Source organism: Bos indicus, chromosome 12, assembly GCF_029378745.1.
Source record: "Bos indicus isolate NIAB-ARS_2022 breed Sahiwal x Tharparkar chromosome 12, NIAB-ARS_B.indTharparkar_mat_pri_1.0, whole genome shotgun sequence".
NCBI lineage: Eukaryota > Metazoa > Chordata > Mammalia > Artiodactyla > Bovidae > Bos > Bos indicus.
The window spans coordinates 1,120,864-1,192,952 of NC_091771.1; positions in this window are offsets into that span (position 1 = coordinate 1,120,864).

The following is a 72,089-nucleotide window of genomic DNA, read 5'->3' on the forward strand; positions in this document are numbered from 1 at the left end:
CCTGTCAATGAAAGGAGGCTACTATGACATTACTTAGGTCTGTCAAATACATGAAATAATCTATATTGGTTCAGTTGTTCCCCAAATCCAGATCTGTCTCACATTCACCTGGGGTTCTATTTTTAAATATATCTTAACACAGCATGGCTATATAAAATAGCCTTGCTCTACATCTACTGGTTAAGTATATCCAGAATTCTGTTTTAATAAAGACTCACTAAAAATAAAATGCCACTAATCTAACAGTAGTCTCTATCAAGACTACTTGTGCCAATGAGAGAAAGTTCTCGGAAACTCTCAAGGAGAAAATGTATCCATTCAATCCAAGATCTTGAGAGTATTTTTTAAACTTTTGAATTAAACACAAAACTGTCATTTAACAGAAGAGAAAACTGAGGCCAAAAGAAGCTGGATAACTTCTTCACATCAGTAAACTTCAGTTCAGTTCAGTTCAGTTCAGTTCAGTCACTCAGTCACGTCCGACTCTTTGCGACCCCATGAATCACAGCACACCAGGCCTCCCTGTCCATCACCAACTCCTGGAGTTCACTCAAACTCACGTCCATCGAGTCAGTGATGCCATCCAGCCATCTCATCCTCTATTGTCCCCTTTTCTTCCTGCCCTCAATCCCTCCCAGCATCAGAGTCTTTTCCAATGAGTCAACTCTTCGCATGAGGTGGCCAAAGTACTGGAGTTTCAGCTTTAGCATCATTCCTTCCAAAGAACACCCAGGACTGTTCTCCTAGTTAATAGCTAAATGGACTGTTAGAACCCAAATCTGATTGGTGAACTGACTTGCCAAATAACTGTTTAGCTCAAATAGCAGAGATAACCAGATGGCCGTCTAGTTCTTTTGATTATCTTCCAGGTAATTGGGTTCATTGTGTCATATCTAACTGTGAGGAGAATTTTAATCTGAACAGTGCATGAAATAGTTTAATAAGAGCTCTTCAAGTAAAAGGACAACATTTTTAAAGGATACAAAGTACTGACAAATTAGCTGTCCTTTGCACAGCAGTTAAAACTGAGTGTTTTCTAAAACTTTTTTGAGGAAACTCCATACCATTTCCCACAGTGGCTCCATCAATTTACATTCCCATCAGTGGTGCACAAGGGTTCCCTTTCTCCACATCCTCACTAACACTTGTTATCTCTTGTCTTTTGATAATAACCATTCTAACAGATATGAGTTGATATTTCATCATGGTTTCTATTTGCATTTCCCAGATAACTAATGATATTGATTATCTTTTCATATATCTACTGATTATTTGTATTTCTTCTTTGGGAAAAAAAAATCTATTTCCTCAACCATTTTTTTAATCAAAATGTTTGGGCTTTTGCTATTGAATTTTATGAATTCCTTGCATATTGTGGATGTTAATTCCTTATCAGATATGTGATTTTCAAATATTTTTTCCTGTTCCATTGGTTGCCTTTTTATTTTGTTGGTGTTTCCTTCTTCTGCTGTGCAAAAACTTCTAGTCTGATGTAATCACACTTGTTTATTTTTGCTTTTGTTGCTTGTGCTTTTGGTCATATTCAAAATATCACTGCAATGAGCAATGTCATGGAGTTTTTCCCCATATATTTTATGGTTTCATGTTTTGTTTAATTATTTAATTCAATTCAAGTTAAATTTTTGTGAGTGGTATAAAATAAGTTATCCGATTTTCCTTCAGCATTATTTTTTGAAGAGACTATCCTTTCCCCCTTGAGTACTCTTGACTTCCTTGTCAAATATTTGCTTACCATATATGTGGTGTTTACTTCTCAGCTCTTGATTATGGTTCATTGGTCTAGGAATCTATAAACATAGATTTTACTATTTACTATTTACATATTTACTATTTTGATTACTATAGATTTTTTTAAATTTTATTTTTTTATTTTTATTTTTTAACTTTACAATATTATATTGGTTTTGCCATATATCAACATGAATCTGGAGAAGGCAATGGCAACCCACTCCAGTACTCTTGCCTGGAGAATCCCATGGACAGAGAAGCCTGGTAGGCTGCAGTCCATGGGGTTGCTAAGAGTCGGGTACGACTGAGCGACTTCACTTTCACTTTTCACTCTCATGCATTAGAGAAGGAAATGGCAACCCACTCCAGTGTTCTTGCCTGGAGAATCCCAGGGACGGGGCAGCCTGGTGGGCTGCCGTCTATGGGGTCGCACAGAGTTGGACATGACTGAAGCGACTTAGCAACAACGTGAATCCACCAAAGGTATACACATGTTCCCCATCCTGCACCCTCCTCCCACCTTCCTCCTTGTACCATCCCTCTGGGTCGTCCCAGTGCACCAGCCCCAGGCATCCAGTATCATGCATCAAACCTGGACTGGCGACTCATACACACTGAGGAAACCAGAATTGAAAGAGACACGTGCACCCCAATGTTCATCGCAGCACTGTTTATAATAGCCAGGACATGGAAGCAACCTAGATGTCCATCAGTAGATGAATGGATAAGAAAGCTATGGTACATGTACACAGTGGAGTATTACTCAGCCTTTAAAAAGAATACACTTGAATCAGTTCTAATGAGGTGGATGAAACTGGAACCTATTATACAAAGTGAAGTAAGCCAGAAAGAAAAACACCAATACAGTATACTAACGCATATATATATATAGATTTTTAATATGGTTTGAAACCTAGGAATTGTGATTCCTCCAGCTTTGTTCTTTCTCAGGATTGTTTTGGCCTTGGGGGATCTTTTGTAGCTCCACACAAATATTAGGAGTGCTTTTTTTCATTTCTGTGAAAAAGATGACATTTTCATAAGGATTACATTGAATCTATAAATGGTTTGGGGTAACATAAACATTACATATGTTATGGACAGCAACCCCACTGCTGGGTATATATCCAAAGGAAATGAAATCACCATCTGGGAAAGATGCCTGCACTCTCATGTTCATTTCAGTCAAGTCACGGAAACAACCTAAGTATCCACCAGTAGATGAATGAAGGAAGAAGACATGAATAAACACACACACACACACACACACAGAGGAATATTATACATTCTTGAGAAAGAAGAAAATGCTGCCACTAGCAACAGCATGGAAGAAACCTGAGGGAATTAGCTAAGTGAACTAAATCAGATAAGCACAAATAACTGTATTTACAACTTATGTGTGAAATCTCAAAAAGTCAGACTCATAGAAACAGAATACAGTAGTGACTATCAGGGGCTAAGGAGTATGGGAAGAGCTTCTCAGGTGGTGCTAATAGTGAAGAACCAGCCTACCAATCCAGAAGACTTAAGAGAAGTGGGCTCAATCCCTGGGTCAGGAAGATCCCCTGGAGGAGGGCATGGCAACCTACTCGAGTATCATTGCCTGGAGAATCCCATGGACAGAAGAGCTTAATGGCCTATAGTAGGACACAACTATAGTGAATTAGCAAAACACAGCCCACAAGAAGTATGGGAAATGGAAATTCAGTGATCAAAGGATTAAAAATTCTATTCAGAAGATGAATACGTTTGGGGGACCTAATGTATAGCATGGAAATTAAAGCTAATAATGCTGTATTATACACTTGAAAGTTGCTAAGAGAGTAAGTCTTAAATATTTTCCCCTAAAAAAGAAAAATGGTAATTATGTGACAGGATGGAAGTATGAATTGATGCTATTGGTGTGGTGATCATTTGCAATGTACAAATGTATCATATTAACTTGTACACCTTAGACTTCCATAACACTATAACTCAATTATATCTCAATTAAAAAAGAAAAGAAAGAAACTAGACGACATAGGAATGTGTTCATGGTTGCTATCAGGGATGTATTCAGGGTTGCTACCATAGGAATGCTATCAGGGTTCTGTGGACCAATCAAGAGGTAATATGAGATGCTTCCTACTTACTCTGGCTGGCACCTGCTTCATCTTCTAACTTGCTATCTATGTGCTCCTGTTATGTTCCCACCATACATTACCATCATGCAATTCAGAGACAAATCAGAGATGAGAAACCTAGCCAGTCACTGGGAGGTGTGTGGAAGTACCCATTTTGACCAGAATAATTTTTTTCCCAGAAAAAAATACATTAGAATCTTAACTACTACTGCCAGTATGTCTTTACACATTTACTTTGACCCAAATAAGAATATATTAGCCTCAGAGCTGGCTATAGCTTTATACTTGGAAGGAACTGTGTATGGTCAGTCAATTCAGTCACTCAGTTATATCCAACTCTTTGCAACCCCATGGACTGCAGCATGCCAGGCCTCCCTGTCCATCACCAACTCCCGGAGCTTACTCAAACCCATGTCCATCGCATCAATGATGCCATCCAACCATCTCATCCTCTGTCGTCATTGTCCCCTTCTTATCCTGCCTTCAATCTTTTCCAAGATCAGGATCTTTCCCAATGAGCCAGCTCTTCACATCAGGTGGCCAAAGTATTGGAGTTTCAGCTTCAGCATTAGTCATTCCAATGAATATTTAGGATTGATTTCTTTAGGATGGATTGGTTTGATCTTGCAGTCCAAGGGACTCTCAAGAGTCTTCTCCAACACCACAGTTCAAAACCATCAATTCCTCAGCGCTCAGCTTTCTTTATAGTCTAACTCTCACATCCATAAATGACCACTGGAAAAACCATAGCCTTGACTAGACAGACCTTTGTTGGTAAATTAATGTCTCTGCTTTTTGACACACTGTCAAGGCTGGTCATAACCTTCTTCTAAGGAGCAAGTGTCTTAATTTCATGGCTGCAGTAACCATCTGCAGGGATTTTGAAGCCCCCAAAAATGAAGTTTCTCACTGTTTCCATTGTTTCCCCATCTATTTGCCATTAAGTGATGGGGCCCAGATGCCACGAACTTAGTTTCCTGAATGTTGAGTTTTAAGCCAACTTTTTCATTCTCCTCTTTCACTTTCATCAAGAGGCTCTTTAGTTCTTCTTTGTTTTCTTCCATAAGTGTGCATATCTGAGGTTATTGATATTTCTCCCGGTAATCTTGATATCAGCTTGTGCTGATATGGTATCTCATGTTTTAGGGAGGATGGAGGAGGGTATCTAATTTTAAAAGTTTCTTCTATATTTGTCCATTTCTTCCACGTTGTCCATTTTATTGGCATATAATTGCTGATAGTAGTCTCTTATGATCCTTTGTATTTGTGTGTTGTCTGTTGTGAAGGTTCAGGATGGGGAACATGTGTACACCCATGGCGGATGCATGTTGAGGTATGGTAAAACCAATACAATATTGTAAAGTAAAATAATAATAAATAAATAAATAGTTTCTTCTAATTCATAATGCAAAAAATATGCAACTTTCAAATATATATTTTTAAGCAGGCCAAAAAATGTGTTATATAACTGCTTAAAACTACTAATAGCACAGCAACATCAGTGACTATAATGTGAACATCTTTAAAAAGCAATTCTGCTAATTTTGCTATTAGAATCAAGGGCAATTAAATACAGCCAGGTGCACTGCAGATTACTTTTTCTTTTAAGTGTTTGAATATGTACCAAGGGACTTTAATAATGACACATTTTAATGAAGAAGCTCTAAAATAAGAAAGTGACTTTCACTTGCATTAGCATGGTGTGTTAAACCTACACCCAAAAACATTCATTGCAAACTACTTCTATGGAAACCTTAGACTTCAAATCATAACAGTGCTGCTTTTTATAAAAACATCTCCTGAGGCATTTACATGCATCAGTTTTTGAAGGATCACCTTTACTTACCTTCTTGGACTCCACTTAATAAACCTAATCTGAATTGTAGGTAAAATATGTTGTGGTTTAGACATGTCCAATTTTGTATGATAAATGTGAATGCATTCTATAGTTTTACTTTGTTTTAACCAGCATTAAATAATTTATAAACTTTCATTACTAATTTCTATATTTTCTTTATTTCAAATATATTTACTGGCCTCAAATCACACTATTTATTTTACTAATGACTTTATAACAGCAAATTAAATATGGATTTAGCTGTCAAAAATGAAAATAAACAAACAAAAAAAGATGTACCAAGTGTGGTGATTCTGCACAGAGATTTTATTCTTATTTATAAGTAGAATATCTACTTGCAATTATTGGTGCAATGTCTTGCAAGTAAAAGGTGTTTATAAATATTTGTTGAATAAATAGCTAAACAAATCTCTTCCAAATTTCCAGGGAGGAGCTTCAACTTGTCTTCTACAAGCACAAGGTTGGGTAAGGCTGCAGGGCCCGGGCTGCCTAACAGTCTGGAAGACCATTCTATACCTATGAGGCAATTCCCAAGCAAGAAACAAAGATTGAATAACAAACTGGATAAAGGTTTTGATGTCAGGTTGGAAAAAAAAGAAAATTCAGGAAGAAATTATCTTATCAGCTTGCAAAAAACAAAATTCTACTTTACTTAGTCCAGAGCCAGGGCCTATCTTTCTTCAAAACTTACGTTATTTATATCTCTTCTGTTTTGCCTTGAAGAGACATCCCCATGAAAATAAAATGCAAAACATAAAATGTTAATCTCTTTCTCGCACCCTCCTACACATTGTTGTGACCCTGCCCTCTGTAGTTTGGTATTATATTTGTTGTTGTTCAGTCGCTCAGTCATGTCTGATTTTTTGTGACCCCATGGACTGCAGCACACCAGGCTTCCCTGTCCTTCACTATTTCCCAGAGTTTGCTCAAATTTATGTCCATTGAGTTGGTGATGCCACCCAACCATCTCATCGTCTATCACCCCCTTCTTCTCCTGCCTTCAATCTTTCCCAGCATCAGGGTCTTTTCCAATGAGTTGGCTCTGCATCAGATGGCCAAACTATTGGAATCTCAGCTTCAGCATCAGTCCTTCCAATGAATATTCAGGACTGATTTCCTTTAGTGTGGACTGCTGTGATTCCCTTGCAGTCCAAGTGACTCTCAAAAGTCTTCTCCAACACCACAGTTCAAAAGCATCAATTCTTGGGCATTCAGCCTTCTTTATGATGCAATTCTCATATCCACACATGACTACTGGAAAAATCATAGCTTTGACTAGATGGACCTTTGTCAGCAAAGTAATGCCTGTGTTTTTTTAATATGTTGTCTAGGTTTGTCATAGTTTTTCTTCCAAGGAACAAGTGTCTTTTAATTTCATGGCTACAGTCACCATCTACAGTGATTTGGGGCCTAAGAAAATAAAGTCTGCCACTGTTTCCATTGTTTCCCCATATATTTGCCATAAACTGATGGGACCAGGTGCCATGATCTTAATTTTTTAATGTAGAGTTTTAAGCCAGCTGTTTTACTGTCCTCTTTCACTTTCATCAAGTGATTCTGTAGTTCCTTTTCCCTTTCTGCCATAAGGGTGGTGTCATCTGCATATCTGAGGTTATTGATATTTCTCCCAGAAATCTTAATTCCAGCTTGAGCTTCATCCAGTCTAGTACTTCACATGATATACTCCACATAAAAGTTAAATAAGCAGAGTGACAATATACAGCTTTGGCATACTTGATTCCCTATTTAGATCAAGTCTGTTGTTCCATGTCTGGTTCTAGCTGTTGCTTCTTGAGCTGCATACAGGTTTCTCAGGACCCAGGTAAGGTGATATGGTATTCCCATCTCGAAGAATTTTCCCGTTTGTAGCGATCCACACAGTCAAAAGCTTTAGCATAGTCAGTTATTCAGAAGTAGATGATTTTCTGAAACTCCCTTGTTTTTTGTATGATCCAACAGATGTTGACAATTTAGTCTCTGGTTCTTCTGCTTTTTCTAAATCCAGCTTGTACATCTGCATGTTATCAGTTCACATATTGTTGAAGCCTAGCTTGAAGGATTTTGAGCATTACCTTGCTAGCATGTGAAATGAGCGCAATTGTGTGGTGGTTTGAACATTCTTTGGCATCGCTTTGGGATTGGAATGAAAACCAATCTTTTCCAGTCCTGTGGCCACTGCTGAGCTTTCCAAATTTGCTGGCTTATTGAGTGGTATTATATTGATTTGGCCAAAATGTTCCTCTTGTTTTTAAATAAAAATAAAAGATAAAATTTTAATTTTCACCAAGAACTTCATTGAACAATGTACCCACTGTTTTGTTCCACTACCTCCTGCCATTTCTCAGGCAACTTCCTGAAATTCCATCTTCCCAAAACTTTGTATCTTTTTGAGCAAAGAATTCTTCCAGATGCCTTTTATAATCTTCCAGGGAGTTGAAATATTTTTAATTAAAAGAATTTTGTAACAACTGAAATAAATGGAATTCTGAAGGTGCAATATCTGTGAATATGGTGGATAAATCAGAACTTCCCAGACAAGCTGTTTTAAATTTGCTTTTTAAATTTGTCTACCTATTCATCAATTATTTTTCTCCAACTCCTCTCCATTCAATTATTTGGCCCCTTACTAACCCATGAGCAGCAATTAGAATTTCCCTCTATACTCTTCTGGTATTCTTTGATAGGCTGTACACACAGATATCTCCACATTCTCACACACTCTATCTTCTACTTCCATCTTGAGTTATTTACCAAGCAACAAAACTAATCAGAAGGAGAAGACAGGTTCATATGCAAGTGCTAATAAGTTTCAAGACTTCAAAATGAAGAAAGTTTCTTCCTTCAATATCAAGGAATTTTGAAGCATCTGTATGTTTATGGTCCTTACTGTGCTGGCTTTATACTATGGGGTCATATCAGTGATGTCGACTGTTACCAATATGGCATGTTCATGGGAAAAGAGAAGCTGTAATTCCTTCCTATACATTAAGTTTGCATAGTATTGTCTATGGTTGAATGATGCTGATATTTCAGCTCAAAAGCATGTGTGAAACACTATTGCTGAAATTTATACTATCAGAATTTTGTTTTCATTTTAATGTAGAAGGCCATAATAAAATGCTACTATCTTACCCAAAAGGACAAATCAAGTGTGAATGGAAACACTTTTCAAAAAGCAAGCTATGATAAACAATTAAATTGAAACGATCAATAAAACTCATAGCCATAAATATAAGTACTTTTTCAAGTTCTGTTACTAAATAGTAGTAGAAACATCATATTTTGTTGTCATTAACTCTCATGTGCATGTTATTTTGTGGATTTGTTTTCTAATAACATTCTCCACTAAAAGAAATGAGAATTCTGTTGAGGGTACCCAATTCCATGACAAGTTTAGAATATCCAGTGATGTTAGTGAATAGAAAGAGTGACAGTTATAAGGGAAATGAAATCAAATTAAAAGTGATTCCTCTGGGCAAGTAATAACTTCTGGTGTACATTCTGGGACAAAATGAACCTGAAAAATGACATGTACATTAGTACATGGTGAGATTCAAATAAGAAAAGTTAATATAAATTGTACAGATAAATGATTGTAGAAAAAACTGTTGAATAATTTTGGATGACTATTCTAATAAAGTCATGTGTGTGTGTATGCACATTTGACATATTCATTTTGTTAATTATGTTTCTAAATTATAGACTTGTACTTCCTTCTCTTTACATACACAGGTGTCAACTGAAAAATTCATAACCAAATTTAATAATTATGTTTTAATCAGCAGACTTACTGAGGACTATAACCCAGGATACAACCTCTCAGATAGCTCTGAGGAACTTTCCAAAGAGGTAAGGGAAAAGAAAGGATATACAGGAGTTCTTGCTGAAAAAAAAAAAAAAAATGTAGTGGAACATCAACTACATTAGATTAGTGCTAATTATAAAAACCAACAAGTCAGCAAAATGATTTTACTTTTTTTCTACAAATGGGAATATTCAAGAGTCTGGGTTTACTGAATGCTTTGATATGCATTTTAAGTATCTGGGGTCAGCATTCTGTTTGTCTCCCTCCTGAATCCCCTCAAGGCACAGTGCAGTAACTGATAGCTATGGCCACAACATTCTTTGCTTACTAAAAAGGCAGACATTGTTCTTTGCCCACACAGGAAAGAAAAGGTAATAGTGAATAAAATAAAATAGCCTTGGAAAGGGTAGGAATTTACCAAGAATGAAAACAATTGATCCTTTCTGTCAATCATACATCACAAGGAGTTGAAAAAAAGAAAAGGCATTGAAGACAATTGGCCCAGTGACTTGGGTCAGTGAGGTAGACTTCAATCAAGTATTCTAAGGTGATTGACAAAATAAATGTACTGTAAGCAAGGACTGTATCAGCTGATTGAATCCTTAATATTTTATGAAATTTAAAGAGACTAATGGTACAAAAACTGATAAGCCACACATATATTTTCAGTAAGTTCATCATATCATAATGATGAGACAAAGGAAGTAGCTGGTTGCAAACAACAGAAACCTATGTCAAAGGCATAAACAAACAAATAAAAAAAGAAGCATATTGACCTAACAATGAAAATTTAACAATACCAAAAGAAGCTCTATTTGAAGATTAATAGCTCAATTTTGAGTCACCTTGAGAGAAACAAGGCAGATCCTAGGCCCCAACCAAGAATCCAAAACCTGGCTGTTGTGAGAAGGTATCCTTTATTCTTTTAAGTCAAATAAGATAGCCATAATTCCAGAATTATATCAAAGTAGCATCACTAAAATCTTTAAAATATACCAAAGTAACTGTAGCTATGATACTTGAAAGATATGGAAACAAATACAGAACTAATCAAAAAATGTATTAAATCACAGAATTGGTTTGAAATTAAGTGAAGTAATTAATGTAGTGATAACTGCATTTGTATATACTTTGCCTACTGTTTAAGGTATATGAATCAGTTATAATAATTTCACAGTGATATTGAATATTTTAATTTTTAGTGAAAATAAAATATACAGCCCATTTTTAAAGCTACAAATGGCTTAAAATTCTTTAGTGTATTTATGTGTTTAATACACTGAGCATTAAACAAAGAACAAGTAATCATGCATGTGCCTCTCCTATTCAAAAGCCTCTCAGACATAAAAGAACCTTTTGTCAGGAAATGGAGTGTGCCCATTAACATCTATTGTTGTATTAGCAGAGACCATTTCTTTGATAACAAGAGAGGGTAATTTTCAGAAATAACATTCACAGAAAACTTTTAATAAAAAATGAAAGATAAGAGCCAGAGGTATTATCCAAAGAGGGAAGGATCTCTAAGCTTCTTTTATCATTAATATGGGTATATTTATATTTACTGTAAATGTGAATGATTAGATACATAAAAGCCCCTGATAAGAAATAATTGATCCATAAATGTTATTTGTATATTTCATAAGGATGAGGTGCAAATAGACATAAATAATGACTCTAATCCTCCCCTGGCAATGGAGATTTTCAACCTGGAAGTTGATGATGACCATTAAAGATGCCCTCCATGGAAGCATAATTGACCCACAGCATCAGCCGCTATGCTCTGAATTATCTCTTTGCTTTGAGGCTACCTTTCCAGTGATCCTCCCAGCTAACGATGGAACATGGCAAGCCTGTTAAGGCAGACCTATGCCTGAGGGATGGGGACTCTTTCAATGGAAGGTTTTGGCTTGTGGCTTGGGTCAGTGAGGTAGATTGACAAACCTACCATTCACCTAGTTGAATCCTATCTAAATAGTACTGCAGCTTAAGACTCTTACATGTAGATTTCCTTCTTAATTTCTCTTCTTCACAAGATCACACCTGCACCACAGTCTAATGTTTTCTTAGCCTCTCTTATTTCCTTCCCCATCTTGGCTTACAAGCATTTCACCTAAAAAATCTCTTAATATGTATAATGGTGTCTTAGCATCTATTTCTCCAGAACTCAGCTTCTTACAGTTAGGGTAATAGTGGAGGTGTTGTTTGTGATAAAGAAACCTCCTCCATGTGAAGAAAACATAAGAGACATGGGTTCAATCCCTGGGTCAGGAAGATTCTCTGGAGGAGGAAACAGCAACCCACTCTAATACTCTTGCCTGGAGAATCCCATGGACAGGGGAGCCTGACAGGTTACAGTCCATATGGTAATAAAGAGTTGGACACAACTGAAGCCACTTAGCATGCACGTACAGAGTTTTTATTAAGCTGAAGAGTTTATTCTCTTCTGAAAGATTTTCATTCAGAGGTGGTAGCAGAGCAAATAAGTTTAAAGAACTTAAAAATCCTAACTTAAAAGACTATACTAAATCCATGAAAATAGTGCATTTACAAAGCTAATGCATTTACAAAGTTAATTATTGAAAATAATAAATACTTGTGAAAATGTATGTTTGGAATTCAAGGTAATCCTTGGTTAAGGCCATTTGACCTTGTCTGAAAATCAATCATAAAAGTACTTTCTAAAATATGTGTTTATTTATTTAAAAAACAAGTGCCCCCAAAAGGCCACAGTACAGACCAAAGAAATCTATAATGGAAATAAAATTGTGTATTTTATATTGGCATATACTTCAATAGTGTATTAGCAATTAAATAAACTTCAGCACTATTAAGTGATACTGAAAAGACTATTCAAATTCCTTCTCATTCTATCCATGGGTCAAAATCTCAAAAATTCTGCTACTGAAAAGGTTTCCTACAACATTTTTTATATTCCTTGAAGCCTAAACAGTAGGTCTACAATTCATTTCCTTAGCTGTTCTTTCCATATTGCCTTCATTCTTGAATTTTAAAATAATCATTTTTAATTCTCACAACTATTATGGAAACTCTTTTGACACCTGGATTCCTAAGAGACCAAAATTTAAACAAACTGAGTTAGAAAAAATTTAAACCCTTTTCAGAGTGCTCTCTCTGCTACTTTTATTCAATCTGCCTACTTTTGCTCAAAGGCTATACATGAACTCAGATGCCAAACTCTAAAAGAGTCAACAAATATGCAAATACTTACTGAGTACCTAATATAAGAAATACACAGTTCATGGGGTTCTCATGGCTAATATACTGGAATAGTTTACCATTTTCTCCTCCAGTGGATCACATTTTGTCAGAACTCTCCATTATGACCTGTCCATCTTGGGTGGCCCTATGCAGCATGACTCATAGTTTCATTGAGTTACACAAGTACCTTCACCACAACAAGGCAGTGATCCATGAAGGGGATCAAGATTGCCAGGAGAAATAGCAAACAACCTCAGATATGTAGATGAGAGCTGTCTAATGGCAGAAAGTGAAGAGGAACTAAAGAGCCTCTTAATGAGGGTGAAGGAAAAGAGTGAAAGAGCTGACTTAAAACTCAATATTAAAAAAACTAAGATGTCATCCAGTTCAATCACTTCATGACAAATAGCAGAGGAAATGGTGGGAAGCAGTGACATGTTTCATCTTCTTGGGTTCTAAATCACTGTGGATTGTTACCGCACCCATGAAATTAGAAGACGATTGTCTCTTGGCAGTAAAGCTATGGCAAATCTAGGCAGTGTTTTAAAAATCAAAGACCTCACTTTGGCCAGCAAAGTCTATATAGTCAAGGCTATGGCCTTTCCAGTAGTCATGCACAGATGTGAGAGCTGGACAGTAAAGAACTCAGAGTGCTGAAGAACTGATGCTTTTGAACTGTGGTGCTGGAGAAGACTCATGAGAGTCCCTTGGAAAGCAATGAGATCAAATCAGTCAATCTTAAAGGAAACCATCCCTGAATATTCATTAGAAGGAATGATGCTGAAGCTGAAGCTCCAATACTCTGGCCACCTAATGCTAAGAGTTGACTCACTAGAAAAGACCCCAGTGGTGGGAAAGATTAAAAGCAGAAGGAGAAGAGGGGGACAGAGGATGAGATAGTTGGATGATATCACTGATTCATTGGACATGAACCTGGGCAAACTAAGGGAGATGGTAAGGGACAGAGAAGTCTGGCATGCTGTAGTCCATGGGGTCACAAAGAGTTGGATACAATTTGGTGACTGAACAATTACAACAATATAAGGGAATATATCATAACAAAAAGGAAAATATCTGGGACTTCCCTGGTGGTCCAGTAGTTAATAACCCATCTACCATTGCAGAGGACGTGGGTTCAACCCCTGATCCAGGAAGATTCCACATGCCTCAGGGCAACTACTGAGACTACAAGTCACAACAACTGAAGCCTGCATGCCCTTAGAACCTGTGTTCTGCAAAAGAGAAGCCATTGGATTGAGAAGTTCATTCACCACAACTAGAGAGTAGTCTGTGCTCATCACAATTAGAGAAAGCCTGTGCACAGCAACGAAGAGCCAGAACAGTCCCAAAAAATAACTTTTTTGAAAAAAGGAAAATCTCCTACTTCTAAATTACTCCAATATCATTAACATTTAGTTCAGTTCAGTTCAGTTGCTCAGTCGTATCCGACTCTTTGCATCCCCATGATTAGCAGCAGGCCAGGCCTCCCTGTCCATCACCAACTCCCAGAGTTCATTCAGACTCACGTCCATCAAGTCAGTGATGCCATCCAGCCATCTCATCCTCTGTCATCCCCTTCTCCTCCTGCCCCCAATCCCTCCCAGCATCAGAGGCTTTTCCAATGAGTCAATTCTAAGTATGAGGTGGTCAAAGTACTGGAGTTTCAGCTTTAGCATCATTCCTTCCAAAGAATACCCAGGGCTGATCTCCTTCAGAATGGACTGGCAGGATCTCCTTGCAGTCCAAAAGACTTCCAAGAGTCTTCTCCAACACCACAGTTCAAAAGCATCAATTCTTCAGCGCTCAGCTGTCTTTACAGTCCAACTCTCATATCCATACATGATCACTGGAAAAACCATAGCCTTGACTAGATGGACCTTTGTTGGCAAAGTAATGTCTCTGCTTTTCAATATGCTATCTAAGTTGGTCATAACTTTTCTTCCAAGGATCAAGTGTCTTTTAATTTCATGGCTGCAGTCATCATCTGCAGTGATTTTGGAGCCCAGAAAAATAAAGTGTGATGCTGTTTCCACTGTTTCCCCATCTATTTCCCATGAAGTGATGGGACCAGATGCCATGATCTTCATTTTCTGAATGTTGAGCTTTAAGCCAACTTTTCCACTCTCCTCTTTCACCTTCATCAAGAGGCTTTTAAGTTCCTCTTCACTTTCTGCCATAAGGGTGGTGTCATCTACGTATCTGAGGTTATTAATATTTCTCCCAGCAATCTTGATTCCAGCTTGTGCTTCTTCCAGCCCAGCATTTCTCATGATGTACTCTGCATAGAAGTTAAATAAGCAGGGTGACAATATACAGCCTTGACGTATTCCTTTTCCTATTTGGAACCAGTCTGCTGTTCCATGTCCAGTTCTAACTGTTGCTTCCTGACCTGCATATAGGTTTCTCAAGAGGCAGGTCAGGTGTTCTGGTATTCCCATCTCTTTCAGAATTTTCCACAGTTTATTGTGATCTACAGTCAAAAGCTTTGGCATAGTCAATAAAGCAAAAATAGATGTTTTTCTGGAACTCTCTTGCTTTTTCGATGATCGAGTGGATGTTGGCCATTTGGTCTCTGGTTCCTCTGCCTTTTCTAAAACCAGCTTGAACAACTGGAAGTTCACGGTTCATGTATTCCTGAAGCCTGGCTTTGAGAATTTTGAGCATTACTTTACTAGCGTGTGAGATGAGTGCAATTGTGCCATTAACATTACAATGTATTTAAATGCTAGAAGACTGTGTGCTGCTTGAGGAACGGATTCAACTACATAGCCTAATAGATTACTTAGATGTATTTCTTTCCTGACATTTGATATTTTTCCTTAATTCAACCTCACCACATTTTCTTTGTCCATACACTAATGAATGCAGCTCTTTTCAAAAGTATTTAGCTTTCAAGTGTCATTTTAAAATATTATTTTCTTCAGTCCTTTAATCACTTTTACTGAAATAACTGGACATCTGCCAATTGATGACATTTTTTGGAATTCATTTCACAAAGAGATTTTATTTAAAGTATGTTCTAAAGATATAAATTTACATGGGTTCTATAATACCAAAAAAAAAAAAAAAAATCCATCACCTTGTCTTCTCAATCCAAGAGTGGTTATCTTCAGGAAAGTCATGACTTAGAGAGATCTTAAAAGCTAGAACTGATAATCTTATTTAACAAACACTTATCCAATGCTTACTGATATAGAAAGAAATAGAAATAGAAGAAATAATTATCTTCTATTTAGAAATATCAATTCATAAATTTCCATCGGCATTCCTATGAGGTATATAGTATTATTCCAAATGCTGCAAATGAACTTACACAATCTCAAGGTCACACAACCTAGTCATAGGCTAGATTTGAAACCAGATAGCCTTGGTTAGGAGTCAGTAATCTTAGTATAGCTTATGTGGCCCATGGCATGACTCTGGTAACTACAATCTGTAAATTGCATAATTCTGTGCTATAGGACGGGGTGATTATCTCTTGATAATTTCTCTGGATGACAAAAGATTGTCATTCTACTTTCCATTGGAGAATGATTGATGGTGGCTGATTGGGGTTATGAAGAATTTTGAATAAACTAGTCTGCACCCAAAAGAAAAGTGTAATGATATTGTCCAGGGATGTCTGACAGACATAAAATAAGCTGTGCTTATAAGCTGGAGATAAGCTGTGCTCTCCAGATACACATTAGCCATCCATGAGTCAGGCTCTCCTAATTTAGGCCTGCTGTATCTGTTCCTCCTATATTTAAAATGAATGAGGTTTTAAAATAAAGCCAAAGGAGCTAAGGAGCTTTAAATGGAGTTTAGTTTTTCATTGTCATTGCATAATGATACTCTTGGGAGTCAAAAATGTTCCTCATGGAAATCAGTAACTTTAAATATTTAAAGTCATGAAATAAGAAGAGCAATTTGGTTTTGTCCAGCAATAGAGACTTTCTTCCTAGACAACTTGGCTTCTACAGTACCCTCTGAAAAAGGATGTTGTGACTGAGGTGAGCTTTGTCAGTTGGCATCTACCTAATTGACTTCCAGATACAATCTAGCAGATAATTTTGACCAAACAATCATGAGGAAAGGAAAGGATATAGTAACTGAAAATAGTAATCTTCCTTATCTCCTAGTCTCAGCAAACATCTCCCTCTTTAGAAACAGTATGCCTTCAAAGATTTTTCTCTAGTTAATGATCTGATAAACAGATTTCTCATTATTTCTAAAATGTTTTAAAAAGTGTGTTATGAACAGAAATGATTAGTCCATTAACTAGAAACAAACTACTTAACTGAAACAAAATCTGATATATACATTTTCTAGCTATTCACCCACTCATGCATCAAATGTTTACTGAGAACATACCACATGTGTGTGTGACACTCTATAAATGATGCTGAAACAAAGAGCATAGTGAAGACTCACACTCACACACTCAGAAAGTGCTATGGGGGCAGATAAGTAAGAAAATTTAATACAAAATACAAAATAATAGAGATATGTACAAGGTATTATATTGGGCATCGATGAAGTCATTTTTAACTTTTCCTCCAAATAAAGGGAAGATTAGGTAAGTCTTCATTGGAATTACCTTTGTTCTGAATATTAAAACATATTTAGGATTTGTCCAGTGCACAAGAAACAGAGGAGACATTTTTTAAAAAAGCATCTTATGAAAAAGCACAGAGGAAAAAATAGCATGCCATGAAACAGTTCTATGGAGAGGTGGGGACGGTAGAAGGGAAGGCTAGAAAGGTGGAAAGGTGGAATTGAACTCATATATACCATGAGAATGAGAGAACTGGGTCTTTCTCCAGAACTTACTGAGAAGCCAGTGGGAATGAAACTTTTACTATTGATATGACATGGTTGAAACTGTATATTTCCAAAATACAATTTATATAGACTTTTTATGTCTATCTGAGAGCATGATGGAGGGTAGAACATGGGAGAAGGCTAGACATAAAGAAATAGATTGATTATTAAAACGGTAAAGAAGATGTGATGAAGGCCTAAACTTCAACAGAAAAACTCAGATTAAAAAAATATCTGTGTATATAACAGTTCAGATTATATGGATCAATGGGCTCCAGTTGATTTATGCATTAGTCATATTTTTGTTCTGCTTTATATACACATATTTGTACTTCCACATATTCTTCACAAAACTTTATGAGATTAGGAATATAATCTCAATTTTGCTGATAAAAAATGAGATCTAGACAAGTTGCTCATCCAGTGACACACTAATAGAAAATAATGAAGGCAAAGGTCAAAGTCAAGACTTCACACCCCACTCTTCTTTTTGACCCATGATGCCTTTAATAGAAGATTGTTAATCCAAATTTATAAAAATTATTAATTAAAATGACTTTTATTGTTGTGACTTATTTCATATTTCAATGGCTGTTTTGTCACAAGAATGTTCAAAACCTATGATTTTCTGTACGGTAAGAGACACAGTAATCTTTGCAAATATTTAAAATGCCAATCAAGGAGGCAGAATCAACAAGAAGAATGAGAAATATACAAATAATGTATTTTATGACTGAATAAAATAAAAAATTCTTATATAATCCCACAAATTCTCCTCATTAGCCATTAGATAGAAATACTTATTTACTTTAAAATATAAAAATAAAGCTTTCAGTTTTGTTTCCTAGCTACTTTTTTGTTAAATTAAAGTTTGTATGCATTGAAATACACAGATCTTAAATGTAAGGTTCTACACAAGGCTATTGAACAGAGGATTTGTTCATATCGACTCTCCATCTCCTAACAGAGCATTAATTAATCCTTTTCCTCATCATAAGCAGAGAAAACCCATTTTATTCGTCCCCTATCCACAGAGTGTCAAGCTACTCTCTAAAACCTTTGACCCCATTTTCACTGTGTCACTATATAGTAATCACGTCTTGCCTGGAACAAGATGGGACAGGCAGCAAAAACCTAATTTGTTCCTGTGGAGTAACTGATAAGAACTGTATCTTTGAGCCAGTGTAACAGTTGTGCACATTCAGGAGGAAATTAATGAAGATGAATACTAAAAACCCAACACTGTTTTACATGGCTATTTATGCTTTTAACTATCAATTATCTTATTTTGTAGTATAGTTGTTTTGCAATGTTGTGTTAGTTTCTGCTGTACTGCAAAGTGAATCAGCCAAACACATACGTATATCCCCTCTTCCTTGGACTGCCTTCCCATTTAATTTACCACAAAGCACTGAGTAGAGTTGCATGTGTTTTACAGTCAGCTATCATTGTTGTTGTTTTTGCCACTAAGGCATTTCTCATTCTTTGCAACCCCATGGGCTGTAGCCTGCCAGGCAACTCTGTCCATGGGATTTCCCAAGTAAGAATACTGGGGTGAGTTGTCATTTCCTTCTCCAGGGTATCTTCCTGACCCTGGGATCAAACCCACATCTCCTACATTGCAAGCAGATTCTTTATGACTGAGCCATCAGGGAAGCCCCTCAGTTTTCATTAGTTATCTGTTTTGTACATAGTATCAGTAGTGTATATACATCAATCCCAGTCTCCCAGTTCATCCCAGCCCCCTTCACCCCTTAGTATTCATGTGTTTGTTCTCTATATCTGTGTCTCTATTTCTGCTTTTGTTATCAGTTATCTTTTAAGATACTTTAAAAATAATGCAAAAGTCTCTTTTATTTATCCTATCAACATATTTACTATTTCCACTTTCTTTCGGCCTTTATGTAGATTCACCTTTCTATCTGGTATTATTTTTCTTCTGCTTGAAGAACTTTAAAACAAACAAACAAACATTTCTTGTAGTGTAGATGGCTGACAGTGAATTCTTTCAGCTTTATTTTTCTTTGAAAGCATTTATAGTTGACTTTCATATTTGAAAAGTACTTCTTGGAGTTTAGAAATCTAGATTGATGGATTTCTTCAAAAATGTTTTCATTTGCAGACTCTAATATAGCCTTAATCCTATTCTGTAAAATTGCTCAATTTATACTTTTGCCTCCCTCAGAAATTATTCTTTTCTGGAAGTTGTTCTTTTCCTGTCTGTGGAGGATTATCTTAAGCATGCATAGATTCAAACATTAAGGGAACACCTCTGCAGATTTCTACACCCCTTTCTTTCTGTAACTCCCTTTTGCCAAGTGACCCTACAAATTTTAGTCTTCTTGATCTCTAAAATTCTGACCTTTATCTCCTCAACTCAGCAAAACTGCCAAGCTCGGTTTGATTCTTTACTCTCTGTACCACAGAATGAAAATTTTCTCCTGGCAGAAAGCCAAGTCAATTTGGAAGGATTACATTTTTTCATATCCCTTCTCCTGGGGATCATGGTCCCATGCCCCAGTATGAAAAGCCTCCTTCTAGTTGTTTGCCCTGTGATTCTCTAGCCTCTTACTCCCTCAAGGATGGTAACAGATTTCCCTAACACATCCATGGCTTTGTGTTCATTTTTTAAAGCAGTATTCCTCAATTTACCTATTTATTCTCCAGTTAGTAAATGTTTGGGGTTTTTTGATTTTAGCTATTGAGCGAAAGCTTTTACAAACATCTGTGTATCAATATTAAATTGAAGATACATTTCCTTTTTTCCTGGACATTTCCATAGATTTTTTGTGTTATATAATAGATGAATGGTTAACTTCACAAGAAATTACACAGCAATTCTCCAATATGGACAGTTATACCCCTTTGTATTCCCACTAACAATGTATAAACAATCCAGTTTCCAACAAATTTGACATTTTCATCTTTTTAACTTTAGCCATTCTAAGTAGTATTAAATGATATTTAATCATGATTTTATCTTGCATTTTCTTGCTGAATAATTATGCTAGGTATATTTAAAGTTCTGATTGGATATTCAAGAATATTCTTTCAGAAAGAATGTGTCTATTCAGGCTTTTTGCTCATTTTCCTTTTTTTTTTTAATATAAATATATTTATTTTAATTGGAGGCTAATTACAGTATTGTATTGGTTTTCCATACATCAACATGAATCTGCCACAGGTGTACATGTGTTCCCCATCCTGAACCCCCCTCCCACGTCCCTCCTGATACCATCCCTCTGGGTCATCCCAGTGCACCAGCCCTGAGCACCCTGTATCATGCATCAAGCCTGGTCTGGCGATTCATCTCACATATGACATTATATATGTTTCAATGCCATTCTCCCAAATCATCCCACCATCGCCCTCTCTCACAGAGTCCAAAAGAATGGTTTTTACATCTGTGTCTCTTTTGCTGTCTCACATACAGGGTTATCATTACCATCTTCCTAAATTCAATATATATGCATTAGTATACTGTATTGGTGTTTTTCTTTCTGGCTTACTTCACTCTGTATAATAGGCTCCAGTTTCATCCACCTCATTAGAACTGATTCAAATGTATTCTTTTTAATGGCTGAGTAATACTCCATTGTGTATGTGTACCACAGCTTTCTTATCCATTCATCTGCTGATGGACATCTAGGTTGCTTCCATATCCTGGCTATTATAAACAGTGCTGTGATGAACATTGGGGTACATGTGTCTCTTTCAATTCTGGTTTCCTCAGTGTGTATGCCTAGCAGTGGGATTGCTGGGTCATATGGCAGTTCTATTTCCAGGTTTTTAAGAAGTCTCCACACTGTTCGCCATAATGGCCATACTAGCTTTCATTCCCACCTACAGTGTAAGAGGGTTCCATTTTCTCCACACCTTCTCCAGCATTTATTGCTTGTAGACTTTTGGATAGCAGCCATTCTGACTGGCGTGAAATGGTACCTCATAGTGGTTTTGATTTGCATTTCTCTGATAATGAGTGATGTTGAGAATCTTTTCATGTGTTTGTTTGCCATCTGTATGTCTTCTTTGGAGAAATGTCTGTTTAGTTCTTTGGCCCATTTTTTGATTGGGTTATTTATTTTTCTGGAATTGAGCTGCAGGAGTTGCTTGTATATTTTTCAGATTAATTCTTTGTCAGTTGCTTCATTTACTATTATTTTCTCCCATTCTGAAGGCTGTCTTTTCACCTTGCTTATAGTTTCCTTTGTTGTGCAGAAACTTTTACTTTTAATTAGGTCCCATTTGTTTATTTTTGCTTTTATTTCCAATATTCTGGGAGATGGGTCATAGAGGATCCTGCTGGGGTTTATGTCAGAGAGTGTTTTACCTATGTTTTCCTCTAGGAGTTTTATAATTTCTGGTCTTACTTTTGGATCTTTAATCCATTTTGAGTTTATTTTTTGTGTATGGTATTGGAAAGTGTTCTAGTTTCATTCCCAGCACCACTTGTTAAAGAGATTGTCTTTTCTCCATTGTATATTCTTGCCTCCTTTGTCAAAGATAAGGTGTCCATAGGTGCGTGGATTTATCTCTGGGCTTTCTATTTTGTTCCATTGGTCTATATTTTTGTCTTTGTGCCAGGGCCATACTGTCTTGATGACTGTGGCTTTGTAGTAGAGCCTGAAGTCAGACAGGTTGATTCCTTCAGTTCCATTCTTCTTTCTCAAGATTGCTTTGGCTATTCGTGGTTTTTCGTATTTCCAAACAAATTGTGAAATTATTTGTTCTAGCTCTGTGAAAAATACCGTTGGTAGCTTGATAGGGATTGGCTTGAATCTATAGATTGCTTTGGGTAGTATACTGATTTTCACTATATTGATTCTTCCGATCCATGAACACGATATATTTCTCCATCTATTAGTGTCCTCTTTGATTTCTTTCACCAGTGTTTTATAGTTTTCTGAATTGATGCTTTTGAACTGTGGTGTTGGAGAAGACTCTTGAGAGTCCCTTGGACTGCAAGGAAATCAAACCAGTCCATCCTAAAGGAGATCAGCCCTGGGATTATTTTGGAAAGAATGATGCTAAAGCTGAAACTCCAGTACTTTGGCCACCTCAAGCAAAGAGTTGACTCATTGGAAAAGACGCTGACACTGGGAGGGATTGGGGGCAGGAGGAGAAGGGGACGGCAGAGGATGAGATGGCTGGGTGGCATCACTGACTCCATGGACGTGAGTCTGAGTGAACTCCAGGAGTTGGTGATGGACAGGAAGGCCTGGCGTGCTGTGATTCATGGGGTCGCAAAGTGCTGGACATGACTGAGCAACTGAACTAAACTGAACTGAACTGATATATAGGTCTTTAGTTTCTTTAGGTAGATATATTCCTAAGTATTTTATTCTTCTTGTTGCAAAGGTTAATGGAATAGTTTCCTTAATTTCTCTATTTTCTCATTATTAGTGTACAGGAATGCAAGGGATTTCTGTGTTGATTTTATATCCTGCAGCTTTACTATATTCATTAATTACCTCTAGTAATTTTCTGGTGGAGTCTTTAGGGTTTTCTATGTACAGGATCATGTCATCTGCAAACAGTGAAAGTTTTACTTCTTCTTTTCCAATTTGGATTCCTTTTATTTCTTTTTCTGTTCTGATTGCTGTGGCCAAAACTTCCTAAAACTATGTTGAATAGTAGTGGTGAAAGTGGGCACCTTTGTCTTGTTCCTGAATTTAGGGGAAATGCTTTCAATTTTTTACCATTGAGGATAATGTTTACTGTGGGTTTGTCATATATAAATTTTATTATGTTGAGGAATGTTCCTTCTGTTCCTGCTTTCTGGAGAGTTTTTATCATAAATGGATGTTGAATTTTGTCAAAGGCTTTCTCTGCATCTATTGAGATAATCATATGGTTTTTATTTTTCAATTTGTTAATGTGGTGTATTACATTGATTGATTTGTGTATATTGAAGAATCCTTGCATCCCTGGGATAAAGCCCACTTGGTCATGGTGTATGATCTTTGTAATGTGTTGTTGGATTCTGATTGCTAGAATTTTGTTAAGGATTTTTGCATCTATGTTCAACAGTAATATTGGCCTGTAGTTTTCTTTTTTTGTGGCATCTTTGTCAGGTTTTGGTATTAGGGTGATGGTGGCCTCATAGAATGAGTTTGGAAATTTACCTTCCTCTGAAATTTTCTGGAAGAGTTTGAGTAGGATGGATGTTAGCTCTTCTCTAAACTTTTAGTAGAATTCAGCTGTGAAGCCGTCTGGACCTGGGCTTTTGTTTGCTGGAAGATTTCTGATTATTGTTTCAATTTCCGTGCTTGTCATGGGTCTGTTAAGATTTTCTATTTCTTCCTGGTTCAGTTTTGGAAAGTTATACTTTTCTAAGAATTTGTCCATTTCTTTCAAGTTGTCCATTTTATTGGCATATAATTGTTGATAGTAGTCTCTTATGATCCTTTGTATTTCTATGTTGTCTGTTGTGATCTCTCCATTTTCATTTCTAATTTTATTGATTTGATTTTTCTCCCTCTGTTTCTTGATTAATCTGGCTAATGGTTTGCTGATTTTCAATTAAGTTTTTCCTTCTAATAGAATTTTCTAAGCGTTTTAGGTCTTTTTTTTTTTTTTTTTTTTTACATGCTCAACATAGTAAAGAGTGTGGATTATGTTGACTCTTTAAGGCTTTTTTTTTACAGTCTGTTGATTTTGTTGTTCAGTTCAGTTCAGTTCACTTCAGTTGCTCAGTCATGTCCGACTCTTTGCGACCCCATGAATCATAGCACGCCAGACCTCCCTGTCCATCACCAACTCCCGGAGTTCACTCAGACTCACGTCCATCGAGTCAGTGATGCCATCCAGCCATCTCAGCCTCTGTCGCCCACTTCTCTTCCTGCCCCCAATCCCTCCCAGCATCAGAGTCTTTTCCAATGAGTCAACTCTTCTCATGAGGTGGCCAAAGAACTGGAGTTTCAGCTTTAGCATCATTCCTTCCAAAGTAGTTAAATTACTCTCTACTTTTTTCAATCATGTTAGATTTGGTTTTATTCTTTGAAATTGTCAGAGGTTTGTCATTAGTCCTGTTCATACAGTGGTGGGTTGCCTGTTCTCCAAAGGGGTCTGGGATCTCAACTAAATGCCTGTGGGGCTCTGCAGGGTCTCTCCACAGGATGAAACACTAACAACCTCTGATATCTCTGTTCTTCTATCAAGCCACCAGCAACTACTGCTGGATGGGACACATAGAGATCTACCCTGTACTTTGGTCAAGAGCTTGCAATAGGCCTCTCATACACTTCTGACGCTCCTCTCGGCATAGCTCCATCCTTCCTAATACCCTGCCTTACAAACACCAGCCACTTCAGTCTCTGTTCAATGAGGCCACCATGTTTTGCCTTGACTTTTTCTTCTTCTTGGGCTGTAGTAGGGAATGTGCCCCAGTCTTTGCAAATGTAGACTTGCCTCCTGTTTTCACCTTATCTCAAAGATCTTAAAAAACGGTTGGCTCATACAGTTTGCTTAGACTTATGGTTACATGTAGAAGGGCAGGTCTGGTACAAGCTGCTACATTATAGCCAGAGTGAAGTCTTCAAGCTATATTAAACCCTTAAAGTGTTAAAAAAAAAAAAAAATCTATTCTACCATTACCTATCAGTTAGATTGTTGTTTTCAAAAGTGTCCTGTAATAATTAGAAGAATTTATATTTCTCTTTCCATGGTATTAAGGAGTCTCTGAAAGAGGTATTAGCTAGAATTTGCCTAAAGGTTTCAGATTCATCACTTCAGTTCAGTAGCTCAGTCATGCCTGACTCTTCGTGACCTCATGGACTGCAGCACGCCAGGCTTCCCTGTCCATCACCAACTCCCAGAGCTTACTCAAACTCATGAGTCGGTGATGCCATCGAGCCATCTCATCCTCTGTTGTCCCTTCTTCTCCCACCTTCAATCTTCCCCAGCATCAGGGCCTTTTCTGGTGAGTCAGTTCTTTGCATCAGGTGGTCAAAGTATTGGAGTTTCCGCTTCAACATCATTCCTCCCAATGAATATTCAGGGATGATTTCCTTTAGGATGGACTGGTTGGATCTCCTTGGAGTCCAAGGGACTCTCAAGAGTCTTCTTCAACACCACAATTCAAAACCATAAATTCTTCGGTGCTCAGCTTTCTTTATAGTCCAACTCTCACATCCATACATGACCACTGGAAAAACCATAGCTTTGACTAGACAGACCTTTGTTGACAAAGTAACAGCTCTGCTTTATAACATGCTGTCTAGGTTGGTCATAACTTTTCTTTCAAGGAGTAAGCTTCTTTTCATTTCATGGCTGCAGTCACCATCTGCAGGGTTTTGGAGCCCCCAAAAAATAAATTTTCTCACTGTTTCCATTGTTTCCCAATCTATTTGCAACAAAGTGATGGGACCAGATGCCATGATCTTAGTTTTCTGAATGTTGAATTTTAAGCCAATTTTTTCACTCTCCTCTTTCAATTTCATCAAGAGGCTCTTTAGTTCTTCTTCGCTTTCTTCTGTAAGAGTGGTATCTTCTGCATATCTGAGGTTATTGATATTTCTCCTGGCAATCTTGATTCCAGCTTGTGCTTCATATAGTCCGCATTCCTCATGATATACTCTGCATATAAGTTAAATAAGCAGGGTGACAATATACAGCCTTGACGTACTCCTTTCCTGATTTGGAACTAGTCTGTTGTTCTATGTCCAGTTCTAACTGTTGCTTCTTGACCTGCATATAGATTTCTCAGGAAGCAGCTAAGGTGGTCTGATATTCCCATCTCTTGAAGAATTTTCCACAATTTGTTGTAATCCACACAGTCAAAGGCTTTGTCATAGTCAATAAAACAGAAGTAGTTGTTTTTCTGGAACTCTCTCATTTTTTTCAGTAATACAACAGATGTTGGCAATTTTATCTCTGATTCCTCTGCTTTTCTAAATCCAGCTGAAACATCTGAAATTTTATAGTTCACATATTGTTGAAGCCTGGCTTGGAGAATTTTGAGCATTACTTTGCTAGCATGTGAGATGAGTGCAATTTTGTGGTAGTTTGAGCATTCTTTGGTATTGCCTTTCTTTGGGATTGGAATTAAAACTGACCTTTTCCAGTCCTATGTCCACTGCTGGGTTTTCCAAATTTGCTGGCATATTGAGTGCATCACTTTCACAGCATCATCTTTTAGGATTTGAAATAGCTCAACTGGAATTCCATCACCTCCACTAGCTTTGTTCATAGTGATGCTTCCTAAGGCCCACTTGACTTGGCATTACAGATCCATGGTAAAACATAAAATGAAATTGCAAAACATATTAAGCAAGTTTTAAATTACATGCAAATATTAGTCCTCAGCTACTGTAATAAAGGGTGAAGAATATTAAAACCGAATATAAAACTATTCATTTAATTCCAGACTTTCAAAATGCATCAAGTTAATAATGAAATGACTTCAAATTAAGTATAAAATCTTTCATGTCAATCAAAAGAAATGTTATATATGGCTCTGGAGTAAAATCTGCATGCAATAAGATATCTGACAGATGCTTGAGGAACTGCAAAAGATATTAAAATGCTATTTTTAGCAAATTCCAATCTAGTTTCAAAATGCATATTACAATTCAGAATATCAATATATAAGAATTAATAAAATCAAAGAATAGATAATATGCTCTGTTTAAAAATAGAATGAGGGAGGTAGGTGAGAATGGAAATTACAAGATGCATATATTCATTTTACAAATGTATGTTTCTTAAAGCCATGGCATACAATGCAAATTAATATGTTTGACAAGAAGATACAAATTATATGTGTATATATATATTTATTTATATTTATATAATTATATATACATACTAAAATTAGAGAATCTTATGAAAATATTATTAAGCTTGCTTATGTATACTTGTGCTGATGAGGTAAAATATTTTATATTTTCATAACCATTTTTTTGTCAGCAGTTCTATCTATATAGAATTAAAACGTCTGTGGATATTTTGACTTCCTTCTCCAAATCTTCCCTTTGTGGTTCTAGGAAATCTGAGAACAGAGCAGTGCTGAGAAGGTAACTACCCTGCATTTCCAAATATTCATAATGTCATGCTGGTCATTATTTGTGAGATATCTGGAAAATTCTTCTGTGGACTCAGTTATTTTAATATCCACATTCTCAGAAGTATTGGTAGACCTGAGAACTGGGAATTAAGACACTTAAAATTGCCTTTTATTCATTCATCTGCATTAAGATAATTTTTTAAATTAACTGAGCTCCTGAATGCTTCTTCAGTAATTACGAGTGCCATGTAAATAGGAATCAGATAGTAGAGGGAAAATGTTACAGAATGAATCTGTAGAGATGATCTCTCAGGTATTTTCTATTTCAAATAATTTGTGTGTGTCCCAAGCAAGGACATTTCAAATATTCTTTTGTCCAAAGACAAAAGAAAAAATTCTTTTTCAAAATTATTTTGATCAATAACCCAAGCATCCTTAGAAGGAAGTAAAGCTCTTTAAATGATTTTTGTGCATTATGTTACAACATTCATTTTAAGGTAAACATTGAGATATGTTATATATAGCTATTGTTCAGCTGTAAGTCATATCTGACTCTTAGCAACCCCATGGACTACCCCACGCAGGCTTCCCTGTCCTTCACTATCTCCCTGAGTTTGCTCAGATACATGTCTATTGAATTGGTGATGCCATCCAACCATCTCATCCTCTGTTGCCCTCTTCACCTTCTGCCTTCTATCTTTCCCAGAATCATGGTCTTTTCCAGTGAGTAAGCTCTTTGCATCAGGTGGCCAAAGTATTGGAGTTTCAGCTTCAATATCTGTCCTTCCAATGAATATTCAGGGTTGATTTCCTTTAAGATTGACTGGTTTGATCTTCTTGATTTCCAAGGGGCTCTCAGGAGTCTTTTCCAGCACCACAGTTTGAAAACTTCAATTCTTTGGCTCTCAGACTTCTTTTTTGTCTTTTTATACTGCTTATGAAAAGTTCTCAAGGCAAGAATGCTGAAGTGGTTTGCCATTCCCTTCTCCAGTGGACCATGTTTTGTCAGAACTCTCCACCACAACCCTTCCATCTTGGCTGGCCCTATATGGCATGGCCAATAGTTTCACTGATTTAGACAAGGCTGTGATCCATGTGATCCATTTGGCTAGTGTCCTGTGGTTGTGGTTTTCATTCTGTCTGCCTTTTGATGGATGAAGATAAGAGGGTTTTGGAAGCTTCCTGATGGGAGGGAGTGACTGTGGAGAAAGCTGGGTCTTGCTGGGGGCGAGGTGGGGGAGGGTGGCTAGCATGGGGTTGGTGGGGCCATGCTCAGTATATCTTTAATCCAATTTTTCTGCTAATGGGTCGGGATGTGTTCCCTCCCTGTAGTTTGGCTTGAGGCCAAACTGTGGTAGGGGTAATGATGGCAATGGTGACCTCCTTCAAAAGCACTTATGCCAGAATGCAGCAGCTCCCAGGGCTGTTGTATTCAGTGCCCCTGACTACTACACATGCCCCCACTGGAGACTCATGGACACTCACAGACAAGTCTGGCTCAGTCTCTTGTGGGGTCACTGCTCCTTTCTCCGAGTCCTGGTGCACACAAGATTTTGTTTGTGCCCTGCAAGAGTCTGTTTCCCCAGTCCTGTGGAAGTTCTGTAATCAAATCCTACTGGCCTTTGAAATCAAATTCTCTGGGGGTTCTCAGTCCCTTTGCCAGATCCACAGTTTGGGAAATCTGTTGTATGTACTAGAACTTTTGTGACAGTGCAAGAACTTATTTCATATCATTGATATCCAGTTTGTGAGTCGTCTGTTCAGTGGCCCTATGGTAAGGCTAATGGCGACCTCCTCCAAGAGGGCTTATGCCAGATGCCATGCCTCCCAGTCTGCTTCAGCCAGAGTCCTTGTCCCCTCGGCAGGCCACTGCTGAACTGTGCCTCCGTAGGAAACACTCAGACACTCAAAGGCAAGTCTGGCTCAGTCTCTTGTGGGATCATTCCTCCTTTCTTTGGGTCCTAGTGAGCACAGGGCTTTTGTTTGCACCCTCTGAGTGTCTCTGAAGGTATGGAGTCTGATTCTAAACATAGTTTCACCCTTCCTGCAATCTTGTTTGGGTTTCTCCTTCTCCTTCACCCTTGGACATGGGATTTCTTTTTTGTGGGATCCAACATTCTTCTGTCGATGGTTGTTCAGCACTTAGTTGCAACTTTGGTGTTCTCACTGAAGATAAGCAGACATCCTTCTACTCCACCATCTTTGCTAGTCATAGAAAGCAAAGAGATCAAACCAGTTAATCCTAAAGGAAATAAGTCCTGAATAATCATTGGAAGGACTGAGGCTGAGGCTGAAGCTCCAATACTTTGGCCACATGATGTGAAGAGCCGACTCATTAGAAAAGAACCTGATGCTGGGAAAGACTGAAGGCAGAATGAGAAGGGGAGGGGACAACTGAGAACAAGACGGTTTGATGGCATCACTAACTCAATGGACATGAGTTTGAGCAAGCTACAGGTGATGGTGAAGGACAGGGAAGCCCGCCGTGCTGCAGTCCATGGAGTCGCAGACAGTTGGACACGACTGAGCAACTGAACAACAACATCAGCCTTCTTTATGGTCCAAGTCTCACATCTATACATTACTACGGGAAAAACCATAGCTTTGACAATATGGACCTTTGTCAGCAAAGTCTCTACTTTTTAATATACTGTCTAGGTTTGTCATTGCTTTTCTTCCAAGGAGCAAGCATCTTTGAATTCCATAGCTTCAGTCATCATCTGACGTGATTTTCGAGCCCAAGAAAATTAAATCTGTCACTGTTTCCACTTTTTCCCCATCTGTTGCCATGAAATGATGGGACTGGATGCCATGATCTTAGTTTCTTTATAGTTTTATTTTATCAATTATTTTTATTAATAGTTTATACTTATGATTCATGCATTTTAATTGGAAATTAACCAAGAATTTCCTTGAAAGAGTTATTTATACCCATTGTCTTCAATTCATCTCTTCCTATTCTCTTAAACCTACTGTATTCATATTCTGGCCCCAACATTACCACAATGATCTCCCCATTCTAAGTCCAAAGATTGATTCTCCAGTCTTAACTTGCTTGACCTAAGAACAGCAAATGATTCTTAAAACATGTGATTCTCCAGATCCCTTCATTTTTGAAGCTACTCATCTTTATTTTTCTTTGTAGATTCCTCCCATTTTCTTTAATCCTCAAAGTTAGAGGTCCCTGAAAGTTAGTCCTGAGCCTCTTCTCTTTTGTTTTGTAATACTCTTACTTTTTGAGTGATTTTATTCAACCTTACTGGTTGGGGCATAGACTTGAATTACTGTGATATTGAATGATTTGCCTTGGAAATGAACAGACATCATTCTGTCGTTTTTGAGGTTGCATCCAAGTACTGCATTTCAGACTCTTTTGTTGACCATGATGGCCACTCCATTTCTTCTGAGGGATCCCTGCCCGCAGTAGTAGATATAATGGTCATCTGAGTTAAATTCACCCATTCCAGTCCATTTCAGTTCGCTGATTCCTAGAATGTCGACATTCACTCTTGCCATCTCTTGTTTGACCACTTCCAATTTGCCTTGATTCATGGACCTGACATTCCAGGTTCCTATGCAATATTGCTCTTTACAGCATCAGACCTTGCTTCTATCACCAGTCACATCCACAGCTGGGTATTCTTTTTGCTTTGGCTCCATCCCTTCATTCTTTCTGGAGTTATTTCTCCACTGATCTCCAGTAGCATATTGGGCACCTACTGACCTGGGGAGTTCCTCTCTCAGTATCCTATCATTTTGCCTTTTCATACTGTTCACGGGGTTCCCAAGGCAAGAATCCTGAAGTGGTTTGCCATTCCCTTCTCCAGTGGGCCACATTCTGTCAGATCTGTCCACCATGACCCACCCATCTTGGGTTGCCCCACGGGCATGGCTTAGTTTCATTGAGTTAGACAAGGCTGTGATCCTAGTGTGATTAGATTGACTAGTTTTCTGTGAGTATGGTTTTTGCCCTCTGATGCCCTCTTGCAACACCTACCATCTTACTTGGGTTTCTCTTACCTTGGGCGTGGGGTATCTCTTCATGGCTGCTCCAGCAAAGAACAGCCATTATCTCCTCACCGCCACCCTTCCTGACCTTCAACGTGGGATAGCTCCTCTAGGCTCTCCTGCGCCCGGGCAGCCACAGCTCCTTGGACGTGGGGTTGGTCCTCCCAGCCACCGCCCCTGGCCCTCGGGCGTGGGGTTGCTCCTCCCAGCCACTGCCCTTGGCCTCCGGCATGGGGGCGTGTGGTAGCTCCTCCTGCCCGCCACCCCTGGCCTCGGGCTTGGGGCGTGGGCTATCTCCTCTCATCACCACCCCTGACCTCGGACTCCTCTTGTTGCCGCCCCTGACCTCGGACGCCGGGTAGCTCCTCTCGGCCGTCCCTGGGCCATGGCAGTCTGGTACTCTCGGCTGCTGCCCCGACCTTGGACGTGTGGTAACTCCTCTTGGCCGCCACCCTTCTGGCATGGGGTCCTCCTGGCTTCTGCCCCTGACCTCAGATGTGGGGTGGCTCCTCTCAGCTGCGCTTTAGCACGCCTGTCGCAGCCCCCTGTGCTTTAGTGCGCCCGTCACAGTCGCCTGCGCCAAAGCCTTTGACTGGGTGGATAACAATAAACTGTGGAAAATTTTGAAAGAGATGGGAACACCAGACCACCTGATCTGCCTCTTGAGAAATTTGTATGCAGGTCAGGAAGCAACAGTTAGAACTGGACATGGAACAACAGACTGGTTCCAAATAGGAAAAGGAGTTCGTCAAGGCTGTATATTGTTACCCTGTTTATTTATCTTATATGCAGAGTACATCATAAGAAACGCTGGACTGGAAGAAACACAAGCTGGAATCAAGATTGCCGGGAGAAATATCAATAACCTCAGATATGCAGATGACACCACCCTTATGGTAGAAAGTGAAGAGGAACTAAAAAGCCTCTTGATGAAAGTGAAAGTGGAGAGTGAAAAAGTTGGCTTAAAGCTCAACATTTACAAAACAAAGATCATGGCATCCGGTCCCGTCACTTCATGGGAAATAGATGGGGAAACAGTGGAAACAGTGTCACACTTTATTTTTCTGGGCTCCAAAATCACTGCAGATGGTGACTGCAGCCATAAAATTAAAAGGCACTTACTCCTTGGAAGGAAAGTTATGACCAACCTAGATAGCATATTCAAAAGCAGAGACATTACTTTACCAACAAAGCTTCGTCTAGTCAAGGCTATGGTTTTTCCAGTGGTCATGTATGGATGTGAGAGTTGGACTGTGAAGAAGGCTGAGCACTGAAGAATTGATGCTTTTGAACTGTGGTGTTGGAGAAAACTCTTGAGACTCCCTTGGACTGCAAGGAGATCCAACCAGTCCATTCTGAAGGAGATCAGCCCTGGGATTTCTTTGGAAGGAATGATGCTAAAGCTGAAACTCTAGTACTTTAGCCACCTCATGCGAAGAATTGACTCATTGGAAAAGACTCTGATGCTGGGAGGGATTGGGGGCAGGAGGAGAAGGGGATGGCAGGGGATGAGATGGCTGGATGGCATCACTGACTCGATGGACGTGAGTCTGAGTGAACTCCGGGAGTTGGTGATGGAGAGGGAGGCCTGGCGTGCTGCGATTCATGGGGTTGCAAAGAGTCGGACACGACTGAGCGACTCATCTAATCTGATCTGATCTGATTCAACCTTATGGTTTAATCTCATCTCTATACTGGCAATAGCCACATTTGTATCTCTGGAACTTACTATGCAAATTTCTATTTAACTAACCTCATCTAAGTTAGTTTAATAGCATCTCAAAATTAATAGATCCAAAAATGAACACTTGATTTTCTCTCCAAAATTTCTTCTCCTTCAACTTTTCCCACTTTAATTAATGACAATTCAATTCTTTCTGTTTTGGGCAAAAATCTTATTCATCTTTGGCTCTTTTTTTGATGGACTAAAATCATTGAAATCTGTTTTATTGGGTAGAGAATTCTTCACTGACTTTACAAAAAAGCTTAAATGTCTAAAAGAGAAGAACAATACTTTCCAATCTATTGGTTTCTCCCAACCTATTCAACTTTACTTTCTATTTAATTTCCAAAAGATTAGTTACTATTGCATAGTAATTTCCTTTCTCTCTATAGCATGTCTATACCTGCCATTTTTATTTTTTTCATATTGCTTCTATACACACATATCAGCATACACTTTTATTGTACATACATATATATAATGTATATGGACGGAACATACACCTATATACATTCCATTCTTTTTTGATCCAAATATTATGCATTCTTCAAGGTTCACTTCAATTTTCAGTTTTTCCACATTGCTTTTAGCTGGTTTTCCAGTACATTCCAATTCAAATTGCAGTCATCCTTCCCAAGACATCTAAAATCTCGTCATCCAAAAATTGCTGATCAATTTCATCCTGATATTCCAGAAATACTCATTAAATACCCTCAATGCATAAAGCACTATGTTAAATACTTCAACTATAGAAATAATCAAGGTGAACACGATTCCTCTTATCATGGAGTTATTCTTAATTTAAGATTAATGGCTTGCTTTCTCTGCAGAATTTTCCTAAAAAATGATGTTTTACTTATATATCCAATTCATATATACTACAGACTCCTATATATAAGAATTAAATCAAACAGTTATTTTGTATCATCTATAATAGTTCATAGGTATTATATGAATCATAGGCATCCACAAAAGGCAGGTGAGTTAAAAAGAAAAAATACACAGGGCTAAATTTAAGATGAAATGGTTTTTTTCTCTATATTCCCATCTCTTTATACTTCAAGAAAGATTAACAATACAAAAGGTTGTATTTGAATTCCATAATTCAAAACAGTCTTTCTATTAGATCTCTAAACTTTTTTATAGTGTCTGTAAAGACTAATATGTATTCTGGATGGTCATAGCTCACTAGAGAATATAGTTCTTCAGACGTTTTTCAGCATTTTATTAATATGTCTCTTCCAGAAATGTGTGTGCTTATTTTTTCTTCTGGAGTCTAATCAGAAGACTTTCCAATGCATCCTCCTTTGCAATAGTATTATCTTGAAAATGAATCAAAACTAACCTAACTAAACCTAAATAAACTTTATTGCACAAAGGGCATCTTAAAATAAATTATAATCATAAAATAAATCATAGACACCTTAAATGTCTGCCAGGTCATTTTAAAATAGCCCAATAGCTTTTGGAACTAGGACTATAATTGACATAAATTTGTTATATACCATGGGGTAAAAGTGTTAAAAATGTAAAGTAATCTTCATCAATATTCTAGTTCATTATTCAAGTAAAACTGGGTTTCAACCATTGTTCTGAGATGAGTTTTTGTCTTGCTTTGACCCTATATTTTTCAGAGCTGTCTTCTCCTAAATCATTGTTTAAAATACAGAATATAGTGCCCAGAACCGAGGGCAAATACTTCAAAATATGATACTATTTGGTCCAATATATCTATTCCTTTCAATTGTGTAGAAAAGGAGAGTAAATTAAGACAGTGCTGTTATATGGTCAATGATGGCTTTAGCCTGTTGAAACACACACACAAACACACACACACTCATTCAAATGGGAAAATAAATGTTAGAAACAAACATGGGAAAACATGCATAGAGTGTTACTCCAGTTAATCCCTCTGACATAATTAGCAGATTTATTCCCCAAAGGACTGTTATAGTTCTCTTATATTCTAAGCCAAGATAAATTTAAAAGATTCATTTTTAAAAAGAATAACCCATGGGGAGGGAGGTGGGGAACACATGTACACCCATGGTGGATTCATGTCAATGTATGGCAAAACCCATACAATATTATAAAGTAATTAGCCTCCAATGAAAATAAATAAATTTATATTAAAAAAAAAAAAAAAGAATAACCCTTTGAGCTCTATTCACATTTTACTGTAAAGGGCCATGTGTGTTTCTTTTGTATTTTCTCCTCTCAGTACCAGAATCATGGGACCATACCTAGGCCTGTTGATATCCAGCATCTCTGAATACTTCAGTTCCTGATCTTATGTGCTTGTCTTACTCTTAGTATCAAGGAAATCCACTTCTAAAGCCAATAGGCAAATAATTGATTGATTTTTATCTTGTAACTAGAATGTAAACATTTTTCCCATAGCCAATGGGATTCTTCTTGCATATCTCATTATCTTTTCTTCCTTGTGTTATCTATCTAGGACTCTACATTAGTAGTCATTCATTAAAACACATATGCTGTAACTTTCATAAGACTCTAGAATGTAAGAGGAAAAATACTATAAGAGTGTGTGTGCATGCTCAGTCCCATGTCTGACTCTTTGCTAACGTCAAGCAAAGCATTAAAAGAATATAAAATCAGTAAATCATAAATTTAAGATTATTTTTTAAAATATAAATTTATTTATTTTAATTGGAGGTTAATTACTTTACAATATTGTATTGGTTTTGCCATACATCAACATGAATCCACCACAGGTATACATGTGTTCCCCATCCCGAACCCCCCTCCCTCCTCCCTCCACGTACCATCCCTCTGAGTCGTCCCAGTGCACCAGTCCCAAGCAACCAGTATCATGCATCGAACTTTTTTCAGCCTTATTTGCATATTAGAGTTACCTGGAAAACATTAACAACAACAATTAAAAAGCTTCTGCCCAGATTTCAGCCTAGAATGGTTACATAAGCTCCTGAGATGTTAAGAAGACAATTACCAAGCCAATAAAAGAGGTAACAGGTCACATGGAAAAGCTAAAGAATGTTTCCATTTTATTCCCTGTTGGAATGACAGAGAAGCTAAGTGGAAAAGTCAGGTGAAGTGCCAGACTTTCTTCAGTTAGGAAGAGGATCTGGAAAGCATAGGGAAAGGATAATAATATCTCTACAGGAAAAAAAAAAATATATATATATATATATATATATACTATTGATGTTGATTTACAATATTGTTTTAGTTTCTGGTGTACAGAACAGTGATTCAGTTATACATACTTTTTTATTCATTTCCATCAAAGATTATGATAAGATATTGAATATAGTTCTCTGTGCTACACAGTAAATCCTTGTTGTTTATCTATTTTGTAGACTGTAGTGTAGATATGTTAATACCACACTCTTAATTTATCCTTCACCTTCTCTCTTTCCCCTTTGATAACTATAAATGTGTTTTATATGTCTAAATTCTCTTCTATTTTGTAAATAAGCTCATTTGTATTAACTTTTAGGTTCCACACAGAAGAGATGTCTAATATTTATATTTCTCTGTTTGGCTTACTTCATTTAGTATGTTAATCTCTAGGTCTATCCATGTTGTTTCAAATGTCCTTATTTCATTCCTCTTTATAACTGAGTAATATTCCATTCTATAAATACACCACATCTTCTTTATCCATTCATCTGTCAATGGACACAAGTTGTTTCCATATCTTGACTATTGTGAATAGTTCTGCTATGAACATTGGGGTGCATGTATATTTTTAAATTAGAGCTTTTGTCTTTTACATATATATGCCCAGGAATGAGATTGCTGAATCATATAGTAACTCTATATTTTGTGTTTCTTTTAGGAAGCTCCACACTATTTACCAATTTACATTCTCACCAATAGTGTAGAATTTCCTTTTCTCCACATCCTATCTAGGATTTATTGTTTGTAGGCTTATAGAATAATAGCCATTCTGACAAATGTGAGGTGATACTTCAGTGTAGCTTTGATTTGCATTTCTTTAATGATTAGTGACATGTAGCATCTTTTCATGTGCCTGTTGGCTATCTGTATGTCTTCTTTGGAGGAAAGACTGTTTAGGTCTTCTGCCCATTTTTTGATTGGGTTGTTTGTTTGTTTGTTTGTGATGTTGAGTTTTATGAGCTATTTGTATATTTTGGAAATCAATCCCTTGTCAGTCACATAGGTTGATATTTTCTCCTAGTCTATAGGTTGTCTTTTCATTTTGCTTATGGTTTTCTTTGCTGTACAAAAGCTTTTAACTTTGAAGGTCTCATTTATTTCTTCTTTTAATTCTTTTGCCTTGGAAGACTGGTCTTAAGATCTAAATACTGATTCTAAATATTGTTGAGAATGTTTGACTTGAGTCCTCTTCTAGGAGTTTCATGGTGTGATGTCTTATGGTGTGAAGAGTTTCTAATTTCGTTGATTTTCTTAAGGTTGTCTATCTTCCTAACACCACTCGCTGAAAAGAATCTCTTTTTTCCATTGTACATTGCTGCCTCCTTTGTCAAAGATTAACTGATTGTGGATGTGAGGGTTTATTTCGAGGCTCTCTAGTCTGTTCCATTGTTCTATATGTCTGCATTAGTGTGAAGGTAAAATTTTACGTGCATTGAAACATGTGAAATGTCATGTATGAAATGAGATGCCAGTCCAGGTTCAATGCACGATGCTGGATGCTTGGGGCTGGTGCACTGGGACGACCCAGAGGGATGGTATGGGGAGGGAGGAGGGAGGAGGGTTCAGGATGGGGAACACATGTATAATTTTTTTTAATTAAAATTGAATTAAAAAAATAAATAAATAAATAATAAAATTTTAAAAATCAGTGTCATGGGTTGAATTAAGTCTCCCTCAAAAAGATACATTTAAGCCCAAATCCCTAATAGCATGGAATGTGATCTTATTTGAAAATGGGGTATCAGCAGAGAAAATTAAATTAAAATGAGGTTATCAGAATGAACCCTAATCCAATATGATGGTGTCCTAATAAAATGGGAAATTTTTGACACAAACACACACATAACAGAGGGAAAACAACATTAAGATACACAGAGAAGACAGCCATATGACTGACTAATGCATCATCAATTTTCTGTTTTATTTTTAAATCCACTGCTGGATCATCAAAAAAGCAAGAGAGCTCCGGAAAAACATCTATTTCTGCTTTATTGACTATGCCAAAGCCTTTGACTGTGTGAATCACAATAAACTGTGGAAAATTCTGAAAGAAATGGGTATAGCAGACCACCTGACCTGCCTCTTGAGAAACCTATATGCAGATCAGGAAGCAACAGTTAGAACTGGACATGGAACAACAGACTGGTTCCAAATAGGAAAAGGAGTACGTCAAAGCTGTATATTGTCACCCTGCTTATTTAACTTCTATGAAGAGTACATCATGAGAAACGCTGGGCTGGAAGAGGCACAGGCTGGAATCAAGATTGCCGGGAGAAATATCAATAACCTCAGATATGCAGATGACACTACCCTTATGGCATAAAGTGAAGAGGAACTAAAAAGCCTCTTGATGAAAGTGAAAGTGGAGAGTGAAAAAGTTGGCTTAAAGCTCAACATTCAGAAAACGAAGATCATGGCATCTGGTCCCATCACTTCATGGGAAATAGATGGGGAAACAGTGGAAACAGTGTCAGACTTTATTTTGGGGGGCTCCAAAATCACTGCAGATGGTGATTGCAGCCATGAAATTAAAAGACACTTACTTCTTGGAAGGAAAGTTATGACCAACCTATATAGTATATTGAAAAGCAGAGATATTACTTTGCCAACAAAGGTCCGTCTAGTCAAGGCTATGGTTTTTCCAGTGGTCATGTATGGATATGAGAGTTGGACTGTGAAGAAAGCTGAGTGCTGAAGAATTGACGCTTTTGAACTGTGGTGTTGGAGAAGATTCTTGAGAGTCTCTTGGATGCAAGGTGATCCAACCAGTCCATCCTAAAGGAGATTAGTCCTGGGTATTCATTGGAAGGACTGATGCTAAAGCTGAAACTCCAATACTTTGGCCACCTCATGCGAAGAGTTGACTCATTGGAAAAGACCTTGATGCTGGGAGGGATTGGGGGCAGGAGGAGAAGGGGACGACAGAAAATGAGATGGCTGGATGAAACCACCGACTCGATGGACATGAGTTTGAGTGAACTCCGGGAGTTGGTGATGGACAGGGAGGCCTGGCATGCTGTGATTCATGGAGTTGCAAAGAGTCAGGCACGACTGAGAGACTCAACTGAACTGAACGGAACTGAGTGTATGATACTTTGTTATAGGAAACTACCACTAAGTGTTTTGAGAAAGTTCACAGAAGTCAAAGGAAAGCTCTGCAAGGAATCAGTCTTTAAAGTCACTTTAAAGACTGTGGTCTCTAAGTAGTTGAAACTGCTTGGCACAATGTGACTGACAATTACTGATTCATTTTTGTTTTCTTAAAAACTAATTGTCTAGTTATTATAATGTATGACCATATATAATAACAAGCCCAGCTATTTTTCCTTTTAAAAAATCTTTTGCAGTATTAATTAGATCAGCATGCATTTTGTCTGAGACAGTTCAAAACACCAAAACCACTGTTTTGATCGGATGTTTCTCAGTGTAGAGACACACATTTTGTTTAGCTTAAACATCTTAAACATTTCTACAACAAACCCAAACATTTTCATTTATTGCACATGGAAAATAATTGCTTTGGAAACAATCGAAACCAAAATCTAAACACTGACAATGTGAATATAAGTGATAAAGATAAAATTTAGTCGTTTGTTTCTCAGATTGACTATTGAGTTTTATTTTTATTACTGTGATATAAATGTATATGTGTGTGTAAATATATACATTGTAATATTACTGTATACATATATAATATATATTACAGACATATTTATGTTATGTTTCTATTCTGCTTAATTTCTTATTTAATACATTGAAATTCAATACTTGTGCTATAAAAATGAATTTTAAATCAAAATGAAAAGATAAAAAGAAGATTGTAATACTATGCAATTAATTATTTTGCTTTGCTAAAATACTAGCTTCTCCTCCTAACCTCTTATCATGGTTCAGAGTAACACATCTGTTATTCTCAGCTTAGGTAAGACCCTTATTGATTTTACTGGCTCTATAATAGGATTGGAAACTCCCACTGATAACCTTCTCCCAACTCTTATAGGATTTATAACCCATACCACAGCACTGATATTTATAGTTTTCTGTAACTTGGCTGGAAATTCCACGAGGGCAAGAATCCAAGAGAGGAACATGTACATAAGAGAAAGTTAACAGGGTGTAGTGGGAAAAGATCTTAGTCAGCATTAGTTAAGCTGTCCGTGTTGGGCAGCCGAAGCTGCCACTTTGTAGCAATGTGATTTCAGGCATATCACAACTTTCCTGAGTGTCTCCTGCTCATTAAGAGAAAAAGTATTAGTAGAGCAATCAATAACAATAATGTGAAAAATAGTGTAGAACTATCCACTAAAGGACTGGCAATTGATGCTTTCCCTTCTTTTGCCTGTTCGTAAAATGCTGAAAATTCTCATGAGAATGTTGTGATTCTCCTCTTTTTTTTAATCTAAAGCAGGCCCTCTGTACAATTACATCTACTACCCGTCTAAGCTTTGATATCCAAATTTGTTGACTAAAGTTATCAATTAGTGAAAACCTACTATACTTGCCTCACAGCTGTCTTAAGAGTCACATGTGTGCACCCAACTTCTGGTCATACTTCCTCCCTTGGCTGTCTCACAGATAGCACAAGCACAAAAAGTTCCAAAGAAGAGTCATCTGTTTCCTAGCCGTGCCTCTCTTCTTACGTTCTCTATCTTTGTGGACTTGCCACCTCTAGAAATACCAACCCCCGGATAAACCAAGTCCATAAGTGAACTTTTTCTGTGGGTTTACATGTATATGTACATCTGAGTTCTACTGGAGGAAGAGCCATGAATTTGTATCAGAATAATTTGAGTCAGAATCATCTTCAACTTGAGGGCATCAGCCTTTTTGTAGCATAACCTGTCTTGTGATAAATGTTATATAAAGTTAAATAAGCTTTTTCTGGTGAAGGAATCCTTGGTTTGTAATAACTTTAAAAGCTCTGTAAATCTGCATTCTGTGAGGGAGTTGTAATGTGCAGTATTCCTGGAGTTATTTGCCCATGCAAACATTTCCCCCAGAACATCTCACAGAGAAAATGCTCATAAGAGCATATTTTGATTAACTCTGGTGTAGTAGACCCAGGATATGTTCATATTTTGCCAAAGCCAGCCCTTTAATCTCCTGGGGCTTCAATTCATCTTCACTACAAGGAACAATGTGGACTTCAGAAGAGTAACTTGTTTTACATTAAAATAAGTTCTAAAAGTTTTTTGTGAAGCCAACTGAGCTCAATTATTTTCTTTTTAATTCTATGAAGTGGTGTTATCTCTATTTTACAAAGAAGCAAACAAGGTCCAGAGAGATCAAATATTCTCTCAGAGAACAAAGCTATAAACTAACATAGTTAAGGATTTAAATTTTATTAAATAATAACACCCCCTTATGGAATATTGCCTTGTTGTAGTGAAGGAGCGTGCATAACTCAATGAAGTTATGAGCCATGCTGTGAAGATGGATGGATCATAGTGAAGAGTTCTGACAAACAGGGCTCACTGGAGGAGGAAATGCAACCCACTCCCTAGAGAAACCCATAGACAGTATGATGAGGCAAAAGGATATGACACCAGAAGATGAGCCCCTAGGTCAGAAGGTGTCCAATATGCTTCTAAGGAAGAGTAGACAGTAATTAATAATAGTTCCAGAAAGAATAAATTAGCTGGGCCAAAGTGAAAACATTCACTTGTGGATATGTCTGGTGATGAAAGTAAAATCTGATGCTGTAAAGAATAATATTGAACAGATACCTGGAATATGAAGTCCATAAATCAAGGTAAATTGGACGTGATCAAACCAGAGATGGCAGGAGCAAACATTGACAACAATCAGTGAACTAAAATGGAGAGGAAAGGATGAACTTAACTCAGATGACTGAAAGATCAAACCAGTCAGTCCTAAAGAAAATCAATCCTGAATCTTCATTGGAAAGATTGATGCTGACACTGCAAATCTTTGGCCACCTGATGCAAAGAGCTGGAAAAGACCCCAATCCCGGGAAAAATCAAAGGCAAAAGGAAAAGGGGACCACAGAGGATGAGATGGTTATATAACATCACCAATTCAATGGACATGAATTTGAGCAAGGAGATAGTGGAGGACAGAGGAGCCTGGAATGCTACAGTCCTTGACTCTGACAAAGAGTCAGACACAACTTAGTAAGTGAACAACAGTAATATGAAAACGAGGCTAATATTCTTACCCTTGTATTTAAATTCTGAGACTTAAGATTGTTAGCAGGAAAGAAAGACAAGTAAATGACAAACTGGGAAACATCTCTCATTTTCCCTGAGTTAAAAGTTTGTATAAATCAAGGGAATTTAAAATTAACAGATGTTTTCAAAGAAATATGATTTTTTTCCTGTTTTAAGCACATATAAGTAATACTAACAAAAAAATTTTGAATTATACTTTTATGACATATACTTTTATGACATATAATTCATTTTATGAATTATAGTTTTATGACATTAGAACAATTTATAATATAAGTATCACTTATTTTATTCAGTCTTCCATGTTTATGAAAATAAAAAAGAAAGCTTCACTTAGATTTTCTTTATGTTACTAATTTTTGAAGAATATTTTATAACATGAACTAAACTTCAACCCTGACTGTTGTGTGCAACAATAATAATGATAATAATAGTAACTAACATTGATCTAAAATGGACTGTGATGAAAGCTTATAAAATATTATCTTACTTAAGCCTCACAATCAAGATCTAAGGTGAGTTGTTATTCAGTTTAGTTCAATTCAGTTGCTCAGTCATGTCCAACTCTTTGCGACCCCATGGCCTGCAGCACGCCAGGCCTCTCTATCCATCACAAACTCCCAGAGTTTACTCAAACCCATGTCCATTGAGTCGGTGATGCCATCCAACCATCTCATCCTCTGTATTATCCCACATTACAGGGGAGGACAGTGAGTCTTGAAGAAGCCATGAACTAGTAGACAGAGCTGGATGCAAACCTCTGACCATCTGACTTCATAAACCTATTCACAATAAACATAGTACAGTGATTAATGAGTACAAATAAGACAATTTCAGACATAATATTAGTAATTTAGGAAGAATACCTGAGAATACATATTGTAAATATGTGGTCATTCTGAGATGGAATTTTATATTAAATTTGTGCATTTTAGGAATAGGCTGAACAAAATTCTTTGGAAAGCTCTCCCCAAAATTGACCAGGATCACAAGGTCAGGATCATACCACTTCATCTGTCTGTTGACATTAAAGAAGACATCATAAAGCCCACTCACCCAACAAGAAAATGTCCTATCGTGACTTGACATGTCCTATCCAGAACTGGCCTGGAGTTTCTTTCCTGGTCAAGGAGAAGAAATGAATGAATTTAGGATGAGCCCAAGACTACAGGGTTGCCACTGGGATTGGAGCTGCATGTAATATTCCTGTCCCTCCTGTGCTCCTCTGGCCAAAGCCTACAGTGATGACTGTTCAAAATTCCTTCAAACTCTGCCATTCTGATTCTCCTAGTAAACTATTCCTTAGTTGTCAGAGAACAACTCTTCTAGCAGACACATAACTGCTTCAGGCTCCCAAATTGCCAATTAGTGTACTGAAGATGAAATGTAATAATGTCCTGAAAGAATTAGTGTCCCAAAGAGTCAACAAGATGTTTCTTATTCACCTTGAGGGCTTGCTGGTGGAAGTTACCTGTCCAAGAACCGGTACACCACTTTGAAATATGTATCCTGAGAGTAAAGATGGGTTCACTCATCTTTGTCTAAATCTGTAGCAGACGTACACATGAAAAGTGAAATAAACCACACTATGTTTATGAGAGAAAATTACATTATCTGAAGGAAACTAATTGGAAAACTTTTATTTTTCTGAAAAATCCCCTGAAGATAATCTTTTATCAAATGAATTTGTGTCCTGAGCTGTTATATATGATGCTTTCCAAACAGTGAGCTCTTAATTCGCTCTTATCTTCCTTATTTTCTTGAACAGATCTCTAGTCTTTCCCATTCTGTTGTTTTCCTCTATTTCTTTGCATTGATCACTGAGGAAGGCTTTCTTATCTCTCCTTGCTATTCTTTGGAACTCTGCATTCAAATGGGTATATCTTTCCTTTTCTCCTTTGCTTTTCACTTCCTGTCTTTTCACAGCTATTTGTAAGGCCTACTCAGACAGTAATTTTGCTTTTATGTATTTCTTTTTCATGGGGGTGGTCTTCATTCTTATCATGTGCAATGTCACAAACCTCCATCCATAGTTCATCAGGCAGTCTGTCTATCAGGTCTAGTCCCTTAAATCCATTTCTCACTTCCACTGTATAGTCATAAGGGATTTGATTTAGGTAATACCTGAATGGCCTACTGGTTTTATCCACTTTCTTCACTTTCAGTCTGAATTTGGTAATAAGGAGTTCATGATCTGAGCCACAGTCAATTCCCAGTATTGTTTTTGCTGACTGTATAGTGCTTCTCCATCTTTGGCTGCAAAGAATATAATTAATCTGATTTCGGTGTCGACCATCTGGTGATGTCCATGTGTAGAGTCTTCTCTTGTGTTGTTAGAAGAGGGTGTTTGCTATGACCAGTGCATTCTCTTGGAAGAACTCTATTAGCTTTTGCCCTGCTTCATTCCGTACTCCAAGGCCAAATTTGCCTGTTACTCCAGGTGTTTCTTGACTTCCTACTTTTTCATTCCAGTCCCCTATAACGAAAAGGACATCTTTTGGGGGGTGTTAGTTCTAGAAGGTCTTTTAGGTCTTCATAGAATTGTTCAATTTCAGCTTCTTCAGCATTACTGGTAGGGGCATAGACTTGAATTACTGTGATATTGAATGGTTTGCCCTGGAAATGAACAGAGATCATTCTGTCATTTTTGAGACTGCATCCAAGTACTGCATCTCGGACTCTTTTGTTCACTATGATGGCTACTCCATTTCTTCTAAGGGATTCCTGTCCACAGTAGTAGATATAATGGTCAACTGAGTTAAATTCACCCATTCCAGTCCATTTGAGTTCACTGATTTCTAGAATCTCGATGTTCAATCTTGTCATCTCCTGTTTGACCACTTCCAATTTGCCTTGATTCATGGACCTAATATTTCAGGTTCCTATGCAATACTGCTCTTTACAGCATCAAATATTGCTTCTATCACCAGTTCCATTCACAAGTGGGTGTTGTTTTTGCTTTGGCTCCATCCCTTCATTCTTTGTGGAGTTATTTCTCCACTGATCTCCAGTAGAATATTGGGCATCTACTGACCTGGAGAGTTCATCTTTCAGTGTCCTATCTTTTTGCCTTTTCATACTGTTCATGGGGCTCTCAAGGCAAGAATACTGAAGTGGTTTGCCATTCCCTTATCTAGTGGACCACATTCTGTCAGACCTCTCCACATTGACACATCTGTCTTGGATGGCCCCATATGTCATGGCTTAGTTTCATTGAGTTAGACAAGGCTGTGGTCCTTGTGATCAGATTGGCTAGTTGCCCGTAACTGTAGTTTCAGTCAGTCTGCCCCTTGATTTCATCTCTCAGTGCCTACTGTCTTGGCTGGGTTTCTCTTATCTTGGAAGCAGGGTCTCTTTTCACGGCTGCTCCAGCAAAGTGCAGCCACTGCTTCTTACTTCAGACGTGAGGCAGCTCCTCTTGGCCGCTGCCCCTGACCTCAGGTGCGAGGTCAATAAAAAACAGAAATGCTAGGGACCTAACAGAAGCAGAAGATATTAAGAAGAGGTGGCAAGAATACACAGAAGAACTGTACAAAAAAGATATTCACGACCCAGATAATCACTATGGTGTGATCACTCACCTAGAGGCAGACATCCTGAAATGTAAGGTCAAGTGGACCCTAGGAAGCATCACTACTAACAAAACTAGTGGAGGTGATGGAATTCCAGTTGAGCTATTTCAAATCTTGGAAGATGATGCTGTGAAAGTGCTGCACTCAATATGCCAGCAAATTTGGAAAACTCAGCAGTGGCCACAGGACTGGAAAAGATCATTTTTCATTCCAATCCCAAAGAAAGGCAATGCCAAAGAATGCTCAAACTACTGCACAATTTCACTCATCTCACACACTAGTAAAGTAATGCTTAGAATTCTCCAAGCCAGGCTTCAGCAATACGTGAACTATGAACTTCCAGATGTTCAAGCTGGTTTTACAAAAGACAGAGGAACCAGAATTGCCAGCATCTGGTGGATCATTTAAAAAGCAAGAGAGTTCCAGAAAAACATCTATTTCTGCTTTATTGACTATGCCAAAGCCTTTGATTGTGTGGATCACAATAAACTATGAAAATTCTGAAAGAGATGGGTAGGCATACCAGACCACCTGACCTGCCTTTTGAGAAACCTGTATGCAGGTCAGGAAGTGACAGTTGGAACTGGACATGGAACAACAGACTGGTCCCAAATAGGAAAAGGAGTACATCAAGGCTGTATAGTGTCACCCTGCTTATTTAACTTATATGAAGGGTACATTATAAGAAATTCTGGGCTGGAGGAAGCACAAGCTGGAATCAAGATTGCTGGGACAAATATCAATAACCTCAGATATGAAGATGACACCGCCCTTATGGCCGAAAGTGAAGAATTAAAGAACCTCTTGATGAAAGTGAAAGAGGAGAGTGAAAAAGGTGGCTTAAAGCTCAACATTCAGAAAATTAAGATCACGGCATCCAGTTCCATCACTTCATGGCAAATATATGGGGAAACAGTGGCTGACTTTATTTTTGGGGGGCTCCAAAATCACTGCAGATGGTGATTGAAGCCATGAAATTAAAAGACACTTACTCATTGGAAGGAAACTTATGAACAACCTAGACAGCATATTAAAAAGCAGATACATTACTTTGCCAACAAAGGTCCATCTAGTCAAGGCTATGGTTTTTCCTGTGGTCATGTATGGATGTGAGAGTTGGACTATAAAGAAAGCTGACTGCCAAATAATTGATGCTGTTGAACTGTGGTGTTTGAGAAGACTCTTGAGAGTCCCTTGGACTGCAAGGAGATCCAACCAGTCCATCCTAAGGGAGATAAGTCCTTGGTGTTTATTGGAAGGACTGATGTTGAAGCTGAAACTCCAATGCTTTGGCCACCTGATGCAAAGAGCTGACTCATTGGAAAAGGCCCTGATGCTCGGAAAGATTGAGGGCAGGAGGAGAAGGGCATGACAGAGGATGAGATGGTTGGATAGCATCATCGACTCAATGGACATGGGTTTGCGTGGACTCTGGGAAATGGTGACTGACAAGGAGGCCTGGCGTGCTGCAGTTCATGGGGTCACAAAGAGTCGGGCACGACTGAGGGACTGACTCAACTATCTTCCTAAACTCACTCATCTTTTCCCTCATATGTTACTTTCTCTTAAATCTTATAATGAAATGTGAGGCTGTAGGGGTTCTGTGTATCACACAATACCTGGTACTTGTGGGCCCACCCACTGACATGCTTGGGCTCCTCTCTTGGAATGTGGAACCTGCTCTTGGGTTCAGTTCTCCCCCCTACTCTTCATCATCATCACCTCTGCTGATCCCAGACCTATCACACACATAGACAAAAAGGGCGTTTAAACTTGACTTCAAGGTAAGCGAATTTTAAGGTACAATTAACTGCTGTTAGGGTACATGTAATATCTGAGTTGTTGGCTTAGTTTGTAATTTTTAAGACCCACAGTTACTCACAATCAATGTTGTTAGAACTCAGGCCATAAAAGTCTATCAAATGATTCCACCAATTGTGCTTGCCAATCATTTGCAAATAGCTATTGAGGAATATCCATGTGCTGCCACTGGCGATTCCACTGTCCCCAAGAGAGAGGTAGACCTTCTCTCCCAGACATTTAGAATGAAATGGAGATGCACACTAGTATACAAAATGTCCATGTGGTGTCTTCAAAGGCACGTGAGGGAAATGAGACAGCTGAGTGCACAGGGAGGGGCTCCCTACCCTTCTCTTTCCTAGACCCACCTTCTGTTCGCCCTAGTGAGTGTTAGCTGAACTTGATCACCTGCCATCTGGAACATACTAAGTGTACTGAATTGCTTGCCAGGTATCAGGACTATAGGAATCACACAACACATGTCATGTATTTAATCACTCCAACAACCCAATAAAGCTAGTATCATTTATATATTGCCTTTAAAATGAGAGAGCTGTGTCAAGAAAATTTACAGAATTACCTAATCAGTTCAGTTCAGTCGCTCAGTCGTGTCCAACTCTTTGCGACCCCATGAATTACAGCACGCCAGGCCTCCCTGTCCATCACCAACTCCCAGAGTTCACTCAGACTCACGTCCATCGAGTCAGTGATGCCATCCAGCCATCTCATCCTCTGTCGTCCCCTTCTTTCCTGCCCCCAGCCCCTCCCAGCATCAGAGTCTTTTCCAATGAATCAACTCTTCGCATGAGGTGGCAAAAGTACTGGAGTTTCAGCTTTAGCATCATTCCTTCCAAAGAAATCCCAGGGCTGATCTCCTTCAGAATGGACTGGTTGGATCTCCTTGCAGTCCAAGGGACTCTCAAGAGTCTTCTCCAACAACAAAGTTCAAAAGCATCAATTCTTCGGCGCTCAGTCTTCTTCACAGTCCAACTCTCACATCCATACATGACCAAAGGAAAAACCATAGCCAAAAAAAAAAGAATTGCCTAATAACCCACAGTTAATAAGTGGTAGAGATAATGTTTCATCCTGGGAAGCCAGTTTCCAGAATCCACAGCCTAAAAACTCCACAAACTGTAGACTAGATCACTTTTAGACTATAGCCTATTTTTTCTGTTCCTTTATCATGAAAGGATTCTCCAAGCTATTCCAGTCATCCATCAAATGCATCTATGTGTTTAACCAACAAACACTGATTAGGTGCTTACCAAGTACAAGGCCCTGTGAGCTCATAAAAATAAATTTCCTGGAAATATAAAGATAAGGTTGAGAAACAAATAACTTAGAAGTCAAGATGAATACAATTCCTCAGAGATAATACCTAACTACCCCCAACTCTGGGTGAGTAGTAAGAACATTTTCTTTCTGTATTTAATCTCCCTCATACTTGAAGAGTGACCAGAAGTTAACCAGGGAAAGGGTTTTGAGGCAGAGAGAAAAACATGTCCTGAGCCTGAGCAGAGGGAGAGCTTAGGATAGGCCTGAAAATCAGTGAGATAAGAAGTGAGATAAGGGCTTGTACAGTCTTCTGTGCTGTAAGAAGGTGGGAAGTCAACATGCAGTGTTGACAGGGAAAGCATGTGTCATGTCACGAAGGATGTGACCCTCCTACCCTGAGCAGACAAGGAGACACCAAGCAACTGAGGAAATTAACCAAAAGAATGAAAAATCATAACTCTGTTTTAGGAAGAAAATTTTGACTATATGGATATCACTTCTAGTCTTTTTAATATCACCATCTGACCAAGTTCTCCATCTGAACATAGAAATTAGTAAACCTCTCTCCCTCTGAAGTCTGTAGAACTTCATCATTGATTCAAATAGTTGTCTTTGAGAAAGTCATTTTCTCACAGTTCAGTTCAGTTCAGTCACTCAGTCGTGTCCAACTCTCTGCGACCCCATGAATTACAGCACGCCAGGCCTCCCTGTCCATCACCAACTCCCAGAGTTCACTCAGACTCACATCCATCAAGTCAGTGATGCCATCCAGCCATCTCATCCTCTGTCATCCCCTTCTCCTCCTGCCCACAATCCCTCCCAGCATCAAGGTATTTTCCAATGAGTCAACTCTTCGCATGAGGTGACCAAAGTACTGGAGTTTCAGCTTTACCATCATTCCTTCCAAAGAAATCCCAGGGCTGATCTCCTTCAGAATGGACTGGTTGGATCTCCTTGCAGTCCAAGGGACTCTCAAGAGTCTTCTCCAACACCACAGATCAAAGCATCAATTCTTCGGCACTCAGCCTTCTTCACAGTCCAACTCTCACATCCATACATGACCACAGGAAAAACCATAGCCTTGACTAGATGAACCTTTGTTGGCAAAGTAATGTCCCTGCTTTTGAATATGCTATCTAGGTTGGTCATAACTTTCCTTCCAGGGAGTAAGCGTCTTTTAATTTTATGGCTGCAGTCACCATCTGCAGTGATTTTGGAGCCTCCAAAAATAAAGTCTGACACTGTTTCCACTGTTTCCCCATCTATTTCCCATGAAGTGATGGGACTAGATGCCATGATCTTCGTTTTCTGAATGTTGAGCTTTAAGCCAACTTTTTCACTCTCCACTTTCACTTTCATCAAGAGGCTTTGTAGTTCCTCTTCATTTTCTGCCATAAGGGTGGTGTCATCTGCATATCTGAGGTTGTTGATATTTCTCCCAGCAATCTTGATTCCAGCTTGTGTTTCTTCCAGTCCAGGGTTTCTCATGATGTACTCTGCATAGAAGTTAAATAAGCAGGGTGACAATATACACCCTTGACGTACAACTTTTCCTATTTGGAACCAGTCCGTTGTTCCATGTTCAGTTCTAACTGTCTAACTGACCTGCATACAAATTTCTCAAGAGGCAGGTCAGGTGGTCTGGTATTCCCATCTCTTTCAGAATTTTCCGCAGTTTATTGTGATCCACACAGCCAAAGGCTTTGGCATAGTCAATAAAGCAGAAATAGATGTTTTTCTGGAACTCTCTTTTTCCATGATCCAGCGGATGTTGGCAATTTGATCTGGTGCCGGGAGCCAGTGTGAGGAGCTCCACCCATGGCAAAGGTCATGAGGAAGGAGACTTGGCATATGCAAAGGTGGGATCGAGCCTCATGAGTCCCCCTGGAAATTCTCGAGCATCTACCCCCAACCAGAGTCTGCCTACTTTCTGCTTTGTGCTCTCACCTACACCTCTGACTTTACAGGGGGCTGACCCTCACTACCTCTCTCTGAAAAAAGAGTTAACTTACAGCTCCAGTTAATAAAGTTCCTGGGTGTGATAGTGTTTCAACCTACAAACTCCTTTGGAAGTCCTCTAGCCTGCCTGAATAGGTTTTTCCGGCCATATGTGATTGTTCAGAGCCTCCCAGCTGTGAGAGGCATGAGATGTTCTAAACTGTCTAAATACAGATTCCTTTGAGCAGTTAAAAGATTGATTAGAGATTGTATTGCTGAAGGGTTTTTCACTTGTTGGGCCAATGTTTGCTGCTAAGTTTCCATATCCCTTACCTGTTGTGTCCCTAGCAGTGTATTGATTAATATAATTGGTGTAAGTAGTAGCTTTGATGTTTGTAACCTTGGACCCTTGAGTTAATTCTTTTTCTTGTTATAGCCCACCACAACTTCACTCTGTAGGAATGCAACTTTATCTAATGCTTTTGGAGGGTGGCCCCTGACTAATCACCTTTACAGAAAAATAAGTTTTCTGAAGAAAGGGTCTTAAAATGTTAACAGGCCTCTGGGCCAGAAGATGATGCAAATCACCTAAACTTTTGCATATGGTAAGTTTGCAGGAAGAAAACCTGGCTTACTGCATGACTCTACCCCTTCCCCCATTATCCTCTATGCATAACTTAAGGTATAAAAACTACTTTGGAAAATAAAGTGTGGGCCTTGTTGGATAAATTTTTAAAGGTTTGTGTAGAGGGGGAGGGGGCTCACCAGCGTGCCCAGCCACAGTGTCCTGACCAAGACTGAAGCCTGGTCTCCCCATGTCGTTCTTTCTCTCACCTTCTGGCTGAATTATTCAGCCTCTTTTCTCCACTAAATTTTCTCACTGAGCTATCCTTATTCTATTACTCTTTATATCTTTAATTAACATTTAAATAAGCTGTTGTTTCCTGATCGCTGAAGCCGTCTCCCCTTCGAATTCCCTGGATCCACTGGGGCTGGTCTCCAGCAAGTGTCGCCCGGACATGGTTTTCGAAGGTAGGTCCCTCAGAGCAATTAGGGTCATCAGCCCTATTGCCCCCTTCTCGGAACAATCTGGGTCATCAGCCCTGTTTTTCCCCCTCAGAGCAGTTAGGGTCATCAGCCCTGTTGCTCCCCCCTCAGAGCAATTAGGGTCATCAGTCCTATTGCTCCCCCCTCAGAACAATTAGGGTCATCAGCCCTATTGTTCCCCCTGTGTTGAGTTTTCAGGACGGCTAGGACCCCACTCAGGGTGCCGCGGACCCTGCTGTAGGATAGACAGGGCGAGAGGAGTGGGAAGTATTGAAAGTGTTAAAGGGTTAGAGAGAAAACCCGGTTTCTAGAGTTAAAAGGTTGAAAGAACCTTTTAACTGATCTTTGAAAACTAAAACTATATCTTCTACTATATTTAATTTTCTGACATGGGTAACACTGAATCAAATGAAAGACAGCTCTTTATAGGAGTAATTTTACAGTTATTAAGTAAGAGAGGAATCAAAGTTAAAAAATCTACCATTCAATCATTTTTTTCATTTGTACAAGAATAGTGTCCTTGGTTTCCAGAAGAGGGTACTGTTAATTTAGATACTTGGGTGAAGGCAAAAAAACAACTAAACACTTATCCTATAAATATGATTAAAAATGTTCTGGACCCCTGTCATGAGGCTGTTAGATAGCCTATGGGAGAGGCTATAGCTGTGGATGGTAGTGGGTCTCCACCTTCTGCACAGATCATATTTTCTGCCATTGACAAAGGAAAGGAGGGAGACTGTGCTCTACCTCCCAAGGAATGAGAAGGCTTACAGGACACTGCAGCCGGGCACGCTGGTGAGCCCCCTCCCCCTCTACACAAACCTTTAAAAATTTATCCAACAATTTCTGATTTAAGGCGACTGCCCCACCTCCGCTTTTACCTCCCAGGGCCTAGGAACTCCCCAGTTTACATCCAAAGCCTCCCAGAGCATTGCCTAAGGCTGAAAAAGATTTAAAAAGTTTTCCTTTAAACAAAGGAGCTTTTAAAGAATACACAATATACAGAGCCTGCTCCTTGCAGAAAACCCCCTCGGGGGGCCTCACCCAAGCAAAAAAGAAGAAGAAGAAAAATAAAAAGAAAAAAAAAGTGAAAAAAAAAAAATAGAGAAAGATCTAAAGATAGAGACAGAGCTAAAGAGTGAAAAGGAGAGAGGAACGGAGAAGGAAGGAATCAGGGAACGCAGCAAGATAGAGAAAGGAAGAAAGGAAGTTAGAAAAAGAGATACAGAGAGAAAGAGAGGGAGGAGGGAAGAAAAAGAGAGAAAGAGGGTAAAGGGAAAGAAACGAGGGAAAGAGAAGGGTAACAAAAAAGGAAGGGGGAGAGAAAAGTGAGAAAGGCAGGAAGAGAGGGGGAGAGAGAGAGACAGTAAGAGAGGCTGTGACCAGGCGCCCTGGCGAGCTCCCTCCCCCTCTGCACAAACCTTTAAAAAAAAAAAACAGCCACCACTATCTGTTTTAAGGCAATCGCCGCCGCCTCCATTTGCGCCTTCCAGGGCCCAAGAGTTCCCCACTTTGCCCCCAAATCCTCTCAAAGTGTTGCCTAAGCATGAGGAAGATAAAAAGTTTTTTGAACAGTGGAGCTTTTAAAACAGACTGCGTGCACAATATGCAGAGCGTGCTCCTTGGAGAAAACCCCCTCAGTGGGGGTCTCACCCAGGCTAAGAGAAAAGCAGAACTGTAAGGGGATTTAGCAACAATATTAACCCCTGACGTGCTGGTTGCTCCGATTCCAACGGGAGTGGCTGGCCCCCTGCCTGAGGGCATTGTAAGATTTGTGCTGAGACACAGTTCGCTTTCTTTTCAAGGAATTTCAGTGGTGCATGGTGTAATAGATTCTGATTATATTGAGACATTAAAGGTTTGATCTTGCCGCCTACCAAAACTGTGCAAATTAATAAAGGTCAAAGAATAACATAGTTTTTGCTTTTACCTTACTATCAGACAAGAACAACCTTGATTTCTTAAGCTAGGGGCCCCAGAGGATTTGGATCTAGTGATCTAGCTTTTTGGGTACAGGAAATTATAGCTTCTAGGCCTTTAAAAAAATTTTTTTTTAATTCAAGAAAATAAAATGTCAGGGCTATTAGACACAGGAACTGCTGCTGCTAAGTCGCTTCAGTCGTGTCCGACTCTGTGTGACCCCATAGACAGCAGCCCACCAGGCTCCCCCGTCCCTGGGATTCTCCAGGCAAGAACACTGGAATGGGTTGCCATTTCCTTCTCCAATGCATGAAAGTGAAAAGTGAAAGTGAAGTCGCTCACTCGTGTATTACTCTTCGCAACCCCATGGACTGCAGCCTGCCAGGCTCCTCTATCCATGGGATTTTCCAGGCAGTAGTACTGGAGTGGGGTGCAGAAAGACTGGCCCAGCTCCTAGCCAACACATACTACTGAAAATGAGTTGGTGGGATTAGAGAAAGTGGTATGCGGGGTGGGAATGCTGTAGAGAAAAAGGTGAGGGAGAGTTTAAAACCTTGAAGCGTAGTGAGTTCCCCTTTGCTGGAAGTATTCAAGCAAAGATTAGATGGTTGCTTGTCATCTAAAAGGCTATAGACCAGATTTAGGTTACAAAACGATAACTGGAGAAGCTTATAAAGATGTTGTGCAACACCTCTTAACTTGCTTCTCATATTTAGGTCTGCCAAAAGTTTTGAAAACTGATAATGCCCCTTTGAAGCCACAGAGAGATTGTTTACTAACTTTAAATGATTTCCAAAAATTATTAGGGGACATTGATTGGATACGCCCAGATTTAAAACTGACTACTGCAGATTTAAAGCCTTTGTTTGATTGCTTAAAAAGCGATCCTAATTCCAGTTCTAAGAGAAAGTTGACTAATGAGACACAGTCGGCTCTTGTTAAAGTAGATGAGACTTTAAATGATCAGTTAATTAGGATTAATATTACCAAAAGATGAGATTAAATTATTCTTGCCACAAAATACACACCTACAGGGTGCTTGTGACAAAAAGGCCCATTGGTTCCATCTACCAGTGACCCCAAGAAAAATAGTTTTATCTTATCCCAGCTTGGTGACACAATTAATTATAAAAGGAGGAAAAAAGAAGTGGGGAACTTTTTAGAAAAGAAGTAGCAAATATAGTAATTCCATTCAATAAGGATCAACTGCAAGTCTTTTACAAAATAGTGATGATTGGCAAGTTGCCCTGATAGATTTCAGGGGTCAAATTTTGTTTCATTTGCCCTCAAGCCCCCACAGTAGTTAAAAGTTAAAAAATGTTAGATTGGCAGTTTGAGGATACCTGTGGAACTTTCCAACCCTATGTAGTTCCTACACTCCCCTTTACCCTATGGGGGAGGGACATGCTGTCTCAAATAGGAGATACTCAGAGAAGGGTTTTCTCAATTTCTTAGTTATCAACAGGTGGTACAATTAACAATACTTTATATATTTTATAAATACATAATATAAATATATTTGCCTAATTACAGTTTGCCTAATTAGGTATGGGTATAAATAAAATATAATAAAGGTATGCCTAATTCTATTTATAGATGTATACTTAACTAATGTGTATATAAATTAATATATATACTATATATACATATTATATATATACTGTATAATTAAATATATATTGCAGTAATATAATGTGTGTGTGGCTGATATTAATTGATATGGATTGATGTGCTGTGATGATATATGTTCTATATACTGTATAATTATATATGTGTGACATGTATAATTGCAGTACATTGGTTTGTGTTGGTTGGTATTAGCTGTGTACATGTTGTATTGCTGTAATATATATTAATTAATATATTAATTATAAAGATTAATTCAAGTATATTGATTTATATATATTATATGTCAATAAGTTTATACTTGTTGCCATTTATAAATACATATATAAACATATTTTGCATTTAGGTATATCTGTATACCAAAATGAGATAAGGAGGTTATATATTTATTATTTAAATTTATACAGAGACCTAAACTAAACATTAGACCTAAATTAACATATCTCTAAATTTATGCTGTTAAAATGTAAATTTTAAAAATTTAAAAAATTAAATTGACAACTGCTTGACAATTCCTTTGCCATAAAACCCCCATAGGTGTAATTGGAGTAGCCAGACAAAAAATTGGTTTTATGGCAAAACGGACCCCTAGAGTGGGTCCATCTTCCCCCTCAAACTAAAAAAGTAGCGGCTTCTTATCCAGGATTGATAGCTATTTTGATATTAAAGGAAAAAAGTGGAGCATTGAATTATTTGGTAAAGAGCCATCAGAAATTGTAATTCCATATAATAAAGAACAACTTGATGCTCCTCTAATGTTTGAATATTGGAAGACTGCTATCAGATCAGATCAGATCAGATCAGTCGCTCAGTCGTGTCTGACTCTTTGCGATCCCATGAACCACAGCACACCAGACCTCCCTGTCCATCACCAACTCCTGGAGTTCACTCAGACTCATGTCCATCGAGTCAGTGATGCTATCCAGCCATCTCATCCTCTGTCATCCCCTTCTCCTCTTGCCCCTAATCCATCCCAACATCAGAGTCTTTTGCAATGAGTCAACTCTTCGCATGAGATGGCCAAAGTACTGGACTTTCAGCTTTAGCATCATTCCTTCCAAAGAAATCCCACGGCTGATCTCCTTCAGAATAAACTGGTTGTATCTCCTTGCAGTCCAAGGGACTCTCAAGAGTCTTCTCCAACACCACAGTTCAAAAGCATCAATTCTTTGGCACTCAGCCTTCTTCACAGTCCAACTCTCACATCCATACATGACCACAGGAAAAACCGTAGCCTTGACTAGGCAAACCTTTGTTGGCAAAGTAATGTCTCTGCTTTTGAATATGCTATCTAGGTTGGTCATAAATTTCCTTCCAAGGAGTAATCGTCTTTTAATTTCATGGCTGCAGTCACCAACTGCAGTGATTTTGGAGCCCAGAAAAATAAAGTCTGACACTATTTCCACTGTTTCCTCATCTATTTCCCATGAAGTGATGGGACCAGATGCTATGATCTTCGTTTTCTGAATGTTGAGCTTTAAGCCAACTTTTTCACTCTCGACTTAAACCTTCATCAAGAGGCTTTTTAGATCCTCTTCACTTTCTGCCATAAGGGTGGTGCCATCTGCATATTTGAGGTTGTTGATATTTCTCCCAGCAATCTTGATTCCAGCTTGTGTTTCTTCCAGTCCAGGGTTTCTCATGATGTACTCTGTATATAAGTTAAATAAGTACGGTGACAATTATACAGCCTTGACGTACTCCTTTTCCTATTTGGAACCAGTCTGTTGTTCCATGTCCAGTTCTAACTGTTGCTTCCTGACCTGCATACAAATTTCTCAAGAGGCACATCAGGTGGCCTGGTATTCCCATCTCTTACAGAATTTTCCACAGTTTATTGTGATCCACACAGCCAAAGGCTTTGGCATAGTCAATAAAGCAGAAATAGACGTCTTTCTGGAATGCTCTTGCTTTTTCCATGATCCAGTGGATGTTGGAAATTTGATCTCTGGTTCCTCTGCCTTTTCTTTTCTTTTTTTTTTTCCTCTGCCTTTTCTAAAACCAGCTTGAACATCAGGAAGTTTATGGTTCACATATTGCTGAAGCCTGGCTTGAAGAATTTTAAGCATTACTTTACTAGTGTGTGAGATGAGTGAAATTGTGCGGTAGTTTGAGCATTCTTTGGCATTGCCTTTCTTTGGGGTTGGAATGAAAACTGACCTTTTCCAGTCTTGTGGCCACTGCTGAGGTTTCCAAATTTGCTGACATATTGAGTGCAGCACTTTTACAGCATCATCTTTCAGGATTTGGAATAGCTCAACTGGAATTCCATCACTTCCACTAGCTTTGTTCGTAGTGATGCTTTCTAAGGCCCACTTGACTTCACATTCCAGGATGTCTGGCTGTAGGTCAGTGATCACACCATCGTGATTATCTGGGTCATGAAGATCTTTTTTTGTATAGTTCTTCTGTGTATTCTTACCATCTCTTCTTAATATCTTCTACTTCTGTTAGATCCATACCATTTCTGTCCTTTATCGAGCCTATCTTTGCATGAAATGTTCCTTTGGTATCTCTGATTTTCTTGAAGTGATCTCTAGTCTTTTCCATTCTGTTGTTTTCCTCTATTTCTCTGCATTGATAATGGAAGAAGGCTTTCTTATCTCTTCTTGCTATTCTTTGGAACTCTGCATTCAGATGTTTATATCTTTCCTTTTCTCCTTTGCTTTTCGCTTCTCTTTTCACAGCTATTTGTAAGGCCTCCTCAGACAGCCATTTTGCTTTTTTGCATTTCTTTTTCATGGGGATGGTCTTGATCCCTGTCTCCTGTACAATGTCACGAACCTCATTCCATAGCTCATCAGGCACTCTATCTATCAGATCTAGGCCCTTAAATCTATTTCTCACTTCCACTGTGTAATCATAAGGGATTTGATTTAGGTCATATCTGAATGGTCTAGTGGTTTTTGCTACTTTCTTCAATTTAAGTCTGAATTTGGCAATAAGGAGTTCATGGTCTGAGCCACAGTCAGCTCCTGGTCTTGTTTTTACTGACTGTATAGAGCTTCTCCATCTTTGGCTGCAAAGAATATAATCAATCTGATTTTGGTGTTGACCATCTGGTGATGTTCATGTATAGAGTCTTCTCTTGTGTTGTTGGAACAAGGTGTTTGCTACGACCAGTGCATTTTCTTTGCAAAACTCTCTTAGTCTTTGCCCTGCTTTATTCTGTATTCCAAGGCCAAATTTGCCTGTTACTCCAGGTGTTTCTTGACTTCCTACGTTTTCATTCCAATCCCCTATAATGAAAAGGACATCTTTTTTGGGTGTTATTTCTAACAGGTCTTGTAGGTCTTCATAGAACTGTTCAACTTCAGCTTCTTCAGCATTACTGGTTGGGGCATAGACTTGGATTACTGTGATATTGAATGGTTTGCCTTGGAAATGAACAGACATCATTCTGTCGTTTTTGAGGTTGCATCCAAGTACTGCATTTCGGACTCTTTTGTTGACCATGATGGCCACTCCATTTCTTCTGAGGCATCCCTGCCCGCAGTAGTAGATATAATGGTCATCTGAGTTAAATTCACCCATTCCAGTCCATTTCAGTTCGCTGATTCCTAGAATGTCGACATTCACTCTTGCCATCTCTTGTTTGACCACTTCCAATTTGCCTTGATTCATGGACCTGACATTCCAGATTTCTATGCAATATTGCTCTTTACAGCATCAGACCTTGCTTCTATCACCAGTCACATCCATAGCTGGGTATTCTTTTTGCTTTGGCTCCATCCCTTCATTCTTTCTGGAGTTATTTCTCCACTGATCTCCAGTAGCATATTGGGCACCTACTGACCTGGGGAGTTCCTCTCTCAGTATCCTATCATTTTACCTTTTCATACTGTTCATGGGGTTCTCAAGGCAAGAATACTGAAGTGGTTTGCCATTCCCTTCTCCAGTGGGCCACATTCTGTCAGATCTCTCCACCATGACCCGCCCATCTTGGGTTGCCCCACAGGCATGGCTTAGTTTCATTGAGTTAGACAAGGCTGTGGTCCTAGTGTGATTAGATTGACTAGTTTTCCATGAGTATGGTTTCAGTGTGTCTGCCCTCTGATGCCCTCTTGCAACACCTACCTTCTTACTTGGGTTTCTCTTACCTTGGGCATGGGGTATCTCTTCACGGCTGCTCCAGCAAAGCACAGCCAATGCTCCTTAGCTTGGACGAGGGGTATCTCCTCACCACTGCCCTTCCTGCCTTTAATGTGGGATAGCTCCTCTAGGCCCTCCTGTGCCCGCGCAGCCTCGGCATGGGGTTGGTCCTCCTGGCCGCTGCCCCTGGCCTCCTGCGTGGGGGCGTGGGATAGCTCCTCTTGGCTGCCGCCCCTGGCCTCGGGCTTAAGGGCATGGGGTATCTCCTCCCAGGTGCCGCCCCTGACCTCGGACATGGGGTAACTCCTCTTGTCGCCACCCCTGACCTCGGATGCTAGGGATCTCCTCTCGACTGCTCCCCCTGGCCTCGGGCATGGGGTTGCTCCTCCTGGCCATTTTGGTGAATTTTATATCCAGACATCCAGTTATTTTTCCTGTCAGATGTAAACAGTCTCCTATTCCAAATGCTCAAATAGTTTTTACTGACTGGTCAGCAAACGGTAAAGCCTCCATAGTTACTAAAATCACCAAAAGGTTTTAGAAACACAGGAAACTTAAGCTCAAAGAGCTGAAATAACAGCAGTCATAGAGGCTTTTGCTATATCTGCAGATGGGGAATTTAACCTTTATTCTGATTCTCAGTATATTGTCAGGTTGTTTCCACACATTGAAACTGCAGTTTTGCCTGAAAATAAAACTACCATACTTCATTTGTTAACTAAATTACAGCAACAAATTTGGAAAAGAAATAAAATATTTATCATTGGACACATTCAGGCTCATTCAGGATTGCCCGGCCCTTTAAAATGCCTTTAATGATTTGGCTGACTTGTTAACCAGAAATACAGTGGCTACTGTGATTGAGGAGACCAGAGCCTCTCACTCATTTCATCATCAATATGCTACTGCTTTAAGATATCAATTCCAAATTCCCAGAGAGACTGCTCGAGAGATTGTGCGTTCTTACTTACACTGCCCCACTGTTTATAATAGTCTACCTGTGGGAGTTAACCATCGCGGTCTCAAACTTAACATACTCTGGCAAATGGGTGTAACTCATGTTTCTTCATTTGGAAAACTGTCCTTTGTTCATGTAACTGTAGATACCTTTTCTCATGTTATTATTGCAACTGCTTGTACAGGGGAAGCAATTAAAGATGTAATACAACATCTCTTTACTTGTTTTTCATATTTGGGCCTGCCAAAAGCTTTGAAAACTGACAATGCTCCTGCTTACACTTCTAAGTCTTTTCAGGAATTTTGTATAAAGTTTCAAAGTAAACATAATACAGGCATCCCTTATAATACACAGGGGCAAGCCATTGTGGAAAGAGCACATCAAACATTAAAAATCCAAATTCAAAAATTAAAAGAAGGGGAGTTTAAGTATAGTTCTTCCCATCAAATCTTGCAACATGCTTTTTTCGTAATAAATATTTTAAATACTGATTCAGCCAGAACTACTGCAATGCTTCACCACTGGTGCCCGGAGCAACTGAATGCAAAACCATTAGTCAAATGGAAGGACCTCCTCTCAGGACAATGGAAGGGTCCTGACTCATTATTAACTACCGGTAGAGGATGTGCTTGTATTTTTCCACAGGATGCAGATTATCCAATTTAGATCCGGAACAGGCTGATTCGCCATGTTGCAGTCCCCCAGACATCCGGTCCCCCCATTGCTTCGATCACAAAAGAGGAGCCCGCTGGAAAGGGAGGCAAGATAAACATCAAGATCCCGGCGAGACTGACGGGGCTGCTGCAGTGCGAACTCCAACCAGAAAATAATTCTACTTATTCTGTTTTGGTTTGTCTACCCTCTCCTTATGTTTTTCTCTTTACCAACAATTCTGGAAAACTTAATGTACATATGACTTTCACTGGTGGACCCAATGTAGTGACTTGTGAACAATGTATGCTCTCATCTTGTTTAAACCCTCAATATAACGTTTGCTCCTTTGTAGTGTTACAATGTCCACCTTATCTTATGATGTAACCACTTATTGATATGATAATTTTGGTCTTGCTGTATTACAACAACTACAGGATTTAATGTGATCATGACGGTTTCTGGGCTTGCTTATCCTGGAAATAGCAGCTTTAATAGCAGCAATTGCTTCTGTTACTGTGGCAGCAATATCATTGACTCAACAAGTGCATACTGCCCAATAAAGTTGATACCATGTCTAAAAATGTTTCTCTTAACTTTAGCAACACAGGAAGATAGAAAATCAGAGATGAGAGTAGACGCCTTAGAAGAGGCAATAATGCATATTGGGACTGACTTACAGGCTTTAAAAGTGAAAATGGCTCTGTCATGCCATGCTGATTACCAGTGGATATGCATGACATCTTTAAAGGTAAATGAGACAGATTATGAATGGGAAAAAATTAACAGCTCTGACATTGGCCTGGACTTAGGGAAACTTCATAATCAAATACAGACTTTGGAACACTCTCAACTGGATTTTACCGCCGCTGGAGCAGCTAATGACTTTTTTCACACCTCTAACTTTATTTCTGGAAAAAACATTCTGTCTAATGTCTTTAGTTCTAATTTTGCTTCTCATAACCATTGTTGCTTTTGTCAGGATTCTTCGGCAGAACATTCAGAAGCTCGCGACTGAGCTGTATCTGGCTGTTTTAAGAAATAAAAAAGGGGGAGATGCGGGAGCCAACATGAGGAACTCCACCCATGGCAAAGGTCATGAGGAAGGAGGCTCAGGATACACAAAGGTGGGATCGAGCCTCACGAGTCCCCCTGGAAATTCTCGAGCATCTCCCCCAAAACCAGAGTCTGCCTACTTTCTGCTTTGTGCTCTCACCTACACCTCTGACTTTACAGGGGGCTGTCCCCCACTACCTCTCTCTGAAGCTGTTAACTTACAGCTCCAGTTAATAAAGTTCCTGGGTGTGATAATGTTTCAACCTACAAACTCCTTTGGAAGTCCTCTAGCCTGCCTGAATAGGTTTTTCCGGCCACATGTGATTGTTCAGAGCCTCCCAACTGTGAGAGGCATGAGATGTTCTAAACTGTCTAAATACAGATTCCTTTGAGCAGTTAAAAGATTGATTAGAGATTGTATTGCTGAAGGGTTTTTCACTTGTTGGGCCAATGTTCGCTGCTAAGTTTCCATATCCCTTACCTGCTGTGTCCCTGGCAGTATATTGATTAATATAATTGGTGTAAGTAGTAGCTTTGATGTTTGTAACGTTGGACCCTTGAGTTAATTATTTTTCTTGTTATAGCCCACCACAACTTCACTCTGTAGGAATGCAACTTTATCTAATGCTTTTGGAGGGTGGCCCCTGACTAATCACCTTTACAGAAAAATAAGTTTTCTGAAGAAAGGGTCTTAAAATGTTAACAGGCCTCTGGGCCAGAAGATGATGCAAATCACCTAAACTTTTGCATATGGTAAGTTTGCAGGAAGAAAACCTGGCTTACTGCATGACTCTACCCCTTCCCCCATTATCCTCTATGCATAACTTAAGGTATAAAAACTACTTTGGAAAATAAAGTGTGGGCCTTGTTCACTGAAGCTTGGTCTCCCCATGTCGTTCTTTCTCTCACCTTCTGGCTGAATTATTCAGCCTCTTTTCTCCACTAAATTTTCTCACTGAGCTATCCTTATTCTATTACTCTTTATATCTTTAATTAACATTTAAATAAGCTGTTGTTTCCTGATTGCTGAAGCCGTCTCCCCTTCGAATTCCCTGGATCCACTGGGGCTGGTCCCTGGCAATCTGGTTCCTCTGCCTTTTCTAAAACCAGCTTGAACATCAGGAAGTTCACGGTTCACATATTGCTGAAGCCTGGCTTGGAGAATTTTGAGCATTACTTTACTAGCATGTGAGATGAGTGCAATTGAGTGGTAGTTTGAGCATTCTTTGGCATTGCCTTTCTTTGGGGTTGGAATGAAAACTGACCTTTTCCAGTCCTGAGGCCACTGCTGAGTTTTCCAAATTTGCTGACATATTGAGTGCAGCACTTTCACAGCATCATCTTTCAGGATTTGAAAGAGCTCAACAAGAATTCCAGCACCTCCATTAGCTTTGTTCATAGTGATGCTTTCTAAGGCCGACTTGACTTCACATTCCAGGATGTCTGGCTCTAGGTCAGTGATCACACCATCGTGATTATCTGGGTCATGAAGATCTTTTTTGCACAGTTCTTCTGTGTATTCTTGCCATCTCTTCTTAATATCTTCTGCTTCTGTTAGGTCCATACCATTTCTGTCCTTTATCAAGCTCATCTTTGCATGAAATGTTCCTTTGGTATCTCTGATTTTCTTGAAGAGATCTCTAGTCTTTCCCATTCTGTTGTTTTCCTCTGTTTCTTTGCAATGATCACTGAAGAAGGCTTTCTCATCTCTTCTTGCTATTCTTTGGAACTCTGCATTCAGATGCTTATATCTTTCCTTTTCTCCTTTGCTTTTTGCTTCTCTTTTCACAGCTATTTGTAAGGCCTCCCCCGACAGCCATTTTGTTTTTTTGCATGTCTTTCCCATGAGGATGGTCTTGATCCCTGTCTCCTGTACAATGTCACGAACCTCATTCCATAGTTCATCAGGCACTCTATCACATCTAGGCCCTTAAATCTATTTCTCACTTCCACTGTATAATCATAAGGGATTGGATTTAGGTCATATCTGAATGGTCTAGTGGTTTTTGCTACTTTCTTCAATTTAAGTCTGAATTTGGCAATAAGGAGTTCATGGTCTGAGCCACAGTCAGCTCCTGGTCTTGTTTTTACTGACTGTATAGAGCTTCCCCATCTTTGGCTGCAAAGAATATAATCAATCTGATTTCGGTGTTGACCATCTGGTGATGTCCATGTATAGAGTCTTCTCTTGTGTTGTTGGAAGAGGGTGTTTGTTATGACCAGTGCATTTTCTTTGCAAAACTCTCTTAGTCTTTGCCCTGCTTCATTCCCTATTCCAAGGCCAAATTTGCCTGTCACTCCAGGTGTTTCTTGACTTCCTACTTTTGCATTCCATTCCCCTATAATGAAAAGGACATCTTTTTGGGGTGTTAGTTCTAAAACGTCTTGCAGGTCTTCATAGAACCATTCAACTTCAGCTTCTTCAGTGTTACTGGTTGGGGCATAGACTTGGATTACTGTGATATTGAACAGTTTACCTTGGAAACGAACAGAGATCATTCTGTCGTTTTTGAGATTGCATCCAAGTACTGCATTTCGGACTCTTTTGTTGACCATAATGGCTACTCCATTTCTTCTGAGGGATAAAAGAAGTTTGATTTCTTTTCACAAACTGTTTTTCCTTTGCCTTCATAAAGGAAAAATAGAACACAAAAGTGAGTAGAATGATAAAAATGCTATTTTGGATGTGATGAACGGCAGTATTGTGTTTAGTGTTGTCCTTCTGGATTGTTTTTCTCTTTAGGAAAAGATTACTAAATAGCTAATAAAATTACAAAAAGTCAAAGCATATTAATTTAACTCAGTTCAATCACCTAACACCTGCATACAGTTCAAGCTTTTAATGGTATTACAACTTCACCCTAGACCTTCTATCTATGTAGAGCTGAAGAATTGATACTTTTGAGCTGTGGTTTTGGAGAACACTCTTGAGAGTCCCTTGGACTGCAAGGAGGTCAAACCAGTCAATCACTAAAGGAAATCAGTCAATCCTAAAGGCAATCCGTTAGATAACATCACCAACTCAATGGACATGAATTTGATCAAATTCCAGGAGATAGTGAAACACAGAGAAGCCTGGTATGCTGCAGTCCATGGGGTTGCAAATAGTCAAACATGACTTAGCAACCGAACAACAATGGTACTGAAAACAGATTATTCTCCTCCAATATGAGCCTTAATCTGAGACCACTGCCCCAGTCAACAACTTGACTGCACCTTAATGAGAAATGTTGAGCCAGAGTTACCCAGCTAAGTTTCCCTCATCATGTTCCTAATCCACAGAAACTTTTAAGATAATCAATGTTTGTTATTTTAAGTTGTTAAATTTGGGGTTAATTTGTAGTGGAAAAGTAGCTAATAAAGATTTTGCCATGTGGCAATACAAAACTAATATATATTTACCTCAGCCCCTCAGACATCTTTGTTCTTAAGTATCTGATTCCCAAGCCTAGATTGTTTATCAGGTAAGACCAATAGTTCTGTAAGACTAACTCCACAATATCTGAATCAGAAGGGCTGGACAATCAGACTTTATACAAAAATTTGCATTCTTGGTGATAACTGCTTAAAGAAAAGGGATTGTGCCAGTAATAGCAACTTGATAATTATAATAATATCTTACATTTATATTTGTTTTTATGGTTTACAGAGCAATTTCACATTAAAGACCTAATTTTGTTCTCAAAAATAACTCTATGAATTTGATCACGATTTTAAAGATAAATAAAATACATACTAAATATTTAGAGACAAGCCCAAGCTCATCCTCTAATAAGTGCTAAAACAGGCCTTGAAATTTCATCTTCTGATTATATAATCCACCCTCACTGTGTCTCTGGAGTTTTTCTGATTTAATATAGATGAGGGCAGTCTGTGGTTGTAGATTTAGAAGATAAATTCTAAACTGCCAGATGTTACTTGATATCTTATAAATTACAACTAAAGCATCTCTGATAGTGTTCTGGTTTAACTAAGTGAAAACAGATGAAAATTAAATGGTTCTATAGCATAACAAAATTATCAGGCTTTATTAACATATCAGATCATTATTAGATGAGTACTTTATTTCACTAGCAATAGCCTTGATGTAAAAGAAAGAAAGCAATTTCACATTCAGAACCATTATGTTTTTGTCTCTGACTATAAAATTGGAGCCGTCTAAAGATATGATAAAAATATCATTGCATATCCTTTCATTTCTTGGTACTGCAGTCATTCTGAAATATTCAGGGCTCCAATTTGCCAAAGAATTGATGCTTTTGAACTGTGCTGTTGGAGACGACTCTGCACAGTCCCTTGGACTGCAAGGAGATCCAACCAGCCCATCCTAAAGGAAATCAGTTCTGAGTGTTCATTGGAAGGACTGATACTGAAGTTGAAACTCTAAAACTCTGACCACCTGATGCAAGGAACTGACTCACTAGAAAAGATCCTGATGCTGGGAAAGATTGAAGGCACGAGGAGAAGGGTAAGACAGAGGATGAGATTGTTGCATGGCATCACCGACTCAATGGACATGAGTTTGAGTAAACTCCAGAAGTTGACGATGGACAGGGAGTCCTGGTGTGCTGCAGTCTATGGGGTTGCAAAGAGTCGGACATGACTGAGCGACTGAACTGACTGCATTTGCCTCAACTTGCAGAAGGCTCTGAATGTAAGTTCCTGTAAAGAAAGAGTATGCGACAGATTATCTCTATCACGTACATTAAAATGTAGCATTTCATTCTCAAGTTAAAATAAACCTGAGACACTATGTTTTTGTGTAGGAAGGGATTGAAGAACACCCAAACTATATACCTCAGAACACAGAGAAAAAGTATTTTCTCAAACAAACCCTTCTAAATACCTCCATTAAGTTTTTGGACTCTCAGTCATTTCAGGAGACAAATAAGAAAAAATTTCTTATGTTTGGTTCACATTTCACACCCACCCACCAGAAGCCTTTTTAAAATGTATTTTCATAGATTTGTTAACAGTAATTTTGAGATTGAGATGTTAATCTGATTTTTAATTTTTAAGGTGATAAATCTACAAAAGTCATTTTCATAAAACAAAAATTGGTATTTCAAATCTTTAACCTATCATTTTTAACTTTTTCAAATGAAAGACCAGCATTTATTAAGGGTTTCAAATGTCTAGTGAAAACCTGAAAATTAGTTGAATTAAGATGTAGCTACTTATATAGTACTATTAGTGGACAGATACTTAGTATTTAAAAACTAAAGATATTTGTGTAAAAATATAATCTGAATTTTTGAGACTTCATCTGTGGCTCATTCTTCTTTACTCAAAATTATAATATTTTGTTTACAACATCATAATCTTTCCAGGGAACAAAATCTGCTATCATAAGTACCATTATGATTTCAAGTGAGCATTAAATACACGTAACAAATAAAGTTTTATTTTTAAAAAAAAGTCTTTGTTTACAAAAGATTTTTACAGAATTTGAGAAAATAGTCAATATTTTACATCTTTTTTTTTCAACAGATATCCAATATATTTTAAATTTCCAAAAGGTAATATGCAATGTCTAGTTAAATGAAAAATAACAACACTTTAGCATTTTAAAAGGAAGAGCCTTAACTCTTGATATTCTGACAAAATTATCATTCTTTCTCACAAATAAAAACAGAAACTTCTTTAACTTTCAGGAAAAAAAGAGAAAAAAATCTATCTCTTTGGAAATATTGAAAGGTCCCACACTTAGCTGATTGCTGTTTTGAACACATGGATTTGATTGAATTTTTCTCCACATCTTTGTTAAACATGGATTATATCATTACCTTTCTTTCTTCACTCTCTCTCCTATCACTCTCAAGACAAAGTCTGAATTCTTCTTCATGATAGGCATATAAGCACCTTCATACATTGATCAATCTCTGGGTTAGGAAGGTCCCCTGGAGAAGGGAATGGCTATCAACTCCAGTATTCTGCTTGGAGAATTCCACGGATAGGGTAGCCTTGCAGGCTACAGTACAAAGTGTTGAGAAGAGTTGGATAGGACTGAAGCAACTTAGTATGTATACATTGGCCCCTGAATATCTAGTATCATCTTTCACAGCTATCCTCTTTCTCCTCCAATCCCCTTCCCTATTCTGACTTACAGTTTTCTGTGTGTGTCTTTTTCTTTCATAGCAAATTTTGCATCTTCAATACCTTTTAAAGCATTTATTATTTGAAAAATTGTTCTTTCCCTGGCATCACTTCGGTCACCTGGAAAAAGTATTTCTTGATCATCAGACAAACTATGTTATTCCCTCTTTAGATTCACCAAAGTTTGTTCAATGATAGTGTCTAATTAACTCAGTTTTAATTATTTGTTTCTCTATTTAACTATCCCTACTAGAAAGTGCCTTGAAGTCTGTGAGAAGGCTATGGCAACCCACTCCAGTACTCTTGCCTGGAAAATCCCATGGACGGAGGGGCCTGGTGGGCTGCAGTCCATGGGGTCGCTAGAAGTCGGACACGACTGAGCGACTTCACTTTCACTTTTCACTTTCCTGCATTGGAGAAGACAATGGCAACCCACTCCAGTGTTCTTGCCTGGAGAATCCCATGAACGGGGGGTCTGGTGGGCTGCCGTCTATGGGGTCGCACAGAGTTGGACACGACTGAAGCGACTCAGCAGTAGCAGCAGCACTAAAAAGTGCCTTGAAGTCTGTGTCTCCAGGACATAGCATATAGAAGACGTAAAAACTTATGTAAAGTTTCTCAAACAGGATAGATATAATTATAGCTAACATTCAGTGAACTCATTTTATGTACCCGGTATGATCAGCATTATCCCATTTAATTGTCAAAGGAAATTTTCAGGGTAGATTATCAGAGTCCTATTTCCCAAATAATAAAATTAATGTTTGGCAAGAGGGTCACAGCTAATAATTAGGGAAGAACATAAACTAGACCCTCAGTCTATCTGTCTTGAGCCCAGGCTCTCACTGCTACACTGGAAGTCACCAGATAAGTGAAACTTAAAGCTGAGCAAGATCTTTTTCAACCCACCTTCTAGAATAAAGAAATAAAACAAAAATAAACAAATTATACCTAAGTAAACTTGAAAACCTTTGCACAGCAAAAGAAACAATACAAAAAGACAACCCTCAGAATAGGAGAAAATATTTGCTAATGAGGCAACCGACAAGGGATTAATCTCCAGAATTTACTGACAGCTCATGCAGCTCTACATCCAAAAATAAATAACCCAATCAAAGGGGGGAAAAAAAGGACAGGAGATCTAAATAATCATTTTTCCAAGGAAGACATACTGACAACCAAAAAGCACATGAAAAGATGCTCAACATCACTAATTATCAGAGAAATAAAAATTAAAACTGCCATGAGGTATCACCTCACACTATCAGAATGACCATTTATTGTTTGTAGATCAAAAAAACTACAAACAATAAATTCTGAAGAGGATGTGGAGAAAAGGGAACCTTCCCACATTGTTGGTGAGAATATAAATTGGTACAACCATTAAGGAGAACAGTATGAAGATTCCTTTAAAAAATAAAAATAGAACTACCATGTGATCTAGAAATCTCACTCCTGGGCATACATCCAGAGAAAACCATAGTTAGAAAAGACATATGCACCCAGTGTTTGGTGCAGCACTCTTTACAATAGCCAAGACATGGAAGCAACCTAGATGTCCATCAACAGAAGAACTGATAAAGAAGCTGTGGTACACATATATGATGGAATTACTCAGCCATAAAAAGAATGAAATAATGTCATTTGCAGCAGCATGGATGGACTTGGAGGTGATCAGCTTAAGTAAGTCAGAAAAGAAAGACAAATAACATATGATATCACTTATATGTAGAAACCAATTTTTAAAAATGGTACTGATGAGCCAATCTGAAGGGCAGGAATAAAGACACAGAAGTAGAGAGCAGACTTGTGGACACAGCAGGGAAAGGGGAGAGTGAGACAAACTGAGAGAGTAGCACTGACATATATACACTACCATGTGCAAAATAGATAGTTAGTAGGAAGCTGCTATATAGCACAGGGAGCTCAACCCGGTGCTCCATGATGACCTAGAGAATTGGGATGGGGGAGAATAGGGATAGGTGGTAGGGAGGTTCAAGAGACAGGGGCTATATGTATACTTATGGGTGATTCATGTTGTTGTATGGCAGAAACAAACACAATATTATAAAGCAATTATCCTCCAATTAAAAATAAATAAATTTATTTTTAATATAAATGTAATTATTTTAATTGGAGGTTAATTACTTTACAGTATTGTAAATTTAAATTTTAAAAACTTGCAGTTTAAAAAAGGGGAAATATGGGGTGAAGGGTTAAATCAGGAGCTTGGTATTAACATACACACACTACTACATATGAAATAGATAACCAGACTTCCTTGGTGGTCCACTGGTAAAGAATCTGCCCTGCCAATGCAGGGGACCTGAGTTTGATCCCTGGTCTGGGAAGATTTTACATGCCACCAGGCAACTAAGTCTATGTGCCACAACTACTGAACCTGGTCTCTGGAGCTACTGCACTGCAAAAAACAGCCACAGAAAAAAGAAGCTAGAGGAATCCTGCACAGAGCAACAAAGATCCATGGCAGCCAAAATAAATAAATATATAAAATTTAAAAATAAAGTACATGATCAAAAAGGACCTACTGTATAGCATAAGGAGCTCTACTCAATATTCTGTGATAACCTATATAGAAAAGAATCTGAAAAAGAATGAATATATGTATATGTATAACTGAATCAATTTGTTGTATGCCTGAAACTAACACAACATTGTAAATCAACTATAATCCAATAAAATTTTAAAAAGAAAAAAGACATCATCTGTAGTTCATTTATGATAAAAGTAGTTGCATGAATATTGTATTATAAAAGTAACAAAATAAACTTTTTCTAAACATGAGCAATCCAAGTCATATATTTCTTTGATAAATTGAAATGATCCAAAGGAGGCAGCAGGAAGCAAAATGGGAGCTCACGTATAACCTTGAGTAGAGTGATACCTAAAACAAACCTATCTTTCCTTAAGTATTGCCAGAAAAAAAGTCATGCATCACATTATTTGCCAACCTCATAAAATTGTTGGATAAAACACTTAGTTAATTTTCATGACACTTTACAGATATTCCAATTAAATATTTAGATTAAGATAAATGTAAACTGTAATTATTATTAGCAATAATACTATTTTGTCTTACAATATAAATGTTTACTACTTTAAGAGGAGTTTGATATCAGGGATTACTTTTCTACAGTTCCATTCAGGTAAATATTTCTCCTAAATGACTTGCACATAGACAAGCCTTTTATAAAGTTCAACACAAATTTATGCATCTCTGACACATATAAACAGACACAATAGCTGCCATTAGACGACAACTCTCAAACATCACTCAGAAATTCCCTGCACAGAAATATCCTTCAGGCAGACAAATGGCTTTTGCAGAATTTCTTTTCCAGCAGAAAAACTACAGAATATATTTGGCTTCCTTATGCTCATAGC